The sequence below is a fragment of the Humulus lupulus genome, chromosome 5 (assembly GCF_963169125.1).
Source record: "Humulus lupulus chromosome 5, drHumLupu1.1, whole genome shotgun sequence".
In the NCBI taxonomy this organism is placed as follows: Eukaryota; Viridiplantae; Streptophyta; class Magnoliopsida; order Rosales; family Cannabaceae; genus Humulus; species Humulus lupulus.
This window is the reverse complement of record NC_084797.1, coordinates 173,685,004-173,757,092: the sequence shown is the minus strand read 5'-3', so window position 1 is coordinate 173,757,092 and position 72,089 is coordinate 173,685,004. Positions and strand designations below refer to the sequence as shown.

The 72,089-nt window shown below is 37.9% G+C and overlaps 1 pseudogene; it reads right to left on the bottom strand.

Moving 5' to 3' along the window:
- Positions 1 to 15,670: 15,670 nt before the first annotated feature.
- Positions 15,671 to 45,518, bottom strand: LOC133779702 (actin-related protein 8-like; annotated as a pseudogene).
- Positions 45,519 to 72,089: the final 26,571 nt, after the last annotated feature.

Sequence of the window (72,089 nt, the reverse complement as noted above, 5' to 3'; positions counted from 1 at the left end):
TCACTGCCATTACTCTGATGTGTAACTCCACCCGAGGCGAACAAAATTTTGGAAAAAATTCATGAAGGATTTTGTGGAGATCACACTGGGGGGCATAGTTTATCCAAAAAGGTGATAAGACAGGGGTATTTCTGGCCCACAGTCAAGGCAGACGCGTTCGAGTATGTCAAACGATGTGATAAATGCCACCAATTTGCTTCAATTCCGTGAGCTCCACCTACCGAGCTTACCATGTTGACCTCCCCATGGCCATTTGTAGTGTGGGGAATCGACCTTATAGGCTCGTTTCCAATTGGCAAAGGTGGAGTAAGGTACGCTGTGGTCGTGGTCGATTATTTCATGAAATGGACCGAGGCTGAACCCCTGACCACCATTACCTCGAAAAAAGTTTGACTTTTTGGTAAAAAAATATCATCTGCCGATATGGCATGCCTAGAAAGATAGTGTCGGACAACGATACCCAGTTCGACAGTGACCTGTTTACCCATTTCAGCGAAAAAAATAGGATAGTAAAATGCTTCTCCTCCGTCGCCCATCCCCAATCAAATGGCGAGGTCGAAGTAGTCAACAAAACCCTAAAAAGCACCATAAAGAAAAGGTTAGAAGAGGCTAAAGGAAGGTGGCTTGAGGAGTTACCTCAGGTCTTGTGGGCTTATCATATCACAGCTCGAACTTCAACAGGGCATACTCCCTTCTCCCTAGCATATGGGTGCGAGGCTATGTTGCCTATTGAAATCAAAATACCTACAATACGAAGCCATGCGTACAATCATGCCTCGAACCAATCCCAGCTCAAATAAATTCTAGACCTCATTGAAGAAAGACGAGATGAAGCTCAATTGAGAAATGCTGCATACCAACAATGAGCTACTAGGTATTTCAATAAGAGGGTTCGAGATAGAAAATTCAAATTGGGAGAGCTGGTCCTACGACGTGTGTTTCTGGCTTCACGAGACCCGTCTACTGGGGTACTCGAACCTAACTGGGAAGGACCTTACCAAATAGAGTCTATCATCCGGCTTGGGGTGTATAAATTGGCGAGATTAAATAGAGAGTTGGTACTGCGAGCTTGGAATGGTGAACATCCACGACCTTATTAACAATAGGAAGGGTGTTTTGTTGTAACCAAGCTTGTTTATTTTTCAAATTCTTGTGAATAAAATGTTAATTTTTTCTCAAAAGTTGTTTTCTTTGTTAAATGTTATATTTTTTGCAAACTCTCTTAATTTAATAACCTATGGTCACACTCATAGGATATTAAGGGGTCATCAGTGGTATACAATCATACCATAAGTTTGAAAAAATAAATAAAATACAATAAAATTGTTTGGATCACTAACTCGACATGAAAGTTTTAAGTATACACGTAAACTAATAAAAATGTCTGGATCATTAACCCGACATAGAAGTTATAAGTGTATGCGCGAGCTAAAGCTGTCTGGATTTAACCAGATTGAAGACATAAGTTGGTCTGGACATATCCAGGCTAAAAATTATGTGTATGGATTAATAACCAAACACGCGAGTTAAGATTGTCTGGACATAACAAGGCTAAAAATTATAAGTGTATGGATTAATAACCAAACACGTGAGCTAAGATTGTCTCGACATAACCATAGTATAAAAATTATAAGTGTATGGATTAATAACTAGACACGCTAGCTAAGATTGTCTAGACATAAGCAGATCATAAAAATTATAAGTTTATGGATTACAAACCAGACACGAGCTAAATAAGTTTGGAACAAACCAGCTAAAACTAATCGACATAAAGTTGGAGTGTAAATAAACCAACCACGAATTAAGTCGAGTTTGAGGCTGGAAAATTTTGCACAAATAAGTTTCAACCTCACAACTTCAAGGACCTACTTGAGGATGAGAAAATGTAACTAGAAAAGCAAAATATAACTAAACTACTAAGATTGCATGCCATATAAGTACTTTTGAGTACATGGTTAAAAGTAAGGTTCGACCTTGACAATAACGAGGTCGGACATGGATATATCTAGTAAACTGTTCATGAATGCATTGAAACTCGAGCTTAAATCTAACAAATGTGTTTGTGTGAATAAAAATAAAAGCAAGCCTTTAGTATAACACACTTGAAATGTTTCGACCCAGAAATGTAAAGCAAAAATATTATAGAAAAAGTTGAATGTAAAATCAAATGCAGGAGGGTTTTCAAGCAAGAAAATCGTGTGCATAAAGATTAAATTACTGTCTAAATAATAATGAAATAGCTCTAAAGTGAGCTATGTATTGTATTTGCTCCAAAGGCATATATATAAAGTGAGCTACAAAAAAATAATGGGACATAGCCCATGATTCCACACTTATGGAGCCCACACCTTCTCCCCAGTCATTTCTGATGCTCCCGCGGTCTCCTCGGCCTCGAGTCTGGCGTCTTCCTCATCAAGGTTAGCCTACCATCTATCGACGAACTCGGCCTCCATGGTGTCTAGGAAGCTTGTATCGAGCTCGGGCTTGTTCTCCCAGATTCGATACATTGCCATATCAACGACATGATCCTTCTTGGCCTTGAATTCCTCCAGGAGGCGAGTCTTCTCACCTTCGATGATGTCGAAGCTGGTTGCCTTTTCTCCCTCCAGCTTGGCATTCAGCTCTTGAAGTTCCTTGATTCTAGAGTCCTTGGCCTCCAGCTTTGATTCGAGTTCGGATATCTTTGACCTCACAGCCTTGAGCTCATTTGCGAGCTTTAACTGGAGGTTCTTCGCCTCCTGAGCGTAGGCCTGGCTCGCGTAAATGTCGCTGTTCAACTTAATGTTAAGTTGAGCAAGCATGGCGAAAGCCTGTACACATAAACAAAAATGGGTTCTTAAACATACAGGATAAGTCCGTATAAGCAATGCTACAGAGTAAAAGGACTTACCGACGTGAAATGCTCGCTGCCCTTGTCATAGAGGGTGTTGTTGTCGCGCAGGAGGTGAGGAACTGCCATTGAGGAGCACCAAGGTTGCTGAGACTTTGGCCAACTCGAGATAATATATCCGAGCCCAGACTGACTCTATGTGTCCCTACAACATTATCGATCACATATTCAGGGATGTGGGTCGAGATCGACAATAGACGTTCCCGTGTGGGTACCTATTTCCTTGGGGCCGGAGTAGTTTGGTGGGAAACGTGGACTACAAAAAGAAGCAAGACTAAGGTCAAAAGAAACCTAATTGGTACTCTCTACTAAGCTTATGCTCGGTGACCAAGAAATTCCACTATCTCCAGAGGATGCTGGGGGAGTCCCTTCTCTATATGTAGGAGATAGCCTCGAGAGGTCTCTATAAACATTGGTCCCATATTGAAGGCGACCCCATCCCAAAGCTTTTTTAAACTATACATGGTTTGGTACTGACCTAACCAGCTATCAAACCTACGTACCCTCTCATCTACCCAGGACCAAAGGTAAAAGTTATCCCTAGGATCCGGAAAGACGATCAGTGTGTCAGGCTTGTGCTTAAGCAAAGAAGGGAACCACATATTGGAGGTAAGTATTACTTTACCTCCGCCACCTGAGCTCGAGGCCTCGTCCTGGGCTTCATTTCCCAAGGCAGGCCGATCATGACAGCGAGCCACAGAGGGATGGGCCCGTGAGCTCGTAGACCTCCGTCTCAAGGGAAGTCTCTCAGTGGGAAGTGGTACGTGCTCCCACTTAAAGTACTTGCGGTAGGTAGAGCATTTTTAGAGTGGTCTTGCTCCAAGAGGCCACAGGCTCGGAGCCGTTCTTCACGAAGAAGATAAGATAAAGAACGCCGACCATAGGGCTGTTGGAGCAGAGTTTCCTTATGTTCCACCATTCACTCCGAGGGGGTGGGACGGTGATAGTTGGTTGGAGAAATGGTTACATGCTATTATTTTGAGCCTAATCATTAAATGAAAAGGAAACAGATAAGTGTGAGTACTTACAGATGCATTGGAATGAATAGAATCTAGAAGGAGCGAGGCCATCCGTCTAGAAGAACGCGAGCTTGAAGTTTGGGGGATGGTTTGGTATATCCTCGAAAAGTTTCTTCTCCTTTGGATAGCTCAACAAATAGTAGAAGCCATCCCTTCCCTGAGCTCGAGAAAGGTTGCTTTTGAGACAGAAGAGATACATAATCTCTTGGGGTGAAGTTCCCTTCCACTTCAGCTCGTGGTACAGGGACCTGAGGGCGGAAAGAACCCTATATGAATTGGTCTAGGGTTGGAAGAGAGCAAGCCCAAAAAAGTCTAGAAAATCCTTAAAATAGGATTTCAGGGGTAGCAGAGCCGTTGCCCTCATGTGCTCGCGGGTCTAGGCCATGAGCTTAATCTTGTTGTCGGGATTTCCATCTCTCGGGGCAAAGCATCTCTGCTAGTTTGGAATCGCAGGTTGGCACATCAGTGTGCCGGAAAGTTTCACGCCATGGCAAGCAAATAGTTTAGAAATTTGGCCCATTGAGGTGACTGAGCTCTAGTAATGCTCAGCCTCGAAAAAACCCTCTTGCAGGGTGGGAATGGACACAGCTCAAGAAGTGGAAGGACGATTTGAAGGGTCTCCCATCAGCGAGAAGGAAAGTGCACCAGACTTGTAAGTAACGGTGACTTTGAGTTTGGGATCAAGCGGGATAGGTCTGATCTCGGGGTCCGGATCTGGATAAATCGCGACTCGGAGTACCTTCCTTTTTCCTTCCTCGACCTCGTCAATTTGACGTCGAAAACGGTCTAGGATGTCCTCTTGTTCGCACCTCTCGTGGTGCTCGCGTATTAAGCATTGGTTCCGAGTGAATGGAGACTCCGTATTGAATGAGGAATTGCGAGCATTGACCCCCACTGAATCTCAGAGTTCTATGACATCTAACAAGAAAGTAAAGGGTAAGGGCCAGACATGCATGCAATCACAGAGTATAGTTTTGGTGATTTGAGCTCGAAAGCACGAGATCACATAGTAAACTCAATCGAGACTGAGGTCTCAAAAGGGTAAATCGAATTCGAAGTGGAATCCCGAACTATTTTAAAGTTTGGGCTTCGAGCGTGTATATAACACGAGAGTGGGGAAGTTTGGATTCATTTTAAGGATCCCGGATTTTCAGGGATAAAGACAACGGTTACCCAAAAAGGTGATAATTTTGGGATTTGTGCAGTTAAAAACCTTAATTCAGAACCCCCATTTCTTGGCTTACACGATACGCTATTATTCGAAAAATCCTAGCTTTGCATTTTTTGCACTGAATCTGGGTTTGAAACCCATGGTTAAAAAATTTTGAGTCCTAATTTTATGTAGTATCATTTAAACAATATTGCTAAGGCTACTAACTAGATTGAGAAAGTACGGAAAGAAAGTACGTAAAAATGCTAAGGCTACTAAGGCTACTAATTTTATGTAGTATCATTTAAACAATATTGCTAAGGCATATATATTCATACGGAAAGAAAGTACGTAAAAATGCATGAAGAAATAAAGATTGAGAAATCAAGGAAAGGAACTTACACACAGAAGCTTGCAGATATTGCGACGTTATCGACTGAAGGACTGGTTGCAAGAATGACTTTACAGAGTCGAAAGCGATGGAATTATATTGTTTCCGTGGCTTGGAAAACATGCAAAGAGTCTCTGGTTTTTATTTTCTCTTTCTCTAGTGCAAATTTGTAAAGAGAGTGAAAGTGAAATGAAGAAGACGGAGTAGACATATTTATAGACCCCATAGGATGTCAAACGTCGGACTAATCTGGGTTATTGGTTTGATTTGGAGTATGATCTAACGGTTGGGGTGTAAATATGGCAATGTCGGCAAAAAGCCGAAACGTGAAAAAACGTCGGCATGTCGAAAAAGTACTCAAGTACTCTGACTGTGCAATCTGTGGCTGACGCATGTCCACACTCGAGTGTGGTAGGTGGCTCGATTTTTGGAAGAGGCAGTTGAAAAGTTTCCTTCTCATAGGATTCAAACTAGTACTTTTGAGGGGGCAAAATGTTACACCCAAATTTTGAGAATATAAATTTTGATCTCGAAAGTCAGGCTTGTAAAGTGCCAACTCGAAATAAGCAGGTTCGTAATAATTGGCTTTAATAAAAATATCAAGAACAGTCTCGTTGCGCAGTAAGTATGACAACATCGAAATTGGTGAGCTCAGAAACTACGTGGTCTCGGAGTTGTTATGAGGATAAAGTCAAGCTCGAAGCTACAATTGTTATATTATTTTATAATATAATGTAATATTATATTATATTATAATATAATGTTTTAGATTAAATATATGTGACAAAGTGTGTCACATATTGTAACATATAATAGAGAGTTACAATATTTAAATATTTGAGATATATCCAAATAATGTAACATATTTGGTGTTACAAATTTGTAACTTCCACATATTACCCTTTATTGTGTAAATTTGTTGTTACACAATATTGAGATGAATTTCACAAAGCCATATGTGATATGGCTGTTAGAGATATGATTTTAACCCCAATAATGTGTTTTGGGAGTTACAAAATCATTTGGGAGGGTTTGGAACCGTTTGGAAAAACAGCACATCTTTTAGTGCTGAAAATGGTCGATGGCCGCGACCACTGAATGTTGGTGGCCGCGGCCTATGGGACAGAGGTTAGTGGTCGCAGCTTTGGCCGCGGCCACAGGCCAAAAACTGACCATTTTTTCAGTTATTTCAATCTTTGTTGAACCGCTCAAAAAACCCAAATAACTCCCAAATCTCATTTTTAATTCCATATTAATCCAATTAAACATTGGTAACAGCCATGGGGGTTGGTGGAATTTGAAATTCAAAGGGTGTCTCTAAACTCTATAAATAGGAGCCTATAGCTCACTAGTAAGACACAACATTTCTATCCATTAGAGCACTTGGCTAGAAACACCTTGAGGGTTGATAATTCCAGAAAGCTTTTCCAATATCTGAGAGAGATCCCTTAGTGTTTGAGTTAGGGGGAAATAAGCTTTTGGAAAAAGGTTTTAAACCTTCTTCAAGTTGGTGATCTCCAATCCTCTTCACCTAGGTTGTGTAAGTGAGGGTTTTCTTGTATTTCTGTTCTCCATTCTATTGTATTGTTTTCTTCTTATTCTCTTGTTCTTTTTACTTGTATTTCTTGTTCAAGAGTTGTAATCTTTTCTTTTCCTTTGTTTCAAACACTTTACTTTATTTGTAACCTTTTGCATAGAGTTGTATTTTACTATTCTCTTCTTCTTCATCATCTTCTTCATTTTCTTTGTTTATTTGTAATTTTCAGTTATAGAGTTGTAACTCCTTTGAATCAATCATTATTATTTTTAATATATTGCATAGAGTTGTAATTTCTTACTATTTCCATTGAGGCAAATTTATATTTTCCTAACATTCAAAAGCTTATCCCTTTTTGTGTCAATGGAAGAGGAGACAATCAAGATCATGAACCAATACCTAGTGAGATTGGATAGGTTTGATGGATCCAATTTTACTAGGTGGCAAGACAAGGTGAGGTTTCTTTTAACCACTCTCAAAATCGCCTACATCGTTGAGTCTTCCTTGGCACCTCTAGTCGAGCTATCCGACAAAGATACTCTCGAGGAGGTGGAGAAGAGAAGGAAGAGGGAGGAGGACAATCTCCTGTGTAGGGGTCATATCCTCAATGCCCTATCCGATAGGCTCTATGACCTCTACACCGAGACCAAATCGGCCAAGGAGATATGGGATGCACTTGAGAAAAAGTTTAAGGCGGAAGAGGAAGGTACCAAAAAGTTTTTGATATCTCAATACTTCGATTTCAAATTTTTTGGTGATAAACCTATTCTTCCTCAAATTCATGAATTGCAAATAATTGTTAACAAATTGAAAGTGCTAAATATTGAGCTTCCCGATGCCTTTCAAGTTGGTGCTATAGTGGCTAAATTACCACCAACTTGGAAGAGCTATAGGAAAAGAATCCTTCATAAAAATGAGGATTATTCTTTGGAGGAAATCCAAAAACATATTCGAATCGAAGAGGAATCGATATGTAGAGATAAACATGTGGAGGGGTCTAATGGAGAGACTTCCAAAGAAAATGCAGTGTCACAACCAAAACATCCCAAAAACAAAGGGAAAAAGGGTAATGAGAAACCTTTGGGTCCAAAAACCAACCTAAACAAGTTTAAGGGCGAGAAAGGCCCTTGCTTTGTGTGTGGGAAAAAGGGTCACTATGCTAGAGAGTGTAGGCATAGAAAAGACCAACAAGGACCAAAGGTGAACGCAACTCAAGAGGAAAATATAGTTGCTACCCTTATTGAGCTGAATGCGGTCCAAGGCAAGGTGAAAGGGTGGTGGTATGATACATGTGCCACCGTCCATGTCACTTATGACAAATCATTGTTCAAGACCTATGAAGAGTCAAAGGGCAACCATGAGATACAAATGGACAATGGGGGCAAATCCAAGGTACTTGGCAAAGGTACTATTGAAGTATACTTCACCTCCAACAAGAAAGTTACATTAGTGAAAGTACTTATGTTCCCGAAATGAGTAGAAACTTGGTAAGTGGTGATTTTCTTGGCAAGCCCACCATTAAAGCCGTTTTTGAGTCCGGTAAACTTATACTTACCAAATCAAATATGTACTCTTGGGAAAAGGGTACTCTTGTGAGGGAATGGTTAAATTGTGCACCAATGATGTAACTTTCAATTTTATCAATAAAAATGTTAATTCCGCCTATAATGTTGAGTATGATTCTTTATTTTTGTGGCATCTTAGACCATCGCATATAGGTTTTTCAACCATGAAAAGAGTAGTAAAATGTGGTATGATTGCATGCAATATTAAAAACTATGGTAAATGTGAAACATGTGTTAAGGCACAAATGATTAAGAAACCTTTTCCTAGTGTAGAAAGATCATCTAATTTACTAGATTTAATCCATAGTGATCTTTGTGAATTAAATGGTGTTTTAACTAGAGGTGGTAAAATGTATTTTCTTACTTTTATAGATGATTTTAGTATATATACCTATGTGTTCCTTTTAAAGCATAATGATGAAACTTTTGATGCTTTTAAATTGTATAAATTAGAAGTTGAAAATCAACTAAATAAAAAGATTAAGGTGCTAAAAAGTGATAGAGGACGAGAGTACTTCTCTAATGAATTCAATACATTTTGTGAAGAAAATGGTATAATTCATGAGTGCACTACACCTTATACACCACAACACAATGGTGTTGTCGAAAGGAAAAATAGAACTTACACTACAAGAAAAAACAGTATTCATAACACTTAAAAACTGCTAACCGGGACTATTGATATCACTTCTGAAAATGCTAACATAGCCCCTGTTATTAAAAGTCCAGTCTTTTCTATAACAATTTTTGAATGTTATGTTCGGTGTTATCTTAAACTATTCAATAACACATTTTTAGGTGCTATAATATTCAAATAATAACATTTAGATAGAGTTTTTGGTTATAAATTTGAAGTTTAATCTTGTACTTTTTTCATAACACTTTTCGACTGTTACATTTGATTATTTTGATAACATTTTTAGTTTGTTATATTATATAAACCAAAACGATTTTTTACGCTTATAATATGTTTTTAAATCATAACATATAGTAATAAAATTTTAAATTTTATTTTGATAAGTATACTTATATGGTTTTTTTTTAATTAAAAGATTTTCATTATTGTATTTTGATAAAAAAAAATTCAAAATTAATCATAAAATGTAATTCTCAATAGATTGATAAACCATAAGTATTACATTAAACAATAACTAATTCAAACCATGAATGTGTCTACTTCATTAGATCTTAGTTCTAACTTAAGTTTGAAAGCATAACATAATAAAATTTTATAATCTTGAACAATTTTTACTTCAAACATGAAAAATAGAAACATTACAAGATACACAAAAGTAAACCATGCGTGAAACTTGCTCCATCCTTCAATTCATCATCCTTTGTGCACTTGTCTTTGTTGTGAGTCCATTTGTTTAGCTACAACAAAATTTAAATAAGTAATGCTTCAACTTACAGTTATAGTAAACTAAAAGAGTACATAAAAAAAGTTAATTACCTAATTATAACTTTATCAGCTGGCCATGCAATTATACTACCTACAACATCTTCTATAGTAGACATAATTGTTGAAGGCCTCCACAGAAATGCATCATTCTTTCTCACAAGATCTATCCCCACTTTCATAGCACTAGGCCCAAGAGAAACATGGTGAACCTCATCCTTTGGGTCACTTGAGATAAAATAACCTTATGCAATAATTTCTCCAGATCCAATCCAATCTAATATTTTGCATTTTGAGCCAAATATGTGGTTCTTGACACTCTAACAATATATCAATATGACAAATTCAGCAGCAGTAAATGATTTTATATTGAATATTATATGTTTTAGATTTTATCATTTTCATATAATTAGTATCATAATTACCTGAGTGGAATGAACAAGAGAATTTGATTGAACAATGACATTTGATTGCTCCTCACTCTGAGTAGATGTATTCTATTTACAAGTAAGATAGAAAGACATGAATTCAACATCAAAATTAAAAAAAATACAAAAGTAAAGACTAACCAAAAAATTAAACATGAATCTTAGTTATTATTGCAATTCAGCCACATGAAAATATAGTTTCAGCATCAAAATACTTACTTGATTTTTCATTAAAGAAACAATGAGTTGCTCCATGTGTTGCATTTTGTCTTTCAAATATAGTACCATAAGTAGGCCAGTAAACCATTAAAAATGATAAATAGTGTTATAACATATATCACTTTTTGAATTATATGATTTTTTTTCTTTTGTAACAAGTACTAATACGTATACAATAGTACAATAGTACAAGAACACCTACTTTGTTACTCTGTTTTTAACCTTTAAAACAATTTTTTTTTTCAACCAATAAATCGTTAAACAAATTTAGAACGAGTAGAATTTGCCTATTTTGATGCTAATTATTACGAGTCAAATTACACTTATTACTCTTTAGAAATATTTTGTTAAGAAAAGTATTTTATGTGTTTTATCATCAACTATTAAAGCTAATGTGGCAATATAAATAATTAAGTAAAAGGAACATGTTAATTTCGTTAGTTCTTTTCTTTACTTTCCATAAAAAAAATAAAAAGGAGATTTTTTATTGTTTTGAAAGCAGATTTTTTAAATGGATTTGGTTAAGAATTAGCCTTAATATTAGTACTAATTGGAATTGTTTTAGTGGGACACTCTAAATTCCAATGAATAAACATTCCAAAATCCTTGCTTTAATTTATGCATCACGTGTAGGACAAATCATGATGACTAATTATATATATGCTATAATGATAACCAGATGCTATAGTGAATCAATGATAAGATCATCTCAGTGATTCATTCATTCTAAAGTTTATATATTCTCTTTTTCTTTTTTTACCTATTAAAATTCATTCCTTATTGCTCAAATGGTTTTGATTGTTCTAGTGCTGAGATTTTTAATTGTATGTTATAGCAGTTACTTGATTTTCTAGTACCATGATTCTTAGTCCCACTAAAGATTTTTTGGTCTAAATCTATTACTAATTTCTAGTACTTTAGTTTCATTAAGCTTTCAAGAGATTCTAGTGTTGTGTTTAATTTAAAAATCAGATTCTAAAATGGTAGCCACTAACTAATTGGGTTTGGATCAAAGACAAGATTTTAGCTTGGGTTGTGGCAATTAAATCTAATCTATACATATGGAAATAATGAAAACAATATGACTAAATGAAAAATTTAATCTATACATATAATGAAAAATCTAATCTTTACATATAAAAGCTTACCTAACCATCTATCAATACCAAGTCAAAAAATTCAAACAACACACAATAAGTTTTCTTCCTTATATCACCGCAGCACACAAACAAATTTTCCAGAACCTACTTCTCTAATACACACAAGTTTTCAACCTTCCGTTATCACCGCAGCACACAATTTTAATCTCAGAACCTACTTCTCTATGGATGAATATTTAAGATATTCAAACTCCTCTAACATTTTAAAGATATTAATAATAAGAGTTAAAAGAACAAATTCCGTACCTCTTGCAAATTACCTTTGCAATGCTCCTTGCCAATTCGATCCCCATCCTAAAGAATATAATCAATACTTAAAAGATTAATACAAAATTAAAATTTGTCAATAGATATTAAACAAGCATGTATGATAAACTAACAAACTAAACAATATGGCAAGCAAGCTCAAACAACCAAAAATAAAAGTTGGAATATCAAATAAATGTAACAACAGTGGTATTATCTTATATTATTTATTTATTAATCCTTCTTTGAAAAAAGAAACCTTGTGGTTTTCCATGTTTGTTCATATGTAACTTTGATCATTGTTATGAAAATTAACTAGATGAGTAATTTGTCCATGTTGGGACTGTTTTATTAGTATTCAAGTTTTATCATTGTGGTTTTACCTGCGAGAATCCAAGTTTAATGAGGAAATTAGGCTCTACAACATTTCATGGGAGTGTTATTACTGCTACCAATAAGCCTTAGAAAAAACTGATGAGCAGATGTATTAATAACTCGCACACTATTGAGAATTTCATATTTTGACCCCTGCATTTTTTTATTATTTGAACTCACCCACTTTGTCAAAGTTGATATTGATACCAAAATCTTAAAATAAACTTTAGCAAAGTAGACTCAACATACATATCAGCATATTTAGTCTCACACAAGCTCGTTTTTACAGATGTGATTTCTCTTTTACTTTGCAAAAGATTTATATCCATTTTTTATTGTTTTTTAGACTAGTTTTACAATCATTATCAAAATTATGGAACTTTATAATTAACAATGACAGAGAACTTTTAGTAGAACAACCAAACACTAATATAAGCACATGAAAAAGAAGAGTTGTATTCTCATTTATACATGGAAATAAAATGAAACATCAATGATATGAGCCATTCATGGTTCAGTGACTTCAGTATGAAACAGTATACTAAATGCAGATGCAGAGGTTTCCTACTGTAAGCAAATGCAGAGGCTATAAACTTATGTTTTTTTTTTTGCCTTTCACAATTTCAGTTGCAATTGGTCTGTTATGGGGCATTTTGTACTATTTTGCTGGCACAAGACAACAATAGTGTTTTAAAATACCTATTTTAAGATCTTCATGTAATAAATCATGGACTATATGCATATGCTCTAATTTCAATTATTCTTGATCAACATGAAATGTCATCAAACTGTTTAACCATAAGCACCATATCATGACCAGGAAATGTCATCAAACTGTTTAACCATAAGCAATAGCTGTACTCCTGATGTAGTAAGATTATTCCAATATGATTATGACCAGGTATTGTTTTATGAAACTACAGATTGGGATGGAGGATGGAATGCTGAAATGGGTTTTATGAAATGGATAGAAAACAAAATAATTAAATTGTCAAATGTACTATATATTTTTTTACTGAAATAGTCTAAAATTAATAACAATTACATGAGATAAGAACAAATAATTCTTATCTAAAAATGGTTCAATTAATGAATTAGAATTTCATTACCAAATAAGACAACCGTGCAGCCATCACCACATACCAAAGACAGTTACTTACATGGAATAAAATTCCCTACTAAACCCAATATCACAACACTATCTTTAAAAGAACTTTATAACGAAAATATAAATATATTTTATATTTTATATTTAACAGGTAATATATGTAAATTTGTAGTTTATATATTTAAAGATATCCAAGAGACAATATATACTGATTCGATTTTTAAATATACTGATGACATCTAATGGAGTTGGTCAATATATTTGTAACTTATATGTTATGTTTTCTGCTTATATATTTGGATTGGCATGTTTTGGTGCTGGGAAATTTTTGCAACACAATGACTTGAGTCCATGAATTAAAAGTTCATTCATTTTGCAACTATTTCATATAAATTGGATTAATTTACATGTACTTTAGCTAAACAATAAATTTATTATGTTAAAAAAAATTAAATAAGGCACTCATGAAACAATAATAAAGGCAAATTCAAACACTGCATGGATGGATTGGTATCACACACCCAAATCCAAAAAAGAAAGACTTTTCGACGTTTTAAATTATAAGTAAAACCCCATAAAGTTGATTTGATTAATTTTGAAAAATCCATGCTTAACTGTAAAGGACACCAAATTCAAAATCAATGTACATTTGACCCAAAAATAATGACAGTATATCTCACAGTGCTTAATCAAATCATAAAATGTATATATAGACATGGTTATTTGTCAGAAGTTACAATTTTATCAATCTTTGATACAGATCTGTGAGAGTAGTGACCACATCAAATATTTCTTTTTTTTGAAAGAACACATAAAATATTTTATTTTTTTTGAACGAACACATCAAAGATTTCTTGAGCAACCAAGGTTTGAACTTTTACAGGATATTATTACAATGTTCAACATGCATATAAAAAAATTCTAATAACAACTAATTTTTTTTACAAGATTATTAGTTTATTAAAGACAAGAAGAGCAAGTAAAAATTAAGGTTACTTAAGTTGTTTCTTCATTCATATATGGTCTAATAGAATAAGTAAATATGTAGAAATTTTCATGAGATTATTATTTGATTCATATTTACTTGTAAGAGCAACATGAAAATCTGCTTTCTTTTTCAGAAAGACTGATCAGTGATTCAGTGAAGTACTGAACTTAAACAAATTATTGACCCAATAATAATAAGTAAAGAAACAGATATAAAACAAAACCCATTTTCTGAAACATTATTAATAATTAAAATTTCTAACCTTTCTTCTGTGGTATATGGTGATATTGAGACTAGGTACTATCTGTGGTATATTATGACTAACCTTTCTTCTGTTTCTTCTTAGTGCTATTGATTCATCTAGTTAGTGGTTTTATTTGTTACCTCTAACTTAGTTATAAACATCCTAAATTTATTTGGTTTCAGTCTAACTTAGTTATATACCTATATTCTCTTTTGTGCTGCTGCTTAATTATATATTGGTTTCATTGGCTTGCTCCAAGTGTGCTGACTCTAACATTTACTGAATTGTTTTATGCCAATTTCTATGGACAAAAACAGTAGACAAAAAATTAAAGTGATGAATTCAATGGTTATATGCTCAGAGTGGCCATGTCATTATGGTTTGCTTATATATACACACACACACAAACATAATGGCCAACTATTGAGCTAAACTATTCATTTACTCAAAGTGATGTGTAAGTGAGATATTTAAGCACCATGGTGTCTATTAATTCTTTTCTTAGTTTTTATGATATTAATTAAAAAAGTTTTGAGAAAGTACTGCATTTTCTACGTTTTTGGATTATATGTGCTCTGTAATTGCATTATCAACCTGTCATGAAATTAATATAATCCTAATACATATTTAGTTTTAAATAATTAGAATACTATCTTTTTAACATAACTAGGAGGAGCTTTTATATTTATTTGGTACCAAATTATTTCAGAGCTTGTCTGTCTGCTTATTTTACAGTGTAATGTCTTCTTTTAACCACCCATCTTCTTTTTTTTTTTGATGGAAAAAATGAATATATTGAAAAAACCAGCAAGATTACAAACCAAGCTCAAAGAGCCAAACAAAAACAGAAACTACTAAGAAATAGCCCCTAAGAACGCCTCCACACAGGACCTAAAAAAGCAATAAACCAGCAAGAAAACAAACCAAGCTCAAATAGCCAAACAAAAACAGTTACAACTGAGTAATAGCCTCTAAGAACGCCACCTCACTGGTCCTCACTTTCAGCTTAGGCAACCTGGCTAGTCTAGATCTAATACTGAACTTAATCAACTGAATTACAGGATCAATAGCCAAAGATCTCATCTCAAACACACACAGATTTCTATTTCTCCAAACCATGTACACAGCAGCTGCCACTGCAGCAGCCAACACCTGATGCTTCAGACTTTTCATTTTCATTTGTAAAAGTTATGATTAAATGCTTTCAATTTCACCATCCATCATGCCAGTTTCAAATAATGTTTGTTTGAATCAATTTGATAGCTATAAGTTGGTGTGTTGTGAACCTTTCCATATACATGCATTGACAGTATTGTCATTTTTATTGGGTTATATAAAAAATTCTATCATTATTTGATCACTTACCTGATTAAAAAAGACTAGAGTTTTTCTTCTCTTTCTTTTTTTTTTAATGACATAAAAGAGTTTCCCTAACAATAGCCTTGGTAGAACATTAGAGTGTAAGCTCTTTCATTCAAGCTGTTGATATTTAATTTTGTTTATTCGTATTTTGCTGAATATTCTTCTTATTTTAAAATATAATACTTAATATTCTTCAATAGTGTGTTACTTTATTTTAGTACCAGTTTTTTGTTGGTTCCTTGATCTGTAATGGAAGTGAAACAAGCACTTTTATTAGGAAAGATCATAAAACAGTAGACATGCCTCTTGACAGTGATGTTTTACAAGTTTTTCTTGGCTACAATGATCCTTAACAAGTATATGCATTTGTCTATATGTATATATTTTTTTAAAATGAGTTTCAATTCTTAGTTATAAATTTTGCTTATATAGATAGCTATTGGTTTATTCTACATGGTTCCTGAGATCTGAAGCAATCATGATGTTGGGTTTTCTATTTGGTGGAATTAAGTTAAAGAATTTGAGTTGAAATTTATGAAATTTTCGAGAGCAAATTAGTAACTTATAAATTCATCAACTGTACTTCTGGTTTATAAGATAAACATGTGTCAAGTAGACTTCTGTAACTTGTTATATTTTAATTGCCTGGTTATTATTTATGTATACATTTGTTGGCATTATGTGGTCATTAATACATGAGATATACAAATACCACTATCCTTATTCTAGACATAATAGTAACTTACAAAAACTACAATATTATAGAGTTCCAATTCTAGTGAAAAACAAGATTAGCTGTACCAAATTTGCAGAAGAATAATGAAACAACTACCTGATTATATGCATATTATTCATATGTTTTTCACAATTTAAACACTATACTTTCATGAAGTCTCAATTATATTCTCTTAGAAGAACTGTATTCTCGTCACATTTTTAACGCCTAGAATAAAGACATAAAGCATTTCTAGACATCTTTTTCGATGAATTATTCGGTAGAAGTTTTAATATCCTTGCAGCACACACACACACTCACATGCATCCACACAGTTGGAACTTTCCTGACAGTGCTCGTGAAGCAATAAATATTATAAGTTCCAGAACTTACACTCCTACCATTCGTGGCTGGAATAAGATTTCTCCTGTTTGAAACCGCTCTTTTGAAAGAGTGAACTGACCTTCTCCTGCTGCGTCAGATGATGCTCGTGTATCTTTGAGTAGCTCAGCCTCATAATCATAGGCAACATAACAGAGATTCTGTATAGAAATAAGGCCATAAATAGAACTCAGCTTCAGCAAGGTCTCCTTACAAAAATGAGAGAGAAGAGCAGTAGAAAACAAAATTGAAACATTCCACTAAAACATAGGATACTAATGGTATTAGTAGTTTAATGTACCATGAGCAAAATATTTTCTTTGAGGGTGCAAAGCTGATAGTATTAAAACAGAATAACTACAGTCAGGAAAAACGAGGATAAATATTCAACAACAATATTCTGCACTCAAGAAACAAGCAAGACTTGTACCTTTTTCAAAGTGCGAACGGTGTACAACGATTCAAAACTAATATTGTTCTGCTGCATCAACTCCTTAAGAAACCCGATAAGTTTTAGTGCTCCCAGTCCCATAACCTCCACACCCACTTTGCGCATTACTTTACCATGTAAAACTAGAAGCCGAAAAAGAAAAGAAAAGAGTATATTTCAGATCCCCAAAAATTTAATGCAACCAAGATATGATATAAAAGAAAGCACTGGAAAATCCATAGAATGAAAATGAAAAAAGAAGAATAAAAGCAGCAAGGCTGCATGGAAAGTTAAAACTGTAACTTATACTGCAAGGCTAATCAGTATATATCATAGGTAAATGAAACCTTGTTGATAGTTTAAGGAAGCATAAAACATATAAAAGATAAAAGAGAAACTATCACTCCTTACTTGGAAAAACTGATGTGACTTGAAACCCAATATTTACAACAATTCCTGAAGTTCTTCTAGCAGCATACACAGCTAAAGTTGCCTACATTTTCAAAAACAGAAAATGGATAAGATCTTACAAATAAAAAACATTTATCAAAGAATCAATCGAAAATTTTAAGCCAAAAGCAAAAGGTTCAAATTACTCATAAACAAGCATAAGTACATAAAGCATCTCAGCTTATAGTGTCAATAAGTATATTTGGTGCCTGTTCAGGATTGTCAACCACTCAAGTCACAGAAGCTTGCTTTACAAAAGGAAAATGAAGAATGAAAATTAGATCAAGGCCTAGAAATCTATATCCGATGGTAAATGTCATTTTTGCATGAAACAAACTAATCTTAATTCTTTACCAAAGAGGGGTAGCTCAAATGATAAGGCATATGGCTTGCTATATCACAAGGTATGAGGTTTAAGTTTCTCTTGGATACCTACATAGCAATTGTTAGCGGAATCCTAGTTTTAAAAAAATAAAAAATTACTCCTATTTCTTTTAGTATTAAATATTTTAGAATATTAAACAGCAGCGGCAAGTTAAGGCTTAGCAAAATTTACCTGATTAATTGTACAAACAGCAGGAACATTCATGTTAAATAGTGCTGTATATATAGCTTCCTTGAGTTGCCGTCTTGATGCTTTTGCAGATTCAGTATCTGCAATAAAAAGACAGAAACCACATCATAAGGACAGAAAGTGTCTCAAACAAGAAAAACACACAATTCTCAAGTGTCTCACTAAAGAATTACACGACCAAACTTCAAAAAAATTGAACTATCTAAATTACAGAAAAGGCAATGAATATATAGAAGCTAACCATCATAATGCATTATTAGTATAGACACAACCACTGGCTGTGATGGTGCTCTTACCTGCATCCTGTAAAAGACATATCAAATATACATATGTGAGTAAAGAAGCTCATTTCATGAAAGCCAAAGCAAAGAAAAAGAGAGGAGCTACCTGTTATAAATAGTGGAAAAAAACTGTCTAAGTCTAGTATACATTGGAGACTCAATGTTACCAAATTCCTGCATATGAGAAAGTGACAATTGGGATTACACACAGTTGTGGTTAATGAATGAATGAATGAATGATGAAACTTTGAAGCTGGTAGTTAAAAGGTGACCAAGAAAGTAGCAGAGCGCACAGATGGACCAGCATACTTGCTCCAACCGTATTTGCAATAGCCAGAGCCACCTGGTCAAAGGACAGAGAAGAACATAATAATAGAAAACAAGAAATGGGTATTGACTAGTGTTCCTTCCTATATAATAACACCACAAGGAGGATATAGTTATATTTTAATTGCCTGGTTATTATTTATGCATACATTTGTTGGCATTATGTGGTCATTAATATTATTGATTAGTTGTAGATATCAGACTTAAACCAAGAACCCGTGCACACGTGCCTTACACTAGGAGTACTTCGGAATCAAGTCCTCGTGAAACCTTTAATGCTTAATAATGTTTCAAGCTTTTCAATTTACTAACTTCTTAAAAGCCATATTTTCAAGATCTGTGGTGTTCTGGGAAAATAGCTGTGACATATCAATCTACAACATTCAGCCAACAGTTATCAATATTTTCAAGATCTGTGGTGTTCTTTCACAACAGTTATCTTCCTCAAAGTTCAGCTCTTATTCTGTCAACAGCTCTTAGAAAGTTCTTTCACAACAGTTATCTTGCATATCAATCTAGTTTCTATCAAAGATGGGTTTTTTATCATATCAATCTACAACATTCAGCCAACAATTTATATTATCAGGGATGAGAGAAACAAACCTGAGATAGTGGGCGTGAGGCAGAGAAGCTCCACTCTGGAGCGTGACTTCGTGAGGCGGAGAAAGAGCACCACTCTGGAGCGAGTCTTCGTGAGGCAGAGATGAGTTGAGGGCGGAGAGACTTCGTGAGGGCGGTGAGGGCGGTGAGGCAGAGATGAGTTGAGGGCGGAGAGACTTCGTGAGGGCGGTGAGGCAGAGATGAGTTGAGGGCGGAGAGACCTCGTGAGGGCGGTGAGTCTTCGTGAGTGAGAGATGGAGGCTGAGAGAAAGGGTAACTTAGAGAAAGGCTGAGAGAAAGGGAATTTGGCAGAAATTCATTTTGGCGCTTGAGTTTTTAGTCATATGGCGCCAAAATCAGACCCGTGTGTTTTTAATCCCCACTATTCACATCCGTGTGTTTTTAATCCCCCACTTAATAATAGCACTTCTAAATATATGCTGTTCTTTAATGTAATATATACTAAATACTGTTGTAGTGTTATCTAGAGGTGATAAATTCTATGTTGGTGTTTTCTAAGTTGAACTTCAACTTATGGTGTGAAGCGCTTTTAACCATTTGTCACATTCTTAATCGAATACCGTTGAAGAAAAATGAGATATCTCCATATGAGTTATGGAAAGGAAGAAAACCCAACATAGGGTACTTCAAAGTGTGGGGGTGTCTTGCATATTGCAAGAAAAACTAACCTAATAGAACAAAGTTAGGTTCAAGAGCCATAACGTGCTCTTTTGTTGGTTATGCTAACAATAGTAAAGCTTATAGGCTATTAGACTTAGAGTCTAATATTGTGATTGAATCTAGAGAATTTGAATTTTTTGAGAATATGTTATGTGACAAGAATCTTCAACATCTCTAAAGGAGAATTTGTTATATGAGAACAATTCTCAAGCTTCTACACCCAAAGTTGATTCTCAAGAGGAGAATTCTCAAAAGGATGTAAAGCAACCCTTTGAACCTAGAAGAAGTCAAAGGCTTAAAAATCATAAAAGTCTAGTAGTGGATGAGATAGATTCTCAAAGAATTTCATTCTACATGGTAGAAGGAAATAGAGAGGAAGTTATTAGGAAAATTCCTATTGTACTTATTGTTGAGGATGGTCCTAAGACTTATAGAGAAGCTATGCAAACAAGAGATATTGCATTTTGGAAAGAAGCCATCAATGATGAGATGGATTCCATTCTTTCCAATAACACTTGGGAATTGGTAGACCTCCCACCGGTGTCTAAGCCAATTGGGTGTAAGTGTGTGTTTAGGAGAAAATACCACACTGACGGCACTATCCAAACCTTTAAAGCTAGATTAGTAGCTAAAGGATTTAGGCAAAAAGAGGGTATCGATTATTTCGATACTTATGCGCCTGTTGCAAGAACAACTTCTATAAGAATTTTGTTCGCTTTAGCTTCTATACAACTTGTATGTTCATCAAATGGATGCCAAAATGACATTCCTTAATGGTGACCTCAATGAGGAGGTCTATATGGAACAACCCGAAGGGTTTGTCCTACCAAAATATGACCATAAAGTTTGTAGACTTGTAAAATCCTTATATGGATTGAAACAAGCTCCTAAGCAATGGCATGAGAAATTTGATCAAGTCATCATGTCTAATGGGTTTAGACATAACAATGGAGACAAGTGTTTGTATTCCAAAACTTGTAAGGGATATGTGATCATTGTTTGCTTATACGTGGATGACATGCTTATTCTAAGTAATAGCATGAAAGGGATAGAAGAAACAAAAATGTTTCTATCATCAACCTTCAAGATGAAATATCTTGGAGAAGTTGACACCATACTTGGTATCAAAGTAAAGAAATATAGTGGGGATTTTGCGTTATCGCAAGCCCACTATGTTGAGAAAGTATTGAACAGATTTAACCATCTCAAGGTTAAAGATGCCAATACTCCATTCGATCATAGTGTAAAACTAGAGACGAATGAAGGAAGAGTGGTGGCTCAATTGGAGTACGCTAGTGCTATAGGGAGTCTAATGTATGCTGCCCAGTGTACTAGACCTGATATAGCATTTGCGATAAGTAAACTTAGTAGGTTTATAAGTAATCCAAGCGTGGATCACAGGAAGGAAATTGGAAGAGTCCTAGGTTATCTCAAGAAAACCAAAGGACTAAGCCTTCACTACTCCAAATTTCCTTCGATATTAGAAGGATATACAGATGCAAGTTGGATATCCAATCTTGGGGACAACTTGTCCACAACTGGTTGGGTATTTACACATGGTGGAGGTGCAATTTCTTGGGGTTTCAAGAAACAAACCTGTATATCTCATTCCACTATGGAAGCAGAGTTCATAGCTCTAGCTGCTATCGGCAAAGAGGCCGAATGGTTAAGGGATCTGTTGATAGAGATTCCCCTAATCAAAGATAATGTATCTACTATATCGATACATTGTGATAGTCAAGTGACATTGGCTAGAGCATACATCATAGTGTATAATGGGAAGTCTAGACATATTAGTCTAAGACATGGATATGTAAGAGAATTGATTCAAAGAGGAATCATCTCAATATCCTATGTGAGAACAAGTGAAAATCTGGCGGATCCTTTCACTAAGCCACTAACAAGGGATTTAGTGGCTGCATCATCTCGAGGGATGAGACTTAAACTCCCTAAAGAGATTCACGATTGATGGACCTATCTTAACACTAGTTATTCAACTAGTGTTAGGTTCAATAGGTAACAACAAGTCAATCAAGTGAATATTAGTTGTACTCAAAACAAGTCCCATATGAGATATTGAGTACTTGTGTGTTACCAAGTGGAGGGTTAAAACCGAAAGGTTTTTTTAATAGAATTCAGTCTTGTAAAGACAAGTATTTTTGGTAACGAAATACTGTAAGAATTCTACCTATAAGGACCTAGGGGTGGTGCTGCCTCTCATGAGAATTGGGAGTATTCTCAAGAACGTCCATGAATGGAAAGTGCACATGGCCATTAACGGTGCAAAGCGAGACATAGAGGTCTCAAGTGAACATCGCAAAGGTGTGTGTGTTATCACCGATTTCTTATCATGAAAAGATGGTTCAATGCCTAGTGCAACCTAATTTTCGAAAAATTTTGTGATAATTACACTATAGTAAAGTTCAAGTTGAAAAACACTTTGCTTTATGCACTAATACAATGACTCCTATAAGAAAGAGTTCTTATTTAATCAAGTGGTGGATATGTTATATTTCAAAATATAATGATTGATTAAATAAGTGTTACAATAGATAACTATTTAATCTGGTGGGGGAATGTTATATTATTTTATAATATAATGTAATATTATATTATATTATAATATAATGTTTTAGATTAAATAAATGTGACAAAGTGTGTCACATATTGTAACATATAATAGAGAGTTACAATATTTAGATATATGAGATATATCCAAATAATGTACCATATTTGGTGTTACAAATTTCACTACTACAAAAAAGGGTTTTTAGGACTCGTGGGGCGCGAATCCTCTATTTGAGAGCCCTTAAAAACTGGGGTTTTTTAGGGCTCGCAATGTTTTTAGGACTCGCATTGCGAGTCCTAAAAAGTTTTATTATTAATTTTTTAAAAATGAATTGGTGGCCAAAGCTCCCGCCAGAGATCCGACAACAGTGGCGGCGCCACCACCGGCGACGGTGTTTCGAGAACACAATGATTGGCTTTCGAAGCCTAAGGCTCGGGGAACGTCGTGGTGGTGGTGGTTCTTCGTGGAATGGAATGTGGTGGCAGGATTTGAGGTAAAAAGTTTCGGACTCCATAGATTTCGACGAACACCAAAAATAAAATCTGGCGACTTCTAACCCGATCCTTGGTTGGGTTTTGCTCGCATGAAAGTGATGAGTACGATGGTGGTGGTGGCTCGACTCACAACGACCCAAGGTGATCGGAATCTCGTCGGAAACTTTGGGAAAACCCAAAACCGAGATCTTCTCTGTTGTCCATCTTAGGAGGCGCGTGAGGGCTCGAGCTCGCGAGGGTCGAAGCTTCGGTGGCCTCCGAAGCTCCCTGGCCTGTGCATGTTGCAGGTGGCAGCGGGGAAGGCGGCAGTCGGGCTCGACAAACTTTCAGGTGAGAGAGAGGGAAGGAGAGAGAGGAGAGAGAAAGAAGAGGGGGCTGATCAGTGTGGGTTTTTTTTTTTAATTTAGTTATTTATAAAACTTTAAAAAATTTTAGGACACGCATTAGTTTTTAGGACTCGTGTTGCGAGTCCTAAAAGAAATTCTTTATGGACTCTCAACGCGAGTCCTAAAAAGTCCAGGAGATTGGAGGGAATTTGTGATTTTTTAAAATTCAATTTTTTAGGAGACATAAGTTTTTGGGACTCGCAACGCGAGTTCTAAAAAGATTCTTTAAGGACTCGCAATGCGAGTCTTAAAAAGTCCAGGAGGTGATTTTTTAAAACCCAAAATCAAACTTTTTTAGGACTCGCAACGCGAGTCCTAAAAAGTCCAGGAGGTTTTTTTTAAACCCAAAATCAAACTTTTTTAGGACTCACAACGCGAGTCCTAAAAAGTCCAGAAGTTGTTTTTTAGGACTTGCATATATGTGAGTGTCCTAAAAACCCTTTTTTGCAGTGGTGTTTGTAACTTCCAAATATTACCCTTTATTGTGTAAAATTGTTGTTACACAATATTGAGATGAATTTTATAAAGACATATGTGACATGGCTGTTAGAGATATGATTTTAACCCCAATAATGTGTTTTGGGAGTTACAAAATAATTTGGGAGGGTTTGGAACCGTTTGGAAAAACAACACATTTTTAGTGCTGAAAATGGTCGGTGGCCGCGACCACTGAATGTTGGTGGCCGCGGCTTTTGGGACAGAGGCTAGTGGCCGCGGCCACTAATGTCTCTGGCCGCGGCCACAGGCCAAAAACTGACCATTTTTTTTCTTCAGTTTTTTCAATTTTTGTTGAACGGCTCAAAAAACCCAAATAACTCCCAAATCTCATTTTTAATTCCATATTAATCCAATTAAACATTGGTAACAACCATTGGGGTTGGTGGAATTTGAAATTCAAAGGGTGTCTCTAAACTCTATAAATAGGAGCCTATAGCTCACTTGGAAGACACAATATTTCTATCCATTAGAGCACTTGGCTAGAAACGCCTTCAAGCTTGATAATTCCAGAAAGCTTTTCCAATATCTGAGAGAGATCCCTTAGTGCTTGAGTTAGGGGGAAATAAGCTTTTGGACAAATGTTTTAAACCTTGTTCAAGTTGGTGATCCCCAATCCTCTTCACTTAGGTTGTGTAAGTGAGAGTTTTCTTGTATTTCTGTTCTCCATTCTATTGTATTGTTTTCTTCTTATTCTCTTATTCTTTTGTTCTTTTTACTTGTATTTCTTGTTCAAGAGTTGTAATATTTTCTTTTCCTTTGTTTCAAACACTTTACTTTATTTGTAACATTTTGCTTAGAGTTGTATTTTACTATTCTCTTCTTCTTCATCATCTTCTTCATTTTATTTGTTTATTTGTAATTTTCAGTTGTAGAGTTGTAACTCCTTTTAATCAATCATTATTATTTGTAATATATTGCATAGAGTTGTAATTTCTTACTATTTCCATTGAGGAAAATTTATATTTTCCTAGCAACAATGACCGTGGTTCAACACTTGTATAAATTCCCTGATTCCTCTCCTGCCATTAGACAAGACGATTTGAGCTCGGGCATTGTGAGCTCGAAAAAGATGATCTGAGCAATGTTACTTGTTAAAAGTCGAGGCGAACCGAGGTAGCGAGCTCGTGATGGTTGATCAATCTCGAAGGCATGTGAATTGAATGTTCAAGGTCGCGAGCTGAGTGTGAACATCTTTATTTTTATAAAATCCCTATGTTTAAGGGATTGGTTGTAATTTTTTGTTAAATCCCAAATATCATGGGATTTATACGCGTGCGTTGTAACTATATGCATTTAATTGCATTAATTTAATTGATTTGTATAATAACTCCCTGAAATATGAGGGGAGATATTCGTTAAAATACTCTATAAATAGAGTGGAACAATTCATTTGTAAATGACGAAGATTTGTATTGGGAAGACTCTGAAAAATTGATTCCAGAAAGCTGAGAGAATTCCAAAATGTGAATAATACTGACTCGTGGACTATGCAGATTTTAACTGCTGAATCAAGTAAAAATTGTGTCTATAATTGTTTGTTTTCTCTGGTATTTTGTTTAATTGCTTTTCATTTCTAAGTTGACGAAAAACGATGTCAACAGTTTGTTTAACATGTTGTTTTATAAGTGTTTATCAAGTTGCTTTATGGATTGCTTAAGGATTTTCAATGGTTGCTTAAGTATATTTAATAGTTGTTTTATATGTTGCTTATAAAGTTTATGAGTTACTTAAAAAAAATTGTTGTATAAGGTTGTTTTAGAGTTTCAATGATTGCTTAACGATTATTATATAGGGTTGTTTTAAAGTTTTAAAGGTTGTTTTATGAGTTGTTTCTCAAGTTGATTTATAAATTACTTAAAGAGTTTCAATGGTTGTTTTATGTGTTGCTTAATTTGTTTTAATTGTTGATTTATAGGTTACTTATAAGGAATATGAGTTTCTTAACAAGTTGTATAGAGTTGCTTTAAATTTTCAAAAATTGCTTGAAATGTTGATTTGTACGTTGCTAAACAAGGTTTGAATGCTTGAGTAGGTAATATTTTTACTTTTAGTGTTAGTGGAATGAGACTATGGCAAATTACCCACTACCATAAAAATAAACATTTAACCTATATAACTTATTATTTTTTAAAATAGAATTAACCTCTCACATATATATCACACAAATTAAAAACTATTTATCCCTAATTCTCATGTGAGAAGTTAATACATGTGTACTGTAAGCTAATGAAGCAAATGTTAACATTTTTTAGTGAGAATACCAATCTAAAGTCAATATGTAACATGTACTGCAACTACTGATCAACAGTAATATCACAAGAAAGATATAATTTTTTTAATGCTCCAATAAATATATATATATATATTATAAAAGCTATTTATATGTAAACCGTAAAAATAATTAAATAAAACATGCAAACTGTATATTTAAAAAAAGGTTGTTATAAAAATGAAATGAGAAAAAAAAAAACGTAAAAATGAAAAAATGATTAAAAATAACCGCAAATGAGATAATTTCCCTTTTATAATTTATCAACCTTCTTTAGATGATTTTTTTTAGTTTCAATTTATCTACCTTATTTAGAAGACTTTGTTAATTTATATTTTTTTAAAATTATTTACCTTATTTAGATTATTTTAAAACTAATGTTAGAGAACAATAAAAAAAAAATTAAATCACATTTGTAATATATAAAGATATTGTGCATTGTTTGATTCGATGTGTTACTAGTTAAATAGCACATTAGTTATTCCTAACAACTGCTTTTCCTGAAAGCATTTTCCTAAATCGGTAAATTTCAACAAACTCATTGGTTTATTTTATAACGTTTCTTTAACTTACCATTTTAAAGTTAATGCATTGTTCTTGTGATAACAAATAAAATGTAAATAATTGTATAATCTCTTTTAAATTTCGTTGTTAATTATTTTATTAATGGGTACAAATAATGTGCAATGCACATTTACTATTTTTATTTAAAAAATTTACTAATTATTTTTATTAAGTTTTTATTATTGTCATATAAATTTTAAATAAATAAATAATATTATATATAAAAGAATTACATAAACATATTAAAAGAAAAATTAAACCAAAACATTGTTTATAATTTTTTTAAAAATAATACGAAACCTTTTAGATCACAAACTTTACTCTATTTAAGGCACAAAACATTAATGATATTATTTAAATCACTGCTCAATGATGACTGAAAAAGCTTGTTCATTCTTGATAGAATAAAAATGTTATTATAATTTCTTATTTAGTTACGTATTTGTACTACACTTATATATAATGTATCTATTATGTATTATATATTATTATAATAATAATATTTTGTAACATGTGAATATATATTAATATAATTTTGTATTAAATATTATTATAATAATAATTTTTTAAAATATTTGAATTTATATTAATATATTTATTCTAGCAAAATTTATGTATTATATATTTTTAATATATTATAATAATAATATTTATAACATTTGAATTCATATTAATATAATTATTAAATATCTAGTATTTTATTATATATTATTATAATAATGATATTTTATAATATTTAAATTTATATTAATATAATTAATCAATATCTAGTATTAAATATTATTATAATATTGATATTTTATAACATTTGTGTTGACGACGTTTTTCGTTAACTAAAAACAAGAGCAATTAAGCAAATGAATAATTAAGAAAGAAAAGAAAAACATATATTTTTTACGTGGTTCAGTAGTTATATCTACCTAGTTCACAAGTCACTTTTATTTATATGTCTGCGTTCAAGTTTTGTAAGCAATTTCACAGAGTTTTTGTGTACAAGAATTGAGCCTGAGCCATAAATGACTAAATCCAGGCTATTTATAGACCCGATTTACATAATATTCTTTCCCTAATTCTAGGGAAATTACAATATATCTCTTTTACATTCAAATACAAATGAATTTACATAAATACAATTAAATACATTATTCAAATAAATATCCTTTGAAGATAGGGTTGTTTACACTCGATTTTAACTATACCCACATGTATAGGGGTTTATAGTTGCATTCCCATGTTGCTTAAACGCACTTTCGAGCTCAACATTCCAATAACGTTGCCTAATTATCTAATCACTCTTTCAAAACTACCTTTTGGAGGAAACCTCCGCTTTCGAGCTCACAGTTCATGCACGAGTGCCAATGGCATGGCACCTTAGAACTTATCGATTATTTGTACAAATATTCATGCTGAATACTTTTACTACTTTTGATCTTTCCACTTGCGAGCCTATATTTCGAGGCTGCTAATTCAATCTCAAAATTTGGGTGTAACATTTTTCCCCCTCAAAAGTGTCTTTTCGAGCCCTGTGAGAAGGAAATTTTTTAACTTCACTTTCAGAAAATGTGCCCACCTACCACACTCGAGTATGGACATGTGTCAATGTGAGAATGGATACTGAGAGTACTTAAGTACCCTTCTTCTTCACACATCTTTGCAACTCCCTCTTTTTGCCGCCAATCTTCGAGATTAAATGTGGTCCATTAGATCTCAAGTGAATTTATTTTTAAGGCCTAGATTTACTTGTGAATCATTGTTTTAGCCTATTTAAACCCTCCTCTTCCATTCATTTATCATTTTTACTCCAAAAACATAACAAGAGCTTGCATGTTGTCTACAAAGAAAAGAAAAGAAAATAGATCTCATAGAATCCCCAGTTTCCTACTCGTTCCCCTTTCAAAAACAAGTTCCCGAGAATTTCGTTGTACAAGTACTACCAATCCACTCTCCGGTTTTATAAGTTTCTCAAATTTTCCCTTGCAGTAATGTATTTGTGAAAGCTTTTCACATTTGTTCTTGATTCTATTCTTGAAAATGTATTTGATCGATTTTATAAGATGTTTAGGGATAAAATGAGTTTTTTATAGGCTAAATGTGGTAAAAAAAATGGTATCTTTTATGGGTTTTAGATAGGTTAGATACGGATATCGTGTTGAGCAAGAAATTGGATTTTTAGAATAGGGTTTTAATGCACTTTAATCGACGATATCCTCATTTTTGGGCAACCGCTCATTTTTCCTAGAAAACCGAGATTACTCGAATCGAAAATTAGGTACCCACTTTTTGAGGATACAATTTCGATACTCCGAGCCTCTGTTGGCTCGGTTACATTGAGATTATTATCTCATCATTTCGAGCCTTCGAGCTCGAATTTTTGAGATATTTTCACAACTTATCCATCCCTCTTTTTGATAAGGGTCCTCCCCTTTTTCTTTATTGTATCCAATTTGATATCTTCTGATATATTGAGGAAGATAATTCAGAATTCCGAGAAGAATTGGTGGGGGTCCGACCTTGCCATTCCTTACCAACCTTCATCACCCCACATTGAATCTCTATTCTCACGTACAAAGAACAAACTGAATGCGAGAACATCATGGTCCACTTCCAATGCCAAATAATTGAGGTTGAAGAAGGAAATAAGAGGAAACTGCGAGTAAGCGTTTACCCTGACCTTGATCCATAAATTAGGCCTATTTCACTAGACCCCAATCTTAAAGTTTCCATTGCCTTTCATCCTCATGAGCTCTCCTTTGAGATCATGGAGAGCTCATCAAGCCAAAATCTCCCATAAGCACCTGTGGCATATTCCTATCGCCAAAGGTAAATTTTTCAAGGCTAACCTCTATAAGAGCGTGATCACCTCCACAAGACAGATATTGAACATTTTGTCTTGCCATGGCCTCAAAATTTCTGGCGAGCTAATGTATCAAGCTCCCAAAACTCTCGAGAGGAGTAGTTAAGCTCCGGGTGAGGACAACCCGGATAGGAATATCAAGCTCACGGCTTGGAGTTGCGAGCACATGCAAGCTGGGTATTTCCTGGTCTTGAAGGATTACTTTAGGGAGTTTACCGATTGGATTGGTATATCTCTCTTTCAACTCCAATCCAACTCTTATCGAGTTCTAGCGACGCTGAGATCGTTCCACCATGAGATGAAGTGGAAAGGGCCCTCGCCCTATGAGACTTTGTATTTCTTTTGCTTGAAAAACAACCCTACATAGGCCAAAGGTGGGGATGAATTCTACTATCTTTCGAGCTAGCATCATGAGAAGAAGTTATTCGAGAACATCCCTAACCATCCTCCAAGCTTACAGAACCAGTTTTTTGGATGAATGGCCTTGAACCGTCCAAATTCTATTCATTCCAGCGTATACGTAAGTCATAATTCCATAGTTTTTGAACTTAAACTTTTGTTCTTTCCTTAAGCTCAGATAGTGATATTTTTGTGTTGTACATCCAATTTTGACCACCCAGAGCAAACTAAGGAGATGACAGACCATCGAAATGATATCTTAAGGCTTCTTTATGGCCAGTGGCCCCTTCATTACCTTCTTCATGAGGATAAGTTTTGCCCATGCGGTATCCTTGGTGAAGGCAAGTCTACGGATGACACTGGGATTCGCAAATATTCCCGATGGGAAGACATCCCACTTCCCCATCCTCTCGACCCTTCAAAGAAAAAGTGGAAGAAGGGTTCAAGCTCAGCCCAAGGCGAACCCTCAAGGATAGGCAATGACACTCGGGACGAGGCATCCTAGAGCTCGATTGAAGGTAAAGTGGTACTAGAAATGTCTAATTGGTCCCCCACCCTTTTAGAATAGAAGCCAAATGTTCTAGTCTCTTTTAATATCCCCAAGAACAACTTTATGACCTAGTCAAGGGTAGATTGTAAGGTTCACAGAGACGATAGTTGGTTTGCCAAATCCCAAACAATGTATAAAATTAATAATGTGAGGGAAGGCATAGGGTTTCAATATCGCACGAATGATAGGCGATACCTCTCTGAGTTATCCCCTACGTTGCGAGATAAGGAATCAATCTCAAGTGAGGTGCCCATTCATGTTATCGAGATACCCTTAGATGACATAGAAATTTCTTGGACTTCAAGTTCTTCCAATTCGATCTCCCTACTTGCTAACTTTTAATGAACTGATATGTGATCAATTCTAATATATATCCTTTTGTTTTGCAGGCGACATGGATTCTAACTTGGAAAATATTCTCGTGATGCCTCCCAAGGCTCACAGTAAAAACTGAGGCCGCGTGTCCTCAAAGAAAGATATGCCTCCTCCCGCCAAGATCTCGAAGATAGTTCCTTCTTTGGAACTGGTTACTCCTCCAGCTCCAAAACCTAAGACCCCTCCTCCTTAAAAGTTAAAGATTCCTCTACCTCCCCCTTGCAGGATCCCTGCTAATGATAAAGGGAAGAAAATCGCTTACCCCACCGCAACAAGGCCAGCAGGTGCTCCTCAGGTGGTTCGAAAATTTTCAGCCTCCACTCACAAGCGAGAATTCCTCCTTGATAATGAGGCTGGTGCCTTGGGAGCCGACCTTTCTTTTGAGCTTCTCTCGCATGCAGGTCTATCTTGCAGCAACCTTTACACTCATGTGTGGAGCTTTTTGAAGGGTGACGACGCCACAACCATATCGACTAGAGTTTAGATCTCGGGTTCTCGGTAAATGAACTTACCTCTTAACTATTTCATTAACTTGTCTTTGACTAACTCTTCATTTTCTTTCAAGCCTTCGTTGGTTTCCTGCACCAAGGGTCCTTCTTGTCAACCAAAGTAGCGACATGACAGAGGTTCGCCTTTAAGGCCAAGGCAGCCTAGATCAGGGCCAAGGATGCCTTAAAGGAAGCCCAGTGCAAGCTAACAACCTCTGAGGCTGAGGTTGGTCATCTGAAGACCGTTCTTATTGCCATTAAAGCTGAGCTTGGCACAAGAACTGCAAACTTTGACGGTGTTAAGGCCGAGCTAACAACCAAGACTGCTGAGATCAAGCGTCTTCAGGCGTAGGCTACCAAACTCGAGGAGGAGAAAAAGGCGACTTATGACATCCTTGAGGATGAAAAGAAGTGCCTCCTGGAGGAGTTTAAATCCAAAAAAGAGAAGTCCACGAACATGGTCATGGATCGTATATGGTCCATGAACCCAAAAATGAGGAGGCCTTCTTGGCCAAATGGCGAGTTCGGTTGGCGGAGGAAGCAATTGGATAAGTGATCGCTGTCGAGGACGAAAGTGATGAGGAGAAGGGCGATGATGCCGAGTCTGCCCCCACTGCACAGGAGTAGAAAGGGTTTTTTTTATTTTATTTTATATATATATATATACGAGCTTCGTCCCTTATTATATGTAATTAATTAAGGACCCAGGGGCCAAGAAAATTTGTGGCTCACATGGCCAGGCAACTTTTTTTTATCTTAATGTGTAATTATTTTCCTAACTGTAGCTTTATGCTTTTAACATTCCGTCTCGAAAATTTTATGCACGTTGTCTACTTATAATTTGGGTTTTCATACTCGTTTATTCATACAAGTAAATATCAAGCTTTTCTCAAATTTCCATATAATCATATATGGTTTATTCATTTGCTCATAGTTTAATCTCGTTTTAGTCAAGGTCGAATTCTACTTATACCCTGTATCTTCTTTTTGAGAAATACTTAATGGATCTGTAGTGTTGTTTGCATAGTTATCTCTTAGTAAACATTTATCGTCCTCATCCATGATGATGGTTTTGAGATTGAAATCATATGCAAAAAATTTCCATCATAAAGATTTTGAAATGAATGTTGGTTATTCTAGGCTTGTATATAATTTGCTTCGTGCTTGGTTTATGATCCATGAAGTCGAAAAGTTTTTTTATTTTTATTGTTTTTTTTCGAGCTTATGGTATCATTTTATACCCCTTATGTCCCCTTAAAATTCTATGATTGTGAAATCTTAGGTTGCTAATATTGAGAACAAGCAAAAAATTATAAAAAATAAAATAATAAAAATGAGGTATATTTAATTGATAATACTATAAAAAATACAAGCTTGGTTACAACTAAATAAACATCTTTCCAAAATCTAGTGATAATATGGTTGTAGAAGTACATCGTTCCAAGCTCGTGGAACCAATTCTCCAATTAGTCGAGCTAGTTTGTATACTCCAGTTCGAATGATGGAATCAATTTGGTATGGTCCTTCCCAATTGGGCCCTAGCACACTTACCGAAGCGTCTCATGTGGCCAAGAACACCCGTCTGATCACTAAGTCTCCCATTCCAAAATGCCTATCTCAAACCCTCTTATTAAAGTACCTTGTTGCCCATTTCTAGTATGTAACATTCATTTGTTGAGCTTCGTCTCACTTTTCTTCAATTAGGTCTAGGGATTCTTCGAGCTGGGAATGGTTTGAGTCTTGTGTCAAACTGTAGGAACCTCGATCTCTATGGGCAGCATAGCCTCGCAGCCATAGGCTAATGAGAAGGGTGTGTGTCCAATTGAGGTTCGAGTTGTCATTCTATAAGCCCATAGGACTTGTGATAACTCTTTTGGCCATCTACCTTTAGCCTATTCAAGCCTTGTCTTCATAGAGCTATTTAGGGTCTTGTTTACGACTTCTACTAACCATTTTCTTGTGGATGGGCCATCGAAGAGAACCTTTTAATAATCCCATTTTTCTCGCAAAACTGTGTGACCGCTCGCAATCGAACTAGGTTCCATTATCTGAAAAATTCTTCCTTGCTATCCAATATCAACATATTATATTTTTAACTATGAAGTCCAGGACTTTTTTTGAAGTGATAGTGGCCATAGGTTCAGCCTCGGTCAATTTAGTGAAATAATCCATTGCCACTACAATATACTTAACTCCTCATTTTCCCATGGGTAATGATCCTATGGGGTTGATGCCCCACACTGCAAATGGCCAAGGGAAGCTCATCATGGTGAGTTCAGTTGGTGGAGCTCGAGGTATCAAAGTGAATAGTTGAAACTTGTCGTAGTGTTGTACATATTCGAATGCATCTGCCTTTAGTGCAGGCCAGAAATATCCTTGCCTTATCACCTTTTTAGAGAGACTATTCCCCCTAGTGTGGTCTCCACAAAACCCTTCATGAATTTCTTCTAGGATTTTCTTAGCTTCGGATGGAGTTACACATCATAATAAAGGCATAGAGTATCTCCTTTTGTACAATTTCCCTTCCAAGATAGTGTATCTTGGTATCTTGTACATCAACATTCGAACCTCATTTTCAGTCTACAGGAAGGTTCTCAGTTTCGAGGTAATAAATTATGGGTGTCATCCAAGTAGGTTGCGAGTCTATTATATAAAGCTCGAGTTCATCAGGCTCGGTTATGCTTGGTTCTGGTAAAAACTCCACTGAGACTACATTGAGGGTGTTAAATTCCCTGGTCGTTGCTAGTCGATACAAGGCATCATCATTCGAGTTTTGTGCTCGTTGAACCTGTTTGATTACGTAAAATTTGAATGGTTCGAATGCCAAGTTGACCTTTTCCAAGTATGCCGCCTTTAGTCCATCGAGCTTGGTATTCTCCTAATACTTGGTTGAACACTAACTAAAAATCAATACAGCAGTGAATGGCCTTGGCTTTCAGCTTGGAAGTGATTCATAGCCCTCATATTCAACCTTGTTATTTAGGGGCTTCAAAGCCAAATCTCAGTGCTGAATGAAACCTGTTTCCTGACGGGGTTATGAGTATTATACCTCCCCCCGATCCATTCTCGTTGGAGGAGCCATCGACATGAAGTCTCCACAGCTCGCGGGTTGGGGTTATGACTTCGCTTGTTATTCCAGTACACCCGACTATAAAGTCATCCAATGCTTGGCCCTTTATCGTTGTTCTCGGGTGATAGGTGATCTCGAACTGTCCGAGTTCAACAACCCATTTTAATAGTCGTCTAGAAGCCTCAGTTTTCATTAGTATTTGTCTTAATGGCTGATGAGTTAGCACATGTATTGGGTGCACCTGAAAGTAAGGTCGAAGGAGACGCATGTACTAGGCATAGTGCGAGCTTTTCAATTAGTGGATTGTTAGGATTAATGCCCTAAAATCATGTAAAGATATTTTATTGATTTAAATAAAAGTACAATTTTATTATATTTGAATGTTATAATTATAGTTTGAATTAATTATATAATAATATCAAGAAAATTACTTATTCATTCATGAGAATATGATCTTGTAATAGTACAAGAGAATTAAGATCATATATAATGAATAAAATAGTCAGTAACATATTAAAGTAAGGAATCTTTAATGAATGGTTACTAGTATGGTTTACTAAGCATACATGACGCAAGTGATCTAGATTCAGATTGTTGATGTGGATAAACATTTTAGTGAAGGTGTTGTATATAATAGAGATTACACATGACAGGATTGATAAGAATTAAATATCTTTATGAACTTACCGTTTGACGTAAAGATTTAATTAATTGATATTAGAGAATAAGAAACGTAAATATGATTTATTCATTCTTAGAACTAAGTGGAAAAAGATCTGTCATCCTGAATTTTACACTCAGGGTCCACTAACAATGTTTATTCTTCTATGTAGATAGTTGAATCTTATGATTAAAAGAAGGTTGTTGATGATGCTCATGAAGTCAAAGAAGAGAGAGAAAGCGTCTAGTTCAAGTAAATCCTTTTATTTTAAAGTTCTTTAGTTTTTATTAAAATACAAATTTGTTGTTGTTTGAACAATGTTTTAGTTTGTTTCTTTTTAGTATTTTGAATTTTATTGCATGTATTGACTTTAAAATATTTTATTAATAATTTAATTATTCTTAATTTTTCTCTAGACATGCAAATGAAAATTTGGAATTTAACGCTTTCATTATTGAACAATCACTAAATAACTCGGAATGATTTAAAGTAGCAAAACCACAAGGAAACAAAAGACAAAAAGTTTCAAATGAGGATGACACATATCTTTGGTATCTTCATCTTGGTCATATAGGACTAGACAGAATCAACTGGTTAACAAAAGATGGACCTTTTAGAGAACTAAGAGTTGCAACCCTTCCAATTTGTTAATCTTTTCTAGAAGGCAAAATGACCAAACATCCTCTCTCAGCGAAAGGCAATAGATCGAAAGAACCTTTGTAGCTTGTACACAACGATGTATATGGTACAATCAATGTACAAGCAAGAGGTGGGTATGAGTACTTCATCACTTTTATTAACGATTACTCAAGATATGGCCATACTTATCTAATGCTTAGGAAATCTGAAACCTTTGGTAAGTTTCAAGAATTGAAAGCTGAGGTTGAGAAGCAATTAGGTAAGACTCTTAAAACACTTTGATCAGATCAAGGTAGTGAATATTGGGATTTAGAATTCAAAGATTTCATGCTGGAGAATGGTACTCTATCCCAACTCACAACATCTGGAACGTCACAACAAAATGGTGTTTAAGAAAAAAGAAAGGACCTTGTTGGACATGGTCAGGTCTATGTTAAGCTATTCTTCACTTCCTCTCTCATTATGGGGATATGCACTTCAAACACCGACTTACATTTTGAATGTGGTCCCATCTAAGACCATAAGAAAAACACCACTGGAACTGTGAAATGGAAACAAACCTAGTTTGCACCATTTCCACATTTGGGGCTGTTCTGCTCATGTTCTTAGACCTAAATCAGAGAAACTTGATTCGAGGTCTGAAGTGCGCATTTTTGTGGGCTACACTCCAGAAACAAGAGGCGGTTATTTCTATAGTCCCAAGGACCAAAAGGTATTTGTTTAAAAAAAATGCGACCTTCCTTTAACATGACTATATGAATAACTATACACCTCGAAGAGATGTAATTTTGGAGGAACTCACAGCTAATAAGATTCCATCACCTTCATCACCATCATTATCATTAAATGATAAACGAAAAACTGAGGAAACCACTATTCTTGTAAAGGAAACCCCAGTGCAACATCGTAATGGGAGGGTTGTGAGACAACCTGTTCGCTATGTATATGAAGCACATGTCCTTGTTTTAGATACATACAATGACGATCCATTAACCTTTAAAGAGACTATGGATGATCCTGAAAAGGAGAAATGGCAAGAGACCATGAACCAAGAAATAGAGTCTATGTATTCCAATTCAGTTTGGGAACTTGTAGACCCATCTATAGATGTTAGGCCCATTGGGTGCAAATGGATGCACAAGAAAAAAAGAGGTGTAGATGGGAAAGTGGAGAATTTCAAAGCAAGGATGGTAGCCAAAGGTTACACTTAGAGAGAACGTTTTGATTATAAAAAAACATTTTCTTCTGTGCCCATGCTGAAATCCATTCACATCCTCTTATCCATAGCTGCCACATATGGTTATGAGATATGGCAGATGGACATTAAGAAAGCATTACTTAATGGATATCTTGATGAAAGTATATATATGGTACAACTAGAAGGGTCCATCAACAATGGGGAAGATCAAAAGGTGTGTAAGTTGCTAAAATCCATTTATGGATTAAAGCAAGCGTCTAGGTCTTGGAATATCACCTTTGGTGAAATAATTAAAACATATGGCTTCGAATAGAATGTCGAAGAAGCACGTGTGTATAAATATGTCAAAGGAAAAGTAATGGTTTTCCTAGTTCTTTACGTGGAGCACATTCTCCTCATTGACAACGATGTAGAGACACTGCCAAACATAAAGAAGTAGTTAGCACAAAAGTTCCAAATGAAAGATTTGGGCGAGGCAAGCTATGTTATGGGAGGGATAGGAAGAACAAGCTCTTGACACTTTCTCAAGCTAATTATATAGATAAGGTGCTTGAAAGGTTCTCTATGGAGAATTCCAAGAAAGGTCAGTTACCAACCAGACATGGAATTACTCTTTCCAAAGAGCAATGTCCAAAGACACCTTAGGAGGAAAAGGGCATGAGAAAGTATTCCTATGCTTTAGCAGTTGGGAGTCTTATGTATGCTATATTGTGTACTAGGCCCGACGTATGCTATGTAGTAGGGATTGTGAGTCGTTACCAATCAAATCATGGTTTGGAACACTTGATTTTAGTAAAGCACATGCTCAAGTATCTTACGAGAATGAGAGATTATATGCTTGTATATTCAGGGGTGAGTTAAACCCTACTGGATACATTGCATCTGATTCCCAATAGGACAAAGACAGTCGTAAGTCGACATCTAGGTTATCGTTCACTCTTGGTGGAGGAGCTGTAGTCTAGTGAATTATTAAACAATCCAGTATTACAGATTCAACCATGGAAGTCGAGTATACAACAGCTTGTGAACCAACTAAGGAGGCAGTTTGGTTGAGGAAGTTCTACATTGATCTAGAAGTAGTTCCAGATATTGATAAGCCACTAATCTTGTACTATGGTAACATTGGAGCAGTAGCTATCTCCAAATAACCTAGTAGCCACAAGAGAGCAAAGAATATAGAAAGGAAATACCATCTAGTTAGAGAGATTGTGCACCGAGGTGATGGGACTGTATAAAGATAGCAGTGGAACAGAACCTGGCAGACCCATTCACCAAGACACTTCCTGCAAAGTCGTTTATGGGTCATGTATGCAAAATGGGATTGAGGGAGATGCCTCACTTGCTTTGAAAGAAAGTGGGAGATTGTTAGGATTAATGCCCTAAAAGTGTGTAAAGACATTTTATTAATTTAAATAAAAGTACAATTTTATTATATTTGAATGTTATAATATTTTTTCAATTAGTTATATAAAAATAACAAGAAAATTCCTTATTAATTCACGAGAATATGAACTTGTATTTAGGGCTCTGGGAGAAATTGTTCATGACAATTTCAGAAGAGTTTCAATATATAAAGAATCAATTCCTTTTTCTATTCATTCCCCTAGTATTTATGGGGGTTTTTTTTGGACAACTTTGCGTCACTGCGTACATAATTATGGTAAATTATAAATTTGGTTAACCTCCCATTTACATAAGGATATGATTGCCTATAGAATTCACATTTGTTATCTCGGGTAATAAATGTGTAATAAATCTGGGAATTAATGAGCAAATAAGGAATCTCTGAATCTTTTGGGATCTTTCACTTTGCATTATAACCAGGCTTGTGCGAGCTGGTCACTTCCTAGAGTTGGATGCCTTAGAGCTAACCTATCTTAACACGGGCTAAGTTCAGAGTTTCAAAATGGCGATATGGGCATCATGCATCTCGAACTAGGTTGTTGGCGCAAGAGCTGATCTGAAGATTATTTGGTTGTCGTAGGCAATCAAGTTTAACTCGAGCTGCTCACTCCAGAATTAGCTAGATATTCTAGCTGTACGCTTTCTTCATGCACATGTCTGCCATCTGTACCCCGTGTTGAGTGATTCAGTTCGTATTTATCTTGGGGTACAACATTTGCCCCCAAGCGCCTGCTCATGCATGACATCACCTCTGACATGCATAGTAACGAATTTTAGGCTTCTGTTATGTGAAATCGTGCCCACCCACTCACTTGAGTGTGAGACACGTGTCAATCTGCAATAGGTGCCTATTCGGGTTTCGAGTATTGTGACAAATGTCTTGTTATCTTTTTCCCACAATAGGGTTTATTTAAATCTAGGCCCTTGGATCCTGAACTGACCTAATCGTCCTAGATTGGTTCCCAAAGTTTATGTATAAATAGGAGAACCAGACCTGAACCTCACCACCTTTGCATTCAAAAAATTTCCTTTTCCTCCTCAAAACACCTTCAAAACCTTCAATGTTACCTCATTCTCCAGAAGCTTTCAGGCTACTTTCTTTGTGGTTGTCATCACTTCCCTCGACCGAAAAACCAATCTGTAACTATCTCTATCTCTGGTTTAAATTTCATCTTCTTATTTTTCAATAAGTTTTATGAAATTTTCCAGTATATTTCCTTACTTTGGTTATGTTTGAGTTTAGTATGGGTTTCTGTTAGGCCAAAAACAATAGCACTAGGTTTGATTAGAAATAGTGTACAAAAATAAATAGGTGGTTTTCTGGGTTTTGAAAGAGGGTCGTCTAAGTGTGTGTGTAAAAAATTTGAGGGTTTTTAGGCTCAGTTTTGGGTAGCTTAAGGATTATAATTTCTCGAGTTATTTTGTATTAAACCACTTTCCAAAAAGGTATTGGGTCTAGCACGCGGATCTCGAAGTATCAGGGGACTTCCTAAGTTTGCAACGTGTGGTTACTAAATGCACGTGAACACACACGTTGTTTCTAGGGGAACCTATAGCTTGTATATATCTTAGGTCGAATAGATAGAGTTCAAACCCTCGTGTTGCCATACCTTTATCACCGTAGCAAGGTTTTATCTTAGGTCACTTCTAACATGCCGCTTTGTCGCCAGGCGAGCTAAATCTTGGCCCACCAGAAGAAATCAGTCGCAAGCTCTTCTTCTCAAAGTAAGAGAAAGGGTAAGTAGATTGCATCTGAGACCCCTATTCCTACTTCGACCCAATAGTAGATAGGGAGATCGTAGTTGACCCAATGCCTTTTTTAAGGCCGAGCACATAGAATCTGGGATAAAAACTCACGGGAAGGTGAATAAAATTTTACGGAGTCACGGGATCGAGTTGGGGTTCGAGCGTCTTATTGCCCATACTCCATTGGAGGGAGAGCGGAGCTGCACTCCGCTTTAGGATGACTTCGAGGCCTGGAGTGACGAGCACCTAAAGGTTCGTGCCCTTCTCCCTTTAGACAAGTATTTCGTAGATTTTTTTAACTATGTCGAACTGGAACCATTCCAACTAACCCATAATTCGTATCGACTATTGGCGGGGCTGAAATATCTATTCTTGAAGCATGAGTGGGAGGTTCCCACCCCCACCGACATCGTGTACTTATTTTGTCTCAAAGCCAATCCCGAATCAAAGGGGCAAGGTGATGGCTTCTACTACCTTACCAGATTCCCCAATATGGCCTCTGTCATTGACCTCCCCAGCCACCTGAATGACTACAAGGATCAATTCTTCATGTTAGACAGGTTCAAGAATTGCACCCATCGATATTTCAGCTGTCCTCGTAAGTTCCTCAGCTCCTTGAACTTTTTACTTGAATTCCCTTTCAATCAGGTTTAAACATATTTTGATTAAGTTGTCACTTTGTGCAGCTATATATAAGAGAACGTGGAGGCCAGAGACACCCGAAGGTCAATATGAGACGCTGGCTCGTATTCTTGCCAAGGAGAAGGAGTTCCAAATGGTAGCGAATGACGCTAACATGGGGTTCTGTAAACTGATCCAAAAAGATCAGGCACGGGCTATCAGAGCTTGAGGTCCTCCCCCCGAGTTCCCTCCTCCCCAGGAACTCATCCCTATTGTTGAAGATGTTGATGAAGAAGAGGAGGTCATGCAACTAGTCCGCAAAAGAAAGGTCTCTGAAGATGGGCAACATCCTAAAAAACGTACAGCTAAATCGGGGGCAGCAGCCAGCACCTCCTGCTTATGTAACCCATATAGAGAATTTAACCGAGTTGCTGCCAATTTTAGGCTAGTCCAATTTAACCCAAGGCAACTCGTGAGTCAACACTTGGTTGTTTTGGATTTGAGTGTGACCCTTCTTCAGTGTATGGATCACTTGGTTGTACGCTACGACCATAGCTACCCCCAATATACCTTAGTGGTAGAAAATACCCTTCATTTTGGTCCACTATTTTTGAGCAATTCAGTAGAAACCTCTTGTCGTGACCTTCCCTTTGTCATTGTGTTTTTACCTTGGGTATTAGGTAGGCCTTGCACGAGTCTATTTCAAATGAGGAGCATGAACCCTGAAGGTCCCAAAATGTAATATTATTAGAGTCCCCCCTTTTCTAATGGTCCAAGAGTTAGAGATTTTTCCCAACCCAGTTCATAATCCAGAACCGATCATAGTAGTTTCCTCCTCTAACTTAGAGGGTAGGCTTCTTGCTCTATTCATTACCTTGTAATACCCAGACTAATCATTTCTTGAATCTGAATTTTCTACTCGTCCTTTTGCAGGCAAAGATATGGACCTAAAGTGCGCCTTAAAATCTGGTGGGGCTGGAACTGGACCCGTTGTCAAGAAGGCAAGGATATTGAAGAAAAACACCTCCAAAGCCAGAGCTGCCACTAGATCCCCCGCAAAGGACAAAGGTGCCAACTCCACTAAAAAACAGTAGCAGCAAAAACAATCACCAGCTCAGGTAACTGCAATTACCATTCATAAGGCTCTTCGCCCTCGTCCTTGCAAACCCGTTTATGTTCCTCAAGTTGTTCAAGGCGAGGCCCCATTCACTCATCTCCTAGGCACACAATCCATGGACTTGCAGCTCTCAGTCAAGCAACTCAAGGTTCCAAGGATCCCGAAAGCACTTCGTGGACCCCTCCACGACATGGCGAATCACATGGTGGGTCATGCCAACCAAGTGAACGTCAAAGACCTGAGGGCCATAGAGGATCGTTCCCCAGGGGACATCTTGGAGTCAGCCTTGGGAATGAATTTGATTGTGAGTTACCTATTCCCTGCTACCTTTTCTTGTGAGCTAATCCTGTCATGTATTTTTGTTTTGTAGTCTTGTTTAGCTCATTTGTATCCGAGCTCAAAGAGATGAGCTTAGGGCCGCCTTGGCTACATCCCTAGAAAATGAAAAAAATTCCAAGGAACATGTCATTGAGGTGAGCCAGCGCCGAGACTAGCTGCAAATCGTGGTCGACAGCCTCAACAAGAAACTTAAGGAAGCTAATGTGCTCAAAAATAAATTTTCTAAGGTCAAAGTCAAAGCCAAGGAGGATGCCAAGAAGGCAAAGTTGGATGTTGCCGAGGCAACAAACACCCTGAAGGAGATGCTATACCAGTGCTGGGCATACAACCAGGAAGAGGAATTTTCCTTTCTCGACGCAGAGCTTTAGGGACATTATCTTACCAAGTTCCAGAGCCGACTCTCACAAGAGGCCTTCGAGACTGTGGAGGCTTCTGGAGCTGCTGAAGGAGGTGTCGATAATGTGACATGACAAGAGAAAGTTATCGGAGCTCAATGGTGTTTAGGGCACCCTCATCTCTTTTTTTTTGGTGTTTTATTTCAGGTATTTTACATCCCTTGTAATTAAGCTTTCAAAAGCTAAAACAACTGCCTTCGTGCTCAGTTCAAGGTTATTTCTCCTTGGGTTAATTATATACTTGTTAGTACAAGTTCATTATTTATAATCGATTTTTGTTCCCCTTAATCTTTTATCTTGCTATGCTTAGCAATTTTAAGTCCTTGCACACTTATAATCATAGGGGTTATCTTTAGATCGAGATAGATTTCCGATGTCTCAACCAATTAATTATGGTCGATGTCATCGTTATATCCAGGAATTTGCCTGCCTAATAGTGTTATACCTGCTAGGAATTAGGTCTCAGACCTGGTTATATCCAGGAGTTTGCCCGCCTAATAGTGTTATATATGTTAGGTATCAGGCCTCAGACCTGCTTATATCTAGGATTCCCAAGTTGAATTCTAGGTTTTGTTGCTTTGAATTTTTCTAACCTAGTTCATATTTGGAATTTCTTTGAAAATTCAAGCTTTAAAAGTCCTTTGAATAATCAATTTTTCAAATTCTAAGTTTCGAATTTTATCCAAGTATGCTAAATATTTTTAAAGACCCTTTGAGGGGGTTATATGTCCACCAAGAGATAAGAATTTATGGATATTCTAGGTCGCTTTTACAAAATGTGTACGTGACACATAGCAAGAATAATATAAACATGTAGTGATCCCATGTTATTTAAATAGAATGGAATTTATAAATAAGCCTTACATGGAAAAATACTGAAAACATATAAAATAACAAATTCGTTCTATTACTAATAATATTTTTTAAGATGTAGAGCAATCCAGGTCCGTGGTACCAACTCTCCACTTAACCGAGCTAGTTTGAATGTTCGTTCACGTAAATTTCCATGATCTGGTATGGTCCTTCTCAGTTCGGTCCCAATACACCATCTTTAGGATCCTTACTCACCAAAAACACCATTTGAAGCACTAAATCACCAAGTATGAGTCTGTGTCCTTTTACCTTCGACTTAAAGTAACTGGTGATTCTCTGCTGATAATGGGCGAGCTGTAATTGTGACTCTTCCCACTTTTCCTCGATCAGATCTAGAGATGCGTTGAGCAATTAATGGTTTCAATCTTGAACAAAGGTTTTCTGTTTATGTTTCGTCACTAGCATTTCAATTGGGAGCATAGCCTCACTTCCAAGGTTAAATAGAAGGGTGCGTGACCCGTGGCGGTGCAATGTGAGGTCCTATAGGCCCAAAGTACTTTCTAGAGCTGCTCGAGCCATAATCCCTTGGCTTCATTTAGTCATTTCTTGAAACACGCCTTTAGGGTTTTATTTACAGCCTCGACCTGCCCATTAGCTTGTGAATACGCCACTGAAGAGAAACTCTTGGTTATGTCATACTTTTCACAAAAGTTTGTGAAAAGATCACTATCGAACTATGTTCCGTTATCAGACACGATGTTGTTTGGGAGCCCAAAATGACATATGACGTCCTTCCGGATGAAATCCAGGACTCTCTTCGAGGTTATGGTCACCACAGGTTTGGCCTCGACCCACTTCATAAATTAGTCGATGGTGACAACAGCATAGCGAACTCCTTCTTTTCCTATTGGTAATGAACCAATCAATTCGATTCCCCATAAGGCAAATGGACAGGGTGATGAAATCTTGGTTAACTCCATGGGCGCTGCCCGAGCAACTGTGGCAAAGCATTGGCACTTATCACATTTATGTACATACGACGCCGAATCCTTTTTTAGTGTAGGCTAAAACTATCCCTGCCTCAATATCTTTAGAGCTAGGTTTTGCCCCCCATCATGGTCTCCGCAGAATCCTTCATGTATCTCTTGTAGGATGGTTTGTTCTTCCTCGGGTAGAACACACCGTAGGAGGGGCAATAAATGCCCTTGTCGGTATAGAATTCCCTCAATCATAAAATACTGTGGGACTTGAGAAAACAATTTTCTTGTGTGTTTTAGATCATTTGGTAGTTTACCATTTGTGAGGTATTCCATTATGGGGGTTATCCAGGTCGGTTTTGTGTCAATCACTCCGGCCTCAACCCGTTCTTCATTATGATTGGTTGCTCTAAGAAATCCACTGGGACCACGTTTAATGTATTCTCTTCTTTGGCGGTGGCAAGTCGGGCTAAGGCATGAACATTCAAATTCTGCTCACGGGGTACCTGCTCAATAGAGCCGAACTCAAACTCTAACAACTCATCTTTCACCTTAGCTAGATAAGCCGCCATTTTGATACCTCGAGATTGATACTACCCCAATATATGATTTACCATGAGCTGAGAATCAATATAACACCGAATCGCCTTTGCTTTCTATTCCTTTGCCACCCGTAATCTTGCCAATAGATCTTCATTTTTTGCTTCATTATTGGATGCTTCGAACTTGAACCTGAGGGTTGTTTGGAATCGATGTGCCTCAGGTGAGATTAGAATTATCCCAGCTCCTGATTCATTTTCGTTAGATGATCCATTAACGAAGAGTTTCCACAGCTCTTGCACTGGTTCCCTCATTGGCTTGTCTTGAAAACCTGTGCATTCTGCCACAAAATCACCGAGCGCTTGACTCTTGATTGCTTTGTGTGGCATATACAATATCTCGAACTGGCTAAGTTTGATGGCCCATTTAAGCAAACATCTCGATGTATCAGGCTTTTGCAAGACTTACCTTAAAGGTTGATTGGTTAAGACGTGGATGGTGTGGGACTAGAAATACGGTCTGAGTATTCTCAAGGCCAAGATTAAGCAGAACACGAGTTTTTCTATTAGAGGATGTCTGTACTTTGCTCCCATAAGCCTTTTACTCATGTAGTACACCAGTTTCTGCACCTGATTTTCTTATCGAAATAATATGGTGCTGACCACATTTTTTTATCAGAACTAGGTATAAGAGAAAACATTCTCCAACTGCCGGGTTCGATAGTATGGGGGGTTCAACCAAATGAGTTTTTAGATTCTGAAATGCCTGCTGGCATTCTTCGATACACTCAAACTTTTTTATTCCTCTGAGCAAGTTGTAGAGCGGGAGACGATTGTCAGTTGATTTTGAAACGAAGTGGTTTATGGCTGCCACCTTCCCTGTTAGGCTATGTACTTCTCTACACCACCTACGTGAAGACATTTCTAATAACGACTTGATCTTCTCTGGTTTTGCGTTTATCCCCCATGCGTTGACTATGAAGACCAAAAATTATCCCGATGAAACTCCAAAGGTGCACTTCTAAGAATTTAGCATCATGTCATATTTCCTTAGTATTCCAAAACATTCTTCCTGGTCGGATACATGGTTACAAGAAATATTTGATTTAACGAGCATATCATCGACATACACTTCCATGTTTTCCCGATCTGGTTAACGAACATTTTGTTGACTATTCATTGGTACATTGCACCAGTATTCTTCAGCCCGAATGGCATAACCTTGTAGCAGTATATGTTATGCTCAGTCTTGAAGAAAGTGTGCTCTTGGTTTGCAAGATTCATCGCTGAAATATATCTAGAATATGTGTCGATGAAATATATGAGCTCCTTATCGGCTGTTGCGTCTACCAACTGATCGATTCCAGGTAGTGGAAAACAATCCTTAGGACAAGCCTTATTGAGGTCTAAGAAATCAATGCAAGTTCTCCACTTTCCATTTGGTTTTAGGACCAAAACAGGGTTAGCAATCCAGGTTGGATATTTTGCTTCCCTGATGAATCCACACTTAAGTAAGTGAGCTACTTCTTCTTCTTCTAAAGCTTTTGATCATTCCTTCCCCAAAAGCCTTCGTTTATGTACCTTGTAGGCACATTTGTATCCAGATTCAAAGTATGCAATATCATATTTAGACTGATTCCCACCCTATCTTAATGTGACCGGGTGAAGACATCCATGTTATTTCTCAAAAATTGACCAATTCCTTCTTTCTTTCGGTTCCAAGAATTTTTCTAACTTTTACCACCCTTGAAGGTACTTCTAGGTCGATACAGATTTCCTCGAGCTCTTCCAATGCTTGTAGCTCAAACCTATCTTTGCCTAATCTTGGATCATTATCGTCTTCTTGGGCAACCTCATTACCTATTTCCGAAGAATCTTCCACCCCATGAGAAATTTCCACTACCCGAGGCTCCTCTCCCCCCTCAATAAAGACCATTGATTGTTGCTTGGGTTGAGATTTTACCTTCATAGAAATGCTATAACATTCTCTAGCAGTGAGCTAATCTCCTCTTACATTACATATACCTGAGGTCGAGGGGAACTTCATCGCTAGATGTCAGATTGAGGTGATAGCCTCAAAAGTCATCAGTGCGAGTCATCCTGAAATTGCGTTGTATGCGGCTGGGCAACCGATTATGACAAACTCAAGTATTTTAGCAACAATTCACGTATCATCCCCTAGCATTACTACAAGTTCAATCGTACCTATGGCTGTTGTTCCTTCTCTTGAGAATCCGTATAGGGTCATCGACGTTGCCTTAAGATCGGTTACAGACAACCCCATCTTTTTTTAGGGTGGACCTGAATTGCACATTTACCAAGCTCCCATTACCAAACAATAGCCTCTGTAGTCTTCGATTGGCGAGCTGAACGGTTATCACTAGGGGATCATTATTCAGGAACTGGACGTGGCTGGTGTCCTCTTCCGTGAAAATGATTGGTTGTTTCTCCAATAGCTCTTATTTTGATTACCTTTTTTCTTGAATGAATTCAATACCATTGTGGATTTTTAGCTCCTGTATGTACCTTTTCTAGGCCCCATTACTCGTGCCCGCCAAATGGGGTCCTCCGTTGATAGTGGTTATATCCCCCTCTTCTATTGGTGTGTGGACGATCTAGTTCCCCTGATCTGGTTGAGCCTGGGGTTGACTGACCGGGTTTTCCAAAACTGGATGAATATTTTGCTATGCTGGCTGATTGGGAAATACTCGGTTTCGAGCATACTGGGCTAACAGTCCAGCCCGGATGAGAGTCTTGATCTCGTCCTTTAGCTGATGGAAATCATCAATATTGTGGCCGATGTTGTTGTGATATCGGCAAAATTTGGTGGGATCTCTCTTCGCCCTCGGGTGCCTCAAGGGCTTTGACTTCTTCAATGGAAGACGATTAGAGTTTGCCAAGAAAATATGCTCTCGCGTATCTGTTAGGCCCTCACCAATCCCCTTCCACTTTTTGATCCCCGCCTGGTTATTCTTTGTAGCAGGTTGAGCTGTAGCTGCAACATCCGCCACCACTCCAGCGGACTGAATAGGGATCTGGCTGGTTTCAGCGACAACAGATCATGTCTCTAGATTTATCCATTCCTGAGCTCGATCTAGAAATTCATCTACACTTTTTACTCTTTTTCATTGGAGTTCTTGCCATAAATTAGTTCCTACTGTGATCCCTATCCTAATTTCCATGAGCTTGGAGCTGTCGTCAACAACCCTAGCTCGTGCTGCTAGGGATGTTGTTTAATGTTGGCTAGCGAATCAGCCTCAATGTGAGCTTCCTTTGCAGCTCAAAACTGTCTCTTAAACTCAGAAGATAATTTCTTCCACGAGGTGATTGAATGTTTATTGTACTTTTTGAACCACAATCTGGCACGTTCGGTCAGAGTTGCGGGGAATAAGATACATCTTAAGTCAAACTCGACGTTGTGGTCTATCATTAATGTGTTGAATGTCCTGAGGTGGTTGGACGAGTCAGTGTTTCCATCATATGTGGGCATGGTTAGCATCCTAAAGCCAACAAGATACGGAGTTGCCTCAATGTTAGGAGAAAAAGGCTCGAGCTCCTCATCGGAATCACAATCGTCGTCTCATCTTCCAGATAGGAGCCTATTCAACTATTCTTCCATTAAGGCTAGTCTCTCGAGGGTTGGATCCTTGGCATCCAGGTTATTTGGGAGCTGATTCTTAGCCTCCATCCTGTTGTACGCGTTAGACGGGTTATTTTCCCTCCAATCCTGAGCTCGGTTAGGTGGGACATCCCCATTGTCGCGTACGATAGACGGATCTCCCCCGGGTTGAGTATAACTGAAATCATCATGGCAAACTGGATATCTTCTTTGTGAATTTAAATGATCATGCAGGTCTAGATGTGGGTCGGAACAAAGATTTAGTACAAAGCTCAAGTGATTCTTCAGGTCAAAATTTCAAATGGTGACGTTGTTTTTGGAGTTGAGCTAGGAAAATGAAAACTATGAAACTTGCCATATTGACATGCAGTATAGAAAGATATTTCATTACATTTAAAATTTTGATTTACAGTGTTTAAAACTTGACTAAGAATTGGCTTGGAAGGATGACCAAGCCTACAATGCCAAAAAGATACAAGTTTAGACTTATTTGAACAAGAGAAACTTATGACGAAACAAAATAACTATTAGGGTTTATGCCCTAAAAGCATGTGAAAAGAAATTTTATTGGTTTAAATAAATGTACAATTTTATTATATTTGAACATTATAATTATTGTTTGAATAATTTGTAAAAATATCATAAAATTCCATATTCATTTATGAGAATATGATCTTGTATGCGTATGAGAGAATTAAGATCATATATAATGAATAAATTAGTCAGCAACGTATTAAAATACATAATTTTTAATGAATGATTGCTAGTACGGTATACTAAGCATATGGGATGCGAGTAGTCTAGATTCAGACTACTGATGTGGATAGACATACAAGGTCGATGTGAATCAATTATCTTTATAAACTTACCATTTGCCATAAAGATTTGTTTCATATCATAATAGATGATCATTTGTAGATCAGTCTAAATCCTTAGTAATCATGAACTCTTATTTATGTTTATTTAGTCTTTTGATTCATTTATTAAGGTCTCTTGATATAATGAGGCTAGTAACTTTTGTTTTGGAGATTCAATATCATGAATGGCTGGGAACATGATTCTACAATAATGAAATTCATGCTTTCCTAACAGATCAAATATTGGTTCCCTTAAGGGTTAATTCTGCGACTGAATAGTTATTGAGCTCAAATCTATAATTTGATTATAGATTAATTATTCACTACTGCATTAATGGTACTTAAGGAACAAGAGGTAATTAGAAGGGTCAAAAAGTAATTTTGACCAGCTCTAATTAGCAAACCAATAAATGGAGAACATAACTACATTTATTGATTACATCAATTGACTACAAGAGAAAACCCTTTGAATATAACTCTTTAATTACTTAGAGTATAATTCCATATTTATAGTGGAGTAATAATGGAATTAATAAATAAGATTATTGGATTAAAGTGTTTCAGTAATATTTGGTTTATTGGAGCTTCGTATTATAGGTCCATTGTCCCTAGGTCGCCTTTGTCCGGCACTGTCAATGGTAAGGATGTCACAAGAAAGATTAATAGAGAAAAGAACTAATTATTGCATAGGAATTAATTTTCTAGGGCAAGGAGATAATTATGGGTAATTGATTAGTTGTGAATTAATTAATTAACTAATTAATTTTTATTTGAAAAACTTTATATTAATTAAAATAAATATCAATCATGTTTGGATTAATATTTGGGAGAGTTAATTATTATCTTATTATAAGATAATTATTTAAAACTGATAATTTTAAGAAAATGTTAATTTTGAATTAACTGATATTTATTTTGAGAATAAATATGTTGTCTTAAAATTAATTAAACAAATAAATGAGAAAATCAGGGATACCACATATAGTGGCACATGCCACTTACTGTGCTAGACAGTGAGTAACGCCACATCATCCTTGGGATTTGAATTTTAAATTTCAAAATTAATTTGTTTATTTAATTATTCCTTTTTAAATATGTGTTTAACCCAAAATTGAACATGTTGACATGACATATGAGGAGGACGGGTTGCAGTAGAAAGCATTGAAACTCCTAAGAGCTGGATGAGATGAATGGGTTGGTCGAGTGTGCTCAATCAGCATGACGGAAGCAATTCGTCGTTTAGAGATTGAAGTTACACAAAGCTTGATGTTCAAATAGCAAGGAGCTGGTCGAAGGCACAACAACCTCATAAAGCTTATCGAAGGGAGATTTGAAGTGCAAACCATTCAACCAGAATGATCCGGATTTCACGAGATATTTATGTAACTGATATTTGAATGTATTTTTCGTATTATTTGAAATATGTAATCATTTTTAGCAATCCCACACTACATGTGTAAGGCCTATATCACTTCGTAAGGCCCACGGCCAAATAAGAGACTATAAATAATGATCTCTCATAATCATTATTTTCCTGTGTGCACTTTACATACAAAATCCCTATCGAATTGTATTCTCACTAAGGCTTAGGAAACTCAGTTGAATCTTGTTCTTCTTGATCTTGAGTCTGGGACCTTCTGGTTTAATAAAAGTGCAAGTGGGCGTAGTTCATTACCAACTCTTGTGGCCGAGCCACTATAAATTCTTTCTGTCGTTTTACTCTAATTTAGCTCTTTAAATTATTTACTGTCGTTCAAATTGACTCGGTGTCGTTGACCAAAACACTGATCAACAATATGATTTAAATTAAATAATTAAGATGGTTATAACTGATTAGTTTTATTTTAATTAAATAAAGAATATTAAAATAGTTTTATTATTTTTATAAATCTAAAAAGAAGCGATTTTTCTAAGTTATTGTTTTTAGGTTATCAGACTCTAAACAGAAAGATAGAATTTTCTCTAAGCTTGAAAAATTCTAGAAGTTTCCATAAGCCTTCTCTATTCTCAAACCTCTTAGATCTCAATTGCTGAGAACATCTAGAGAGCCTAAATAATAAACATGTGAATCTTACGTGCCCACACATCTCCTTGTGTGTTAGAGGAATGACTTGGAAGTCTAGGTGTGAGCTTTCACTTGGATAGGAAATATTGTTAATTATACTAAAAGACTCAAAGAATCTTGATAGGCTCTAAGAGATAATCTCTATTTCCTTGTATGCATTAATTTAATGTATATGTATATGTATTGAACCTTGCTGGTATTAATAAAATTTGAAAATCCCCTTCCCTACTTTCTGTTGTGTATTTTGATATTTTTCTATTTTAATACCAACAATCGGTACCAGAGCAGTCTACGAAATTGTATACATTAAATGTTGTGTGGGTTTCTTGCATTTTTTTTATATGTATATTGAATTGATGGTTATGTATTTTGTATGTATGATAGAATGATGGATCGTTAATCATACGACACTATTGGGTTAGGATTTATTTTTAAAAAATTTCTCAGATCTTGTGTAAGCCATATGGGGCATAGTAATATTTGTAATTTTATTTATGAAATGGTTTTAATAACCCAGTAAAAACGACCAACATAGTTGTGGAAAACATACATCATTTGCGTAAAACATCTTACTTTCGTTTAATTAAAAGACCCGAAAAATCCATATAATTTTTTTTAGATACTTACTTAGTTTAGAAGCATGGGCATCCTTAAAATAAGATTACTGTATTTGAAACTTTAAAAATACTTAAACATAAACGACATAAAGTTTTCACACAACTTAAAACTTGACAAAAGCGTAGCGACTTCCACAGTCAGGCCACATGTACATTTCGCATGACAGACTCCAGCGCTCACTGATCCTTCTTGCATTTTTGCATACCTAAAACATGAAACAACTAGGAAAGCGTAACGCTTAGTAAGAACAAATTTATATACATAGCATAGAGAAAAAAAATAGGAAACCCTAACAATGATTATATAGATATTAAACCATAAATTGGGTTTCAGAAAGACTCAACGCTAATATACAATTCAAGAATATGTGAACGTCCTGGAAAACTTATGGTCATGCCTAATCACCAAATTCCATAACTAAGCAAACCTGCATGCAGAAAATCCCAGAGTAAGTTTATATATACATATGATCTTAACTCATAACATACTTGTCATACTTAACATGCACATCATACATATCATACTTATCATCTTATCATAATTAACATTCATATCATGCATATCGTACTTATCATCTTATCATACTTTACATGCATATCATACATATCATACATATGATCTTATCATACTTAACTTACATATCATACATATCGTACTTATCATCTTATCACACATAACATGCATGTCATACGTATCGTACTTATCATCTAATCATACTTAACTTACATATCATACGTATTGTACTTATCATCTTATCATACTTAACTTACTCAACTTACTTAACTTACGCAGCACAAACACGGGTGTATACTTAAAATACACCGGTCACTAAGACTCCTAGGAGAATTCAACATACTCTCATAATCTTAATGGCTTGATTCCAGAATTATCTTACATATGTGTCACGGGGTTTAACCAGACACTTATGTGGCAGGTGTTAAGCCGAACGTCTTACTTACATGTCACGGAGTTTAACCGGACTCTTATGTCCTGGGTGTTATACCAGACGTCTTACTTATAATGTTAGCCAATCAAGATTACTTAAAAAGTCATCAGACGCGTCCCATGCTTGCTTACTTACTTATTAGGAGCTACCCAGTTCTTACTTACTTGATACCAGTAGCTAGCCGGATGTCATAATCATAATTGCTCACCTTACTTATGAGTATGTGAACTTCCCAAGGACAACAGTCTTAAGTAACCTTCTAGAACTAGTTTTCCACTGTGTATTTAAGTCTTAAATGAAAAATATTCATGTCATGTTGTAGCCAAACATTCATAATTTGTCTTACCAATTGTCATTAGCGGATAAGCGGGATTCCTTAGTCCAGAAATGAGCTTTACCGTGCAAATAACACTATAATTAAATTCTTACAGTGACTCAGATTAATTATGGCGTTTGATTAATTAAGTTTATGTCTTTAAGTTGAGCGATTAGGGGGGGGGGGGGGGGGGGGGGACTTAACTTAACTAATTTTCAATACTTAAAAAAAAACATTTGTTCTTAAAGCTTAGACTAAACCCTTGAATTTATAGCCTTATCACATTATTTGGAAAAACATGCCTACAAATAATGGTGCCGAAAATTTGGAAATAAATTCCCAATTGCATAAAGAGACCACATTCTTAAACCTAAAGAAATCTTTCATTACCGCTTTCTTATTTTCCTTATAAAATAAAAGTATTAAACGTTATCTCCCAATTTATTAAAATTGTAAATGAAAATGTTCTGAAATTATAATTACCAAGTTTGAAAAATAGGTTTTATTTTACTAATCTTTTAAATTAAAAAAGTTAATTTTTAGTAATTTAAGAAACCCAAAAGTTTTATGTAACGGCCCAAATTTCCTAATAAGGTTTAGGGCCTTGATTAGGGGGTCAGGATGGCAAATTATGGAGTTATGTGATTATATGATATTTATGTGCATCAATACGTGTGTAATATTGTAATATGATTTGATATGCATGTTTTGGTGTATTAAATATGCATGTGGGCTTATTTATGATTAATTGGGCAATTTTCATAATTTGGCCCGTTATGGGTATATTTGGCATATATGTGGTATGCATGTGGTACTACATTACCATGTGAATATGTTTGGGTTACTTGGCATGAGACGATCCTAGGGAGCAAGCTAGTGGGAAAGTCACAACGGGACCCATACTTAACTCGAAGTGAGTCAAGGGGTATACTGGGTATTTAGTACATTATCGAGATAATGGGTAATGGGAATGATTAATTGAAGATATATTGGGAGTTATTGAGATCAAGAAGGAATTATGGGAATTTTGACTATTTTACCCAGGGGGCATTTTCGGGACCCCGAGCATTAGGATTTGCTTGAGGTTACTTAAGCTCGAAGTAACTGGTTAGAAATAAAAAGAATGTTCAGAACGTTCTCACTCTCTCTCTCTCTCCCGTTCTCTTTTTGACACCGCTCGCATTTTCGAAGGAAACTCGAGTTTTAGGACTCGGATTTAGACAAGGATTGAGGCATAGCGATTCTAGGGAAGATTAGAAGCTTATTAACCAAAGGATTTAATCGGGAAACGACTCAATCAGAGGTAATCCATGTTTTTAGGTTTGATTTTTCGAGTTTTTAAGCTTTGATTGGATTTTATGTTTTGATGAGTTCTTGAATGGTTTGAGATTTGGGTTTTGATGGTTTTGACCCATTGTGATGTTTAGGAACTTTGTTTTTGAGATTTACATATGTTTGGATAGGTTTTTGGAGGATTTTAAATGGGAGAAAATGTAGGAAATGGCTGAGTTCGAGGTTGGGTCGTGACCTTGTTCTAGCAAGTCGCGACCTGGGTGAACCCAGAACCAGGAGGTCTCTGCCTGGGGGCCGCGCCGCGACTCTAGAGGGTCAAGTTGCGGCCTACACCCTGAAGCCAAGGCAGAGGGCTCTCTGTCAGGGAGGCGCGCCGCGACCCCCAGGGTCAAGCACTGTATGCATGTGTAGTTTTCCCCAGGTTTGGCTTTTAGTCATGGGAACTTAACTCTAAAGGCTCCGGATCAATCCTACTACCCGGTTTGGTAGGATTCGACATCCCAGAGGCTAGGATTCAGTCTGGAAGTATTTATTTACTCATTTTTATGGGATTCTATATTATTTTTATGATTAGGTTGTTGCTAGTGGCTTGGAAACATGATCGTGCTTTAGGGTCGTTTATTGGTAACCTGTGCTTGGACCAAAGGTAAGAAAATTGCACCCAGTATGTGACATACATGATTGTTGATGAGGCATGTTGAGTGCTCTATATATGGACATTGGTTGCATTGTAAATTCCTGACATCATTGCGTACTTGTTAATGGCACTGACTTATTAGTCAGAAACGACAATGGTGTTTAGTATTGGTCGTGAAGCTCTGACTTATTAGTCATGATCGACAATAGTTTTGAGCGCTGGTCGTATGGAATTGAGTTATGAGTGAAGAGCGGCAATAGCATATTGAACGTGGGCTGAAATGATTAGATCTAATCAACAAGAGCATTAAATTCTTGACCAACCTATTGGTCAAAGAAAACTAAAGCGGTTGGCTAGTTTAAGGCAAGTTACTCAGAGCCAGGGCTAAAAGGCTCATGTGACTGGAACGTCACATGGCTTAGGGCGCAGGACCCCAGAAAGACTTAATAAGTCATCTATTCAGGGTGCAGGACCCCAGATTGACTTGACAGTCATCTACTCAGGGCGCAGGACCCTATAATCATTTATTTGTACTTGCATGCATGCATGAATAGGGTTATTACTGCTAAGCATGGTTATTATGATTTGATAACATATTATTAACTTCTTATGAGCATGTGTTTGAGTTTTCTTGCTAAGCCTTGACTCACGGGTGCTATGTGGTCCAGGTAAAGGTAAAAGAAAGCCGGACCATCCTTGAGTTTGAGAGCTTAGGTGACGATGTGTACATATGTAGCTGCTCAACCACCACGACCGATGGTTTAAAGAGGAACTAGGGTTAAACCCTATTTTTCCGCTTAGGTCGGCTGGTTGTAACTCTTTTATTGTAATAACTTTTAAAATGTATTTTGGGATCCCAATGTATACAGTAAACGTTTTAGTGAGACATTGTATCTTTGACAAAAAAATTTAACCCTAAACCGTTAATCACATTTAGCTACACGATTATGGCCAAATGACTCGTTTAATGAGTTTAGCACTATTTAAAATACACAGAGTAACGGTCCCTGGGTAGTAGGGCATTACATTTTATTATCCAAAAAGATTTTATTTTCTCAAATAATCAAATAACAAATTTTAGTCCTAAGTGATAATTATTTTTGTGAAAAAAATAAAGTCCTAACTCACACAAGAGTACTGTCTTAAGAATTTTCAATAAAATATAAAACCTCATTATATTTTAAGCCACTTAAATCTTAACCCTTAATTCATAGAAAGTTATCTTCTATTTACTTTAAAAAAAACATGATTTGACAACCTTTTTAAAAAAAATCAAAACTCACAATCTATGGGGTATTTGTTAGTCAACTCTTGCAGGGCTTTTAATTAATATAAAAAGAGTCTAAATAAATAAAACCAACTAAAAATATTGATTTTAAACTTGCCAAAACGTTGTTCAAACATGCACTCTTCAAGCTGTCAGCTTTTCCCTCCAACTTGTACATCAATCACAAAAGGCTTATAACTTGACCAAGACATAACGTTTTTTAGTGTTTAAAATTACTAAAATCAAGTAATCTTCCTAAATAATGAAATGGTGAAAGTCTCATTTGAAAATTTGATCAATAAGCTAGTGTTTGGTGTTATGATTGGTTAAATACAAATGATAAGTGTTAAAATACAAATGAGAAAATCAGATTTACCAAATATAGTGGCACATGCCACTCATTGTGCCAGACAGTGAGTGGCGCCACACATGTGTGCCACATCATCCATGAGATTTGAAATTTGAATTTCAAATTACTTTGTTATTTTAATTATTATTTTTAAATATGATTTAAATTAAATAATTAAGATGATCATAACTAATCAGTTTTAATTTAATTAAATAAAGATTATTAAAATAGTTTTAATTATCTTTATAAACTTCAAAAGAAGCTATTATTTTCTAAGTTGTTTTTAGGTTATCAAACTCTCTAAAAAAGAAACGAAAGAATTTTCTCTAAGCCTAAAAAATTCTTGAGCTTTCCATAAGCCTTCTCCCTTCTCAAATCACTCTAGATATCAAGTGCTGAGAATATATAGAGAACCTAAATAACAACATGTGAATTTTACGTGCTCACACACATCCTTGTGGGTTAGATGAATGACTTGGAAGACTAGGTGTGAGCTTTCACTTAGATAGGAAGATTATTGATTATACACAAAGACTGAAGGAATATTGATAGGCTCTAAGAGCTAATCTCTATTTCCTTGTATTTGTTAATTTAATGTATAAGTATTGATCTTGGATGGTATTAATAAATTTTCAAAATTCCCAACCCTAACTAACGCTGCGTATTTTGATATTTTTCTATTTTAATACCAACAATAACAAGCTGACTTGAGTTGGTCTGAAGTTGAAAGATTGCACACATGCTGGGAGTTTGAAGCTTGAAAGATGGACTGGTGAACATCAAGTTTGTATTGACCATCACTAATGGGCTTGCAGAAGAACTTGCTTCGTTTTGTTGTCCTTAATGAGACAGCAAAGAGAGTCACATTCTAGAATGACATTGTTATCATTGTTGAACTGAGAATTACTCAAAATATTTTTGGTTATGTTGGGAACATGTAAAACATCTTTAAGCACTAAAGACCTGAAATTATTACTGGTGGATATAGCATTAGAACCTATTTGGGAAATAGAGAGAGATGAGCCATTACCAACATCTTTAAGCACTTTGCCTTTGCATTTGTAGTCAGTCTTTAATGCAAGATTGTTAAGAAAACAAGAATCTTGATTGGTACCCGAGTTTTGCTCAACAAAAAAAGCTTGTGGTGTATTGGAAGCAAATGAATTGGTGGAAGAGGAAATGGAATTGGAGTCTGGACCATGGAAATTGATGTCAAATCTGTGAAAGCACTTCTACACCGTGTGCCCAATTCTTCCACAAAGCTAGCACTGAGGTTTGTTTCCACGATCAGCTCCATTATTGGTGCCACGACTACTTTAGAAGCCACCACGTTAGCCTCGGCTAGAGGAGTTGTTGTAGTTGCTGCGACCCCCTTGAAAAGACAGATTGGAAAAATTGGCTTGTACCATATAAGGATTTGGGTTTGAGTTCTGATCAATATGGAGCTGATGAATTTAAAGCAGATACTGAAGTTCTTGAAGATGAACAGGCTTAGCACGACAGGTCAAGTTGACAACCATGGCCTCATAGTTGGAGCCAAGGCCACTGAGTATGTACATAACCAAATCGTCTTCTTTGACTGGGTCACTAGCGGATGATAGTGCATCTGCAAAATTCTTCATCTTTAATATGTACTCCTCAATCGAAAGGGACACTTTCTTTGTGGTTTGAAGAAAGAATCGGAGCTGCTGCATTTTGGCTTTCAATTTTGTGGCAAAAATCTTGGTAAAAATGGTCCAAATCTCAACAGAGGTGCTGCAGTCGATTACATGACCCAACACAAGTTCAGAAACAGAATTTATTAACCAACTCTTTAAGACCTGATCATATCGAATACATTGTGCATGAGCGGGATTAGGAACATTACTAGTTAGAAATGGCGATGGAGCTGGATTTGTTCCAAGTAGATAGCCCTCAAGACCATGATCTCGTGTTGCTGGTAGAACGAGAGATGGCCAGAATTTGTAATTCGTTTGATCAATTCGAACGGTCAGTGGAAAGAGATTGCTGGAAAAGTGGAGGGTCGTCGTCGATGTAGTGGACTATGACAAAACCACTGTGTTGGAATCCTCGACTCTGATGCCACGATAGAGTAGAGAAATATGAACGAAAACAATGGAGAAATAGTTTGAGTGATGAGTAATGAATAGCAAGCCCAACCGAATGAAGAGCGTGAGACTTGCTTTTATATTCAAATCAATTAACAAAAGTTCTGAGTACAACTAATCAAAGAAGAGAATGCTTGTTGAGACATGACGGTTACGACTAATTCCCTATTGGTTAATAACCACTAACTGATTTGCCAGCTGGCTTAATCGTATTAATTTCGATGCACTGTATGATTTACTAGTAACACCTTAAAACTTTAATTAATAACAACGTTGACTCATAACCCTACCAAAACTTTCTCGGAAGATGATTTAAGAAATTTGAGTTTTTATGCTTAATAAGGGTTCTAAGTAAAAAAAATGCTAGGCATTTAAATTATTTAAAAAAAATATCAATTTTTTTGACAATATTTAAAATACTCATCTCATAATTTTTCCATCCACATTCCCTTCTCTCTTCCCTCTCTCTCCCTCAACCCATTTCTCTCAACTCCCTCTCTAGAAAAAAAGTTCACGGGTAAGGTAAAATATAATAGAAATCAATATAACAGCAAGTATTCCTCATTTAGGACACCAAAATATTACATTTCGAATAGATCTGGACATGATTTTTGGGTTTTTTTTCTGTGATTTTTTTCAGATCTGAAACTTTGGAAACTGCAGAAAATCGACGTGGTTCGATGGTGCTCGATGTCAGCTCGATGGGGCCTTCAAAATCATGATTTTCATGAAAAAATCGATGTTGGTCGATAAAGGTTTGATCGTGGTTCAATGGTGTTCGATGCGATTCTTGCAAGATACGTAATTTTTCACTCGGGTGTCCATTTGGGATGATTTAATTTTTTTATTTTTGGTATTTTTTCTTTTGATTTTTGGTATTTTTTTTTCTTCAAGATTTACATGTTTGAGATGTGTATATACACATTTGGGAAATGTAAATCTTGAAAAAAATGACAAATGCAAAACATACCTTATGTTGAAGAAATGTTTTGGTATGTTTTCAAGTTCTAAACTTTGAAATTGTGTATGTGAACATCTAAAACGTATAGATCTCAAAAAATTACCCAAAAAAAAAAAAAATCTCAAACGGACATCCGAGTGAAAAATTATGTCTCTTACAAGAATTGCATCGAACCACCATCGAGCAATCATCGAACAACATCGATTTTTTCATGAAAATATTGATTTTGAAGGCCCCATCGAGCTGGTATCGAGCACCATCGAGCAACAATCGAGCAAAGTCAATTTTCTACATATTTCAGAGTTTCAGATCTGAAAAATAACTCAAAAATCATGCCCAACTCGATGGTTGCTCGATGGTGTTCGATGCTACCTCGATGGGGCCTTCAAAATCAATATTTTCATGTAAAAATCGACATTGCTCCATGGTGGTTCGATGGTTGCTCAATGGTGGTTCGATGAAATTCTTGTAAGAGACATAATTTTTCACTCGGGTGTTTGTTTGGGATGACTTTTATTTTTATTTTGGGTATTTTTTTGAGATCTACACGTTTTAGATGTTCACATATACATTTTGAAAGTTTAGAACTTGAAAACATACCAAAACATATCTTGAACATGAGGTATGTTTTGCATTTGTCATTTTTTGTCAAGATTTATATTTCTCAAATGTGTATATACACATCTAAAACGTGTAGATCTTGAAAAAAATACCAAAAATAACAAAAATCACCCCAAACGGACACCCGAGTGAAAAATTACGTTTATTGTAAGAATCGCAATGAACACCATCGAACCATCATCGAACCTCCATCGAACCACCATCGAGCAACATCGATTTTTTCATGAAAATCTTGATTTTGAATGCCCTATCGAGCTGGCATCGAGCACCATCAATCCACGTCGATTTTTTGCAGATTTCAAAGTTTCAGATCTGAAAAAATAATTGGAAAAAAAACTCAAAAATCATGCCCATATCTGTTTGAAATGCAATATTTTAGTGTCCTAAGTATGAAATACTTGCTATTACATTGAGTTCTCTGATATTTTACCTTACCCATTAATTTTTTTCTAGAAAGAGAGTTGAGAGGAATGGGTTGAGGAAGAGAGAGGGAAAATAGAAGAGGAAGTGGATGGAAAAATTATGGGAGGGGTATTTTTGGTATTGTCAAAAAATTTGGCATTTTTTTGAAATGATTAGAAGTCCTAGCATTTTTTTGATTGGGGAATTTGACTTTTTATGCTTAATATGGGGTTGTAATTCAAAAAAATGCTAGGCATTTTTATCATTACAAAATAATGCCAATTCATTTTAGGATACCCAAAATACCCCTCTCACAACTATCTCCTCTCTTCCCTCCTCTCTTCCCTCCTCCTCTCGTCCTTCCTCCTCTCTTCCTTCTTCTTGTTTCTTCCTCACTCTCTTTCACTCACCTCACCTCACACCACCACTAAGAGCACCACCGTAGAACCCCATCGAGCAAGGGACCACCACTAAGAAAGCCATTTGTAGAGGGGATCAAGACCAATGTAAGGGTTGAGAAATCTTGGAGAAAAATTTCACGGGTAAGCAATTTTTTCTTAAATACTTGGATTAGTGATGTTTCCTTTAAACTTTTTGGGCATTTCAAATAGATCTGAGCAATATTTGCACATTTTTTTGGGTTTTTTCTGGTTTTTTGTCGATCTGCGTTTTCTGGGAATTTTCTGGGTTTGGGTTGTGCTCAATGGGTGCTCGATGCCTGCTCAATGCAGGCTCGATGGCATGTAAATTTTTAGAGTTGCATGTTATGCTCGATGGTTACTCGATACCTACTCGATAGGTGCTCGATAATAATGCTCATTATCCCTATTTCATGCATGTTCGATGCCTGCTCGGTGCAGGCTCGATGGCACATCAATTTTAGGGTTGCATGTTCTGCTCGATGGTTACTCGATGGGTACTCAATGGTGATGTGTATTATAAATATTTCATGCATGCTCAATGGGTGCTCGATGCCTGCTCGATGCAGGCTTGATGGCACATCAATTTTTAGCGTTGCATGTTCTGCTCGATGGTTACTCGATACCTACTCGATGGTAATGTGCATTCTCACTATTTCATGCATGCTCGATGGATGCTCGATGCAAGCTCGATGGCACATCATTTTTTACATTGCATGTTGTGCTCGATGGTTACTCGATACCTACTCGATGCAAGCTCGATGGTAATGTGCATTCTCACTATTTCGTGCATGCTCGATGGAGGCTTGATGGTCATGTTTTTCAGCATCATTAAAATACCATTTCCTACCATCTGTTTTTCAGCTAATTGCATTTGTGTTTTTTTTTTTAATTTCAGGTTCTACTGTTTACGTATTTGTTTCTTACAACGGTGTTTGGGAAACAGATTGTAGGAAATGGTATTTTAAGGATGCTGAAGGTGAAGTGATACCAGTAGAGAATGATGTCACTTACTTGCAACTACTTGACATACTGCAAGAGACATTTCAGGTGGATAGAGAGGTGTATGAATTGAAACTCGAGGTGCCATACGTATGCGGCGACCAACCATTTGCACCGGTTCAATTGAGGAATGATCGTCAAGTTCGTGTATTCTTAGGAATAAGCTTGAAAGAACGGGTAGTCTTATGTGTGACTCCAGTTAAGAAGAATGTCATTTCAGATCCTTCTCCTAGTGTGAACAAAAAAGACACAACGAGTGTCGATCCATCTCTTGCAGTAGCAGTTATAAGCATCTTAGCGAGGTGGGCACTTTTGTTCCAGTTACTGATCCGATGACTACTATTCAGCTTGATATACCAGAAGGAGGTCCCAGAGGTGTGCTTGAGGCATATGAGTACGATCCCTATGTGAATGATGATCCAGTTGGTAATTGCTTTGAAGATAATGATGATGGTTCCGAGGATGACTCGTATTATAGTGCAGATGTTTCAAATGAGGAGTTAGACATTTCCCAAGCCCAACAAGTATAAGAAGAGTCAAGACTGCCTCTTGCACAGGCACACCTCCCAACTCAAGGACGCCGAGCACCTGCTCGAAGCAGTAATCAACCTGCTAGGACAAAAGATAACACTAGGTGGAGGGAGACAATTGTATCAAGAGAAGATAACACCAGATGGAGTGCCCCATTGTTTACAAAAGAAGATATTGAGGCATCTGCTAAAACCCATTCCTCATCATCTGGTGCAGCAATGGGAGAAATATATGTTGGGAAGATTTTTGAGGACAAGATTGATTTAAAAACCAAAGCTGCTCTATTTGCAATGAAGAATAACTTTGAGTATATGGTGAAAAAGTCTGGTATTGACGTGTGGTATATCACATGCAAAGATCCTGACTATTGTTGGATACTGAGAGGGAAAAAACTACCAATGTCCCCCATGTTTGAGATCATGGTATACAAGAGCGTACACACATGCTCACTAGAAGTGCGACAAAAAGGTCATCGTCAAGCTGCACCGTGGGTCGTTGGACACCTCATAAAGAACAAATACGCAGTTGATGGGAACAACATAAAGGAGGATATGAAGACAAATTTTGGTATTGATATGAGTTATGAAAAGGCATGGAGATGTAGAGAGAAGGCACTTACGTATGTTAGGGGGATAGATGAGGATTCGTATTGCAAGTTTCCATCCTACTTGCACATGTTGCAGCAAAAGAATCCAGGTACAATTACTGATTTTGTCACTGAAGATGGTTGTTTCCTATATTGCTTCTTTGCCCTTGGAGTTTTTAGGAGGGGATTCAGATTTTGTCATCCTGTGATATGTGTGGATGGAACGTTCTTGAAGAATAAGTACGGTGGCCACATGCTATGTGCTGTTGCTTTGGATGCAAATAGTAATTTATATACAATTGTGTTCGGGTTGGTGGATAGTGAGAACAACAACTCGTGGAAATATTTCATGACGAAGTTGAAGGAAGCCATTGGGGACATTGATGACTTGGCTTTCGTGCGAGATAGGCATGCTAGTATTATTCATGCTCTAGAGGTTGTCTTTCCTGATGCCTACCACGGCGCATGCTACCATCACATCAGTATGAATGTGAAAGCCAAGTTCAAGACTGACCACTGTCACAGTGAGATGTGGGTAGCAGCCTATGCAAGGAAGAAGGCCGAATTTCTAAAGTACTTTGAAAATATTAAGCTATCTATTTGGAGGGAATTGGTTTCGATAAGTGGTCTCGTCCTTTCTTTCCTGGAAAACGATACAATATAATGACAAGCAACTACGCTGAAAGCTTCAACAACAAGACCAAGGATGCAAGAACCTTTCCAGTTACAATTTTTTTGGAATTTATTCGGTTCACACTACAGTCTTGGTTTTCTGAATGACGTAGTGTGACAGAGAAGACTACCACCAAATTATCCACCCTGATGGAGGTAGATGTATCGAACAATGCTGACAAAGGAAGGTTCATGAATGTCTATGCCCTTGATCAATTCCAGTTTCATGTAACTGGTGCAGACAGCGATGCTAAGGTGAATTTGATGATGAAATCATGCTCATGTGGGGTATTCTAACTCATAGGCACACCTTGTCCCCATGCAGCTGCAACAGCTATAGAGCATGGTGTATGCCCTGATTTTCCCACGGGCTGATTAGCGAGCTGAGACACGGCCTAATCATGATTACCGTATGGATGCCCCCAGTACCGGAGTTGCCATCATAAGGTCCTATCTCTTTAGCTCGAGATAACCTAAGGGTTCGCCAAGATTGCTTAAGGACTGAACCTGGGCTCTGAGGACCGCAGGTCAAGGGAAGCATCCAGCTCGTTGTACGAGCTAGAGTTGGAGGCTTTGACCTTTTATAAAGTCAATCACGCAAGATAAACGTGCATATATCAGACATCACGTGTCTGATATACCCCTGACTTCTCGGACACGCAGTAGGAACGTGCGTATCAGACACCCACGACTGGGTTGGGCCGTGCGGCCCATTATCCCCTTACTTATTGATTTGACCACACTTATGTGTCAAGTTTAGGAATTAATCATGAATGTCACAGAGTTGACATGATAGGTAAGAAGGTCACGGGATGACCTTCTTACCAACTCCCAGGTGCCTTCTCCTATAAATATGGAGACCTGGGGAGTTAATAGAGGTTGGATTCTCAATTGTAAGAAAGACCCTGTAATCAAATATCCAGTATACAGCAATAATACTGACTAGTGGAGTAGAAGGATTTTAACCTTCGAACCACTTAAAAAACGTGTCTTGAGTCACCATTTCATTTCGAAGATCATTCATCTATTTCGGTTCAACCTAAGCACTAATCCCTTTCTCTTCTTTTCTTAATTACCTGTTGGCGAAGAACCGCGTCAATAGTTTGGTGCTTTCATTGAGAGCAAGTTCGATTAGTGCTGTTGCAGACATCCAACTATGGTGACTACTCGATCCAGGCACGGTAATGAGACAGAACAACATGATGGGTAGGAGGCTCATCATACTGCCATCCCTGGTGAACAAGTTCCTGAAGTCCAGCAGCGGCCAGGAAAGCAGTCGGCGGGCCAAGACGACACCGGAAGTTCGGCGCCCCGGCCACCTAATCCGAACCCATGTTATTACACTGCGGTGGAGATGGAGAATGCTCAGTTGAGGAGTCAGCTAGCAATAGGTAATCAGCAGATCAAGGATGTGCTGGCCCGATTACCCCCTCTCACAACCGACGCTAACGTCGGAGAAAGGCAAGGTGAGGCTCCTAAGTCTCGCCGGGGTAATCGGTCCAGGCATAGCCACTCGGACAGAACTCTGACGGCCAACTCCACTCCCTCGTCGCACCATCGAGAGGCAAACTTCGAAGAAGTGCCTAGAGTCGGACAATAGCAGTACAGCCGGTCGGTCAGAAATTCGACTCCTAGCTCTGAACCAGCCTCGAGCGCGCCCAGGGCAGCTCGAAGAAATTCCAGAAGGAGATCCGGGGAGGGCTTGCAGCATCAGCCTGTCCCCAACAACTGTCCTGCGCCTCGTCAAGATCGCCTGGCGCGGGACCAGCAGGTTGGCAGGGCCGAAAGGCCCCCACCTAACTTGATTCGTCCTGACAGAACTAGGATCGCCTCTCCATTCAGGCATCCTCCGTCTCCAATAAGATATCCATCTCCTCCTCGGCCCGTCCGAGATATTCCAGCCTATGGGAGTACCAGGAGAAACCCGCCATCAGCCAGACCTTCCCGACGTAGCAGGGCGCCAAGGGAAAGCCTAGATCCTCATCGTCAAAGGCGAGCTCCAAGCCTCACTAGCAGGAGCTACTGAACCGACAGTGGCCGGAGTGACCTTTCTGGTGGAGACCTGCGTCAGTGTTTGAGCTCGGCACAAAGTCCACGAGTCACCCAAGGGGGCGACCTGCGAGATCGCCTTAATTCTCATAGAGGGGAGCCAGTAGGAGGCGACGGCCATGCTCGCTCAGGGGGGGCCCTGTCCGAAGTAGGTAACGGCGAGAATGCCCCAAATAACATATCTCAAGATAGGAGGGGCAAAAACCCACCAAATATGTACAATGGATCCGGAGTTGTTGAACAGCCCCGGAATAACCAAGGAAATCAGGACCAAACCCTCGAGCGCTTGGCTCAGATGGAGGAGCTGATGAGGAAGCTCCTGACGGAGAAAGAAAAGGATGAATATGATCCAGGGGACGAGATGGAGCTCTTCGCCCCCAGCATAGCAACAATGGCTTACCCACCTAGTTTCCGAATGCCGCACCTGTCTAAGTTCAATGGAGACGGAGATCTGTCGGATCATCTGGGGGTGTTCAACACCCTGATGATGGCCCACAACATTGGCCCCGAGCTGAGATGTTTGATATTCCCTTCCACGCTGACTGGACCAGCCAGGCAGTGGTTCAAGCAAGGCAAAAGACAGTCAATCAGCTCTTGGAAAACTTTTTCGAGCCTCCCAGGCTGCCCGCGTTTAGGCCGACTCTCTGGCCAATGTGAGGCAGCAGCCCGGCGAAACTCTGAAGGCCTACTTGAGCAGATTTGCAAACGTCGCTACTCGGGCCAGAGACATGGATGATAGCTCCAAGCTCATGGCCATGAGAACTGGAATCCTCGACGGAGGGGATCTCTGGAAAGACATACAAAGAAAGGGAGTCAGCTCAGTTAACGAATTCCTTAACAGGGCCCAGGAATGGATCAACTTGGAGGAATTCGAAGCCTCAGTTGCAGGAACCAGCCAGGTCCCTGATCAGACCGTTGGGGTGGGGACGGAGGTCGTGGCAGCGACCCAAAACTTCACACAGAACAACCAGCTCGATGGAGGCAAAAGAAAGGGAAATGGCGAAGGCAGCCAGCACGGCCAAAAGAAGAATAAGTCCGTGGAAAAGTTCAAGCCCGTCTACGCGACTTATACAGAGCTCACCCAGTCTAGGGAGAATATTTTCCTAGCTAACTCTACTCGCCTCCCCTGGAAGAGGCCCGAGCCGTTGAAGCACCAAAAGGGGAAGATAGACACCTCCAAGTTTTGCCGCTTTCACAACGATGTTGGCCACAACACTGACGATTGTAGGCATTTAAAAGATGAGATTGATATTCTTATCCGAGCCGGCCCTTGGATCAGTACGCGCGGAACAGGGTTCCAGCAAGTCGACCTGCTCCAGAAGTCCCGACCAGCCAGCCCGGGTCTCGGGTAGATCAGGACATCCCTCATCCCGTAATAGGAGGGGAGATATCCACCATCTCAGGAGGTCCGCATGTGGTTGGAACGATCAGGGGTGCCTAGAAGAGGTACCTGAACAAACTTAAGGCGCACAATGGAGTGGGATTCGTCCCGGAACAGCGCCTGCCAAAGCAGCAGCGATTGGAGAAGCAATCGATCATTTTTACAGAAGAGGATGCGAGCCATGTACAGTTCCCGCACAATGACCCTCTGGTCATAGCAGTTCAGCTCGCTAATCGGAGGGTTAGGAGGGTGCTGGTTGACAATGGGAGCTCAGTGAACCTCCTATTCCGGTCCACACTAGAGAAGATGGGTTTGACTGTCACCAAGCTGAAGGCGACCTCCATGATGCTCTATGGTTTTTCGGGAGAAAGATCGGCGGCCATATGGACGATCGAGTTGGTGATCACCCTGGGAGAAGGACCTCGGACAGTCTCAAAACTCCTCGAGTTCGTGGTCATCGACTGCTCCGCTGCATACAACGCAATTTTGGGACGACCTACGCTCATAACTTTTGAGGCCGTCACTTCCATCCGCCACCTCGCGATGAAATTCCCTACTTCAACGGGAATATGCATTGTCCATGGTGATCAGCTCGCTGCCAGGGAATGCTACAACATTTCCATGAAGGGAAAATCTAAACCCGGGCAGCTGGCAATGGCCATCCAAGGCGGTGAAGAGGAATCTCAGGAACCCTTAGCTGATCCTGAGATTGAAGAACCTCAAAGTGCCGAAGGGGAAAATATCGTCTTAAGTGAGGATATTGACCCCCGAATAGGCAAGGACAGATCCGAGCTCCAAGCTATTGAGGAGCTCGAGGAAGTAAATATTGATCCGGAGAACCCATCACGGATGGTCAAGCTCGGAAAAAACCTCTGCAGCAAGAGGAAGGCGGAGCTGGTCAGATTTCTGCAGGATAACCTGGATGTGTTTGCGTGGTCACACGAGGACATGGTGGGAATCAGCCCGAGTGTCATCATGCACACACTCCATCTGGATAAAAGTGTTCTCGCAAAGTCCCAGACGCAGAGACGCCTAGGAACGACCTGGGCTGAAGCCTTGGAGGAAGAGGTGGCCCGGCTCAAAAAATGCGGCTTTATCCGTGAAGCCAAGTTTCCAATTTGGGTCGCCAACCCCGTGCTGGTCCCGAAGCCCAATGGGAAATGGCAGACCTTCATCGACTTCTCCGACCTAAATAAAGCCTACCTTAAGGATTGTTTTCCATTGCCAAGGATTGACCAGTTGGAGGATGCCACGGCGGGGCATGAGCTCATGTCCTTTATGGACGCGTACTCTGGCTACAATCAGATCGCCATGAATACGGCGGACCAGGAACATACCAGTTTCATGACCTCGACTAACGTTTATTGTTACAAGGTCATGCCTTTCGGGCTGAAGAACGCTGGAGCTACGTATCAAAGGTTGGTGAATAGGATGTTCGTAGACCAGATCAGAAAAAACATGGAAGTGTACGTTGATGACATGCTCGTCAAGTCAAAAACTGCCGATAACCATGTTTCCGACCTGGAAGAATGTTTCAGAATACTACGGGAGTATGGCATGAGACTTAATCCACAGAAGTGCACTTTTGGAGTGGCGTCGGGAAAATTCCTGGGTTTAATCGTCAATACCCGAGGAATCGAGGCAAACCCCGACAAGATCAGATCGTTGCTCGAGCTTCCCTCACCCAGGTCGCGCAAATATGTCCAAGGCCTGACAGGATGAGTGGCAGCCCTCAATCGGTTTATTTCCAAATCCACCGATAAGTGTTTGCCATTCTACAACCTGCTCTGAGGAAACAAGAAGTACGAGTGGACAGAAGAGTGCGAAAGCGATTTCCTCGACCTGAAAGCACATCTGGCCGAGCCACCCTACTATCCAAACCAAAAGCAGAAGGGCATCTTTTTCTCTACCTGGCTGTCACGGAGGATGCAGCCAGTGTCGTGTTGGTCTAGGAAGAAGACCGGATTCAGAAGCCAGTCTACTACATCAGAAAGAGACTTCTCGGAGTTGAATCCCGATACCCGTTGATGGAGAAATTGGCGTTCTGCCTTATCACAGCCTCGTAAAAGCTCGGGCCGTACTTCCAGTCCCACTAAATACACGTCATGACCGATCAGCCTTTAAGGCAGGTTTTGTAAAAACCTGAAGCATCGGGACGCTTGTTAAAGTGGGCAATCGAGCTTAGCCAGTTTGAAATTTTGTACACTCCGCGAACTTCTATAAAGAGTCAGGCCCTGGCTGATTTTGTAGCCGAGTGCACAGGATTCCGGGAGGATCCTGTAGAAGACTCGCCCCAGGTCGCCTCGACCCAGGCGTCGTGGAGGATATTTGTGGATGGTTCATCCAACGAGAACGGCTCCAGGGCTGGAATCATTTTGATATCCCCTGAAGGACATAGATTCCACTCGGCGCTGAGGTTCGGATTCAAGGCCTCCAACAACGAGGCCGAATACAAAGCTTTGTTGGCCAGGATGAGGATAGCCCAGGAGCTGAAGGCGAGCTTCGTCCAATGCTTCAGTGACTCCCAACTTGTGGTGAACCAGGTTCTAGGCGAGTATCAAGCACGAGGGCCCAAGATGGCTGCCTATCTAGCAAAAGTAAAGGTTGAGCTATCCGCGTTCGGGTGAGGCTCGATCGAGCAGATACCTCGGGAGCAGAACGCTAACGCAGACGCTCTTGCTAAGCTCGCAACCTCCGGGGAGACGGAGACCTTGGGGTTAGTGCCGATAGAATTCTTGGAGAAACCAAGTATAGAAGAAGCTAGGATGGAGGTCGAGATGATTGACGCCAGACCGACCTGGATGACCCCCATCCTTGAGTATCTCATTGAGGGAAAGCTACCTGAAGGGCGTAATGATGCGCGGCGAGTTCTGTATCAAGCTCCCAGGTACACGATAGTAGATGGAGTGTTATACCGACGTGGGCACTCCCTACCTCTCCTACGATGTGTCCTTCTAGGCGAAGCTCAGGCCATCCTGCACGAGGTGCATGAGGGTTTTTGCGGAGATCACACTGGGGGGTAAAGCTTGGCCTTAAAGGTCCTGAGGCAAGGTTATTACTGGCCAACTCTGTCCAAAGACTCGATCTCATACGTGAAGAAATGCGACAAGTGCCAGCGATTCGCAACAGTTGCCCGAGCTCCTCCCGTCGAGCTGCGAATGATCTCATCCCCATGGCCATTTGCAGTTTGGGGGATCGACTTGGTTGGCGCCCTCCCTACTGGCAAAGGTGGGGTACGTTACGCCGTGGTGGCCATCGACTACTTTACAAAGTGGGCTGAAGCAGAACCTTTGGCAATGATAACTTCCAAAAAAGTCCTTGACTTCGTGGTCAAGAACATTATCTGCCGGTTCAGGCTGCCCAAGAAGATTGTTTCCGACAATGGGACTCAGTTCGACAGCAACCTGTTCACCGAGTTTTGTGAGAGGTACGGAATTGTGAAAAGTTTGTCCTCTGTGGCCTATCCTCAGGCGAACGGCCAAGTCGAGGCTATCAACAAAACTCTCAAGGCGAGCCTCAAGAAGAGACTAGATGAGGCGAAGGGAGTCTGCCAGAACAGCTCCCCAGGTTCTCTGGGCATACCGGACCTCGCATCGGACTCCTACAGGTCATACTCCTTTTTCCTTGACCTTTGGGAGTGAGGCAGTCCTCCCTGTGGAAATTAAGGTGCTTTCACATAGGGTCCGGGCATACGACCAAGATCGCAACCACGAGCTAATTTGCACTTCCCTAGACTTGATTGATGAAAGGCGAGAAGATTCGGAGCTCCAGCTCGCCCATTATCAGCAGAAGTTCACTCGCTATTTCAACTTTAAAGTCAAAAATCGCGCCTTTAGCGTTGGCGACCTGGTCCTCAGGAGAGTTTTCTTGGCTAGTAAGGACCCCAAAGATGGAGTCTTGGGACC